This window comes from Mytilus trossulus, chromosome 7 (genome assembly GCF_036588685.1).
Source record: "Mytilus trossulus isolate FHL-02 chromosome 7, PNRI_Mtr1.1.1.hap1, whole genome shotgun sequence".
NCBI lineage: Eukaryota > Metazoa > Mollusca > Bivalvia > Mytilida > Mytilidae > Mytilus > Mytilus trossulus.
Window position 1 is genome coordinate 82379839 of NC_086379.1, and position 71871 is coordinate 82451709.

The 71871-nt window shown below is 32.1% G+C and overlaps 4 protein-coding genes across 6 annotated transcripts in view; 1 reads left to right on the forward strand and 3 right to left on the reverse strand.

Annotated features, from left to right (window-relative positions):
- Nucleotides 1-3178, reverse strand: part of LOC134726718 (D-erythrulose reductase-like) — a 7169-nt gene extending 3991 nt beyond the window's left edge. Inside the window, exons 1-3 of the mRNA XM_063591135.1 lie at nt 2990-3178; nt 2049-2146; nt 839-993 (exon numbers count right to left, since the gene is read on the reverse strand). Of these exons, the coding sequence (XP_063447205.1) occupies nt 839-993; nt 2049-2146; nt 2990-3041 (305 nt within the window). The 5' untranslated portion in view covers nt 3042-3178. The remainder of the gene's footprint in view (nt 1-838; nt 994-2048; nt 2147-2989) is intronic.
- Nucleotides 3179-10094: 6916 nt separating this feature from the next.
- Nucleotides 10095-25599, reverse strand: LOC134725985 (D-erythrulose reductase-like). Of its 2 annotated transcripts, XM_063590331.1 has the most exons (8): nt 25463-25599; nt 20384-20531; nt 18763-18860; nt 17637-17791; nt 16915-16957; nt 13817-13981; nt 12025-12133; nt 10095-10363 (listed from the first exon to the last, which is right to left on the reverse strand). In XM_063590331.1, exons 2-8 carry the CDS (start codon nt 20433-20435, stop codon nt 10260-10262), a joined length of 726 nt encoding a protein of 241 aa, XP_063446401.1. In that variant the 5' UTR covers nt 20436-20531; nt 25463-25599; the 3' UTR covers nt 10095-10259. The 2 variants fall into 2 exon arrangements, with proteins under 2 accessions (XP_063446401.1, XP_063446400.1); XM_063590330.1 differs by lacking the exons at nt 20384-20531; nt 25463-25599 and adding an exon at nt 19945-20021.
- On the forward strand, nt 25354-27658 carry LOC134725986 (outer membrane lipoprotein Blc-like). The gene is made up of 3 exons (XM_063590333.1): nt 25354-25627; nt 26554-26715; nt 27315-27658. The coding sequence occupies exons 1-3, from the start codon at nt 25429-25431 to the stop codon at nt 27554-27556; spliced, it is 603 nt and encodes a 200-aa protein (XP_063446403.1). The 5' UTR covers nt 25354-25428; the 3' UTR covers nt 27557-27658.
- An 8667-nt stretch (nt 27659-36325) lies between these two features.
- LOC134725987 (5'-3' DNA helicase ZGRF1-like) lies at nt 36326-60379 on the reverse strand. 2 transcript variants are annotated; one of them, XM_063590335.1, is made up of 24 exons: nt 58885-60379; nt 58323-58461; nt 56773-56865; nt 52433-52575; nt 51554-51742; nt 50617-50713; nt 50056-50202; nt 49586-49700; nt 48235-48319; nt 47797-47846; nt 47529-47596; nt 46700-46859; nt 45628-45705; nt 44134-44220; nt 43204-43252; nt 41338-41415; nt 40688-40789; nt 40172-40255; nt 39517-39645; nt 38974-39185; nt 38362-38484; nt 37847-37956; nt 37351-37509; nt 36326-36761 (listed from the first exon to the last, which is right to left on the reverse strand). In XM_063590335.1, exons 1-24 carry the CDS (start codon nt 60358-60360, stop codon nt 36526-36528), a joined length of 4209 nt encoding a protein of 1402 aa, XP_063446405.1. In that variant the 5' UTR covers nt 60361-60379; the 3' UTR covers nt 36326-36525. The 2 variants fall into 2 exon arrangements, with proteins under 2 accessions (XP_063446405.1, XP_063446404.1); XM_063590334.1 differs by lacking the exon at nt 47529-47596 and having other exon boundaries at nt 47729-47846.
- Nucleotides 60380-71871: the final 11492 nt, after the last annotated feature.

Below are 71871 nucleotides of genomic sequence, written 5' to 3' on the forward strand. Positions count from 1 at the left end.
ATAAATACCAAACGCAATTGTATGTTTTACCCTATGATAAGAGCCGCAATATGAATAACATTTAACATCTTATGTGGCAACAAATAATAATGTATTGATTACCTACTGACATTAAGCTATTATTTTTTTTTTCTAACACATCCTATCTTTACCAACCAAATAAAACATTTGTACATTTCTGACCAATTTTTCATGACTCAGACACCTTTTCGAAGGGTATACGAATACTAACTAAAGAAGTTTTTTTTTATCTTCTCAACTTTTGAAGAAAGCACGAGGAATAAAAGAAAATGTTTGTCTTTTTTCAAACTTAAAAATATCAAAGTAAATGCCGTATCAAAAATATCAGATTCCGTCAATAAATAAGACCGGCCGGAATATAACGTTAAAAAATAAGTATACTACGCATAAACCGATACAGATTTAATTTAAGCCCTATGATGTATTATCAAACATGTATCATTTAAATTGTAATTCATTAAAGTCTTTAAATAAAGTCAACAGTAGTATACCGCTGTCCGAAAGTCATAAATCGACTGAGAGAAAACAAATCCGGGTCACAAATTACAATTGAGGAAAACAAATCAAACTTAAAGAAGAAAACAACCAAACAACAGAAACACCAAATCGCAATAAAAGCAAACGACAAAACAACACACACAGAAACGAACTACGTCATTCATGTCGTCTTATTCCTGTGTTTCGATTCCAAATCTTTAAACCGTAAATTTCCTCAACCTTGAGTCGTCATCTTATAAAGTGCTTTGAAATACAAGAATAAAACTACCATTCACAATAATATGTGAAATTTAGTTTAATGGAATATTTAACATCTTACATGTCAATATTTTCTTTTGGAGTATCGATGAATGATGACTTCTTAGATACACCAGCATTGTTTACCAGTAGATCTATGTGTCCGATCTTACTGACTTCCTCTCTTGTTTTATCCCAGTCTTGTAGGTCAACGTTAATAATTTTGATGGTTGGTACCTAAAACAATGAACAACAGTATTATTAACCATAAGGTTTATGTGTCCATTAATCTTACTAGGTTTCTCTCTGGTTTTATCCAAGTCTTTCGGGTCATTTTAAATACGTTGATGTTTTGTACCTAAATGAAGATATCATTAGTATACCGTTGTTCGATAGTCAAAATTCATGATTAATAAACCCAAATCCCTCCAGGTCACAAACAACAACCGATGAAATCACATGGACTGTGAGAGGAAACCAACGGAATTATAAAACCTCTGAGCTACAACAAAAATAAACTCCAACCTGCATAGGAACGGACTGTTTGATGAAAACTTTCTAATTCTTGACTTGATACAGGACAGTTTGAGATTGAATGGTGGCTCGAACCTGGTTGTATGGCTACCCAAACTTCCCGCTTGTATGGCAACGTTAAATTATAAAACTAAAATGACAATATTACATGAAAGGAATACAGAACAAATAAACGGAAGAAATTGTTCGTATATTAAGGTGGTACCCAACACTTTCACTAAAACTAATTTGGCTCGTTTAATTTTCATTAAATTTTGTCAAAGTAAATCCTTTAACAAAACTATAAAAATTTCAAAAATTTTGAAAAACCGTTTTGTCAGAAAAATTACACTGGTTATATAGCAGTTTGACAAACACCAATTTTGATCATTGAGAAGCTTTATATTCCTTTTACAACACAACGTCATTAAAACGTTTAGCTAACTTTACAGGGTTATCTCCCTGTAGTGTTAGGTACCACCTTAATTGCTATGAAATAACAGTGATTTCCGATAGATCTTCTAATTTAATAGAATTGATCCGTTTTGTTTATAAGATGTACAAGACGATTTATTAGATGGGCGGATTTTCTTCTTATTTCGGTATTTCCAAACGACTGATTAATAAAACTTTTCGAAATATTTTGGATGTTTTTTGTCGTTTGAGGTATAAGGAAAATTCTGTTATTTAAGTATAAAAAAAAATGTCGGAAAATTTATTCATATACATTATCTACTGATTCTATTTCTAATAACCTGTCTTTTCATCTATCTAATTACCTCCGATTTTAAACTATCCAAATCAGCCTGTGTTCTACTAAGTGCAAATGTTTCTGCTCCGCATTCGGCTAACTTTTTCGCAATAGCTCGACCAAATCCTAAAATTGATATTGCAGTAGAATTTCATATCTATTTGCAAGTTCTTATTGAAGACTTTATCAAATTGATGGACAAATATAATCAAATATTATAGTTTATAATTTTTCAATGATCGCGACGATCTATATTCGCGTTATGTTTATATTCGCGAAAAACGCGAACATAAATTGCTCTCGAATATTAGTTGATTTACAGTTAACTATTGCTACTTATATCTTGACATTGAAAAAAGTCATGACATTCCCAAACTGTTGATCGGAAAAAAACGATTTTTTTATCAGTTGTAATTAGATTTGAACTAGCTTAAACAGTGAGTATTGTAGCTAATTTGTGTGTGTCTTTTTTTTTTCTAACGAGTCAAACCGTTTACAAAAACAATTACGTTCTGATACCTCAGTCCCGGATTCGGTTGAGAACTAAACAGTCGCATGTATGATTATCTCCGCCACATTGTCTTTGCCCATTGCAAGTGAGGAGTATGAAATTTAGTTGATTGTTGTTTGTTTTGTATAAAAACATTTGTTTCTTTTGTTGTTCTGTTCATACATCATGTTTGTTTAGCAAGGCGGGGTAGAGCTTTAAGCTCAGACTATAATGTTGAGTGTTAAGTTCATTACTAATATTTAAAAAATTACGATGATCTATACATGCTACCAGTTTAAGTCTACCCGATTCCCATCCGAAATATATCTATTAAAAAACATGAAAACAGCAGCGGAACTAAATTAATGATACAGCAAATATGTGTTAGGAAAAACCAGTCTATAATATAACATTGTATGACTTTTTATGTATTTTTTTCTGATTTATAGCCTCATAAATGATGTTCAAAATACACTTACCTTTTCCAGCACCAGTAACGAGAGCTCTCTTCCCATCAAACTGCATCGCCATATTCTAGTATTAATGTATACTGTTTCACACGTTTTTTAACTACAGGAAAGGGATGACCTCAACACACTGTCCGTTGATGGCAACCTATCACTTTAATCTATAAATAGGGTGAAATAAATGTATGCTTTATTGCTATACGATTTAATAACAAGTACAATAATAAATGTTTATATACTTAAATATATATATATGTATCATCACACATTGTCAAGATAAATGTGTACCTTATATTAAGCTGATTGACGCTTACACAAAATTCAGTTGTAAAAGGTGTCATATTAGCAAATTTGGTACCAACATATTTGTCGTGATATGTCTATAATGCACAGGTATAAAATGAATGCACATCAATTCAAAATTATTCAATACGTTAATATTTATAATGACCATTAAAATTTGAAGACCTCGATATTGCAATTTTCAATACAATTAACATACCAAAATGAAAGAACAAATAAGAAAATGTAATTTCATACGACATTGAATTTCAAACCGAAAATTATCTATATACCATGATCATGCATATACTTATTACTGTGTCGAATACGGATATAACGTGATACATGTAAAAAGTATTGGCAAACTGTTTTTTACCACAATCGGAAAACAACGTGTATTTTTGTCGCTTACTAGCCTTTTTAACTACACACTTTTTATATTTTTTTTCAATTTCATAAGATAAGATCGTGACACTATCATTCTTGATATCTTTTAAACACTAGATAAATCAAATTAAACAAGTTCTACTACCTACAATTTGGATAAATCAGTCCTTTCGCACTTTAATCATTCTTTACATTAACATGGTCATGCGTGTCTTTACTGATATAGTCTTTCATGAAAAAAGACATCTTCAATAATAAATTTTTGTTGTAATTTAATTCTAAAATATGCATACTTCATTTAAATCATAGGTTAATGTGTCACGGGATGGTCATTGCATTGATGCATTTCTTAAATCCCTTTTAATTTATATTAAAAAAATCCTTCGGGAACATTTCTTCATTTGTGCCTCCTTAGATAATGATCTTTTAAACGGAGTCGGAAAAACTGTAGACGAATTACACAATAAACTAAAACCTGACTTGCGGATACAAATCTCGATTAATCTATACAGAAAATTGAGGAGATCGCTACAAAGGTTTGTCGTACTAATAAGTTTTGTTCTAAAAGAGAGCCGTGGTGTAGTGGTTAGTGCATTGGACTACTAACACAAAGGTTCCTGGTTCGATTCCTGTTTGGGATGAAAATTTCAGGAACTCAATTTTCGGCTCTCCCTTGACACCATTTGCGGCACAAGGCAGCACTCGCACCCGCAAAGTGGAAAGGGATTAATATAAGTTGCAAAACTTGTTTCCCAATCCACTGTAAATAAATATGTTTAAACTTAGTTTTGTTTGCTTCAAGCTCAGTCTGATGTTTTTCGCTTTATCTCGCATTGGTGAACTATAAGTTTCATTGACATATTCGGAGGTCTAAACTAGAGCAACTATTCATTTTTACAACTTTTATTGGCCATCAAAAGGACAAATGTACGTCCGATTCAATACTCAAGATTTGTTTGGAAATTCGTAATCCTCCGGCCGGAAATAATTATATACATATATTTTGATATTTTGACCTGTTTCTGTTTTCTTCTTTTATTATGATGAATTTGTCATTTTGAGAGGTCAATAGACTTGATGTCTGAGCACAGTCTAAAATCGGGATAGAAAAATTTCAGCAAAAAAGGTTGGGAGTGGTTGACGACACATTTACAGAAATATGGTCAAAGAAAAACAAGCGCTAATACAAAATATATTCGCTGAACCGTTTAAAACGTTTATTGAATTTAAACTACATTAACTGTCATTAAGTAAAACATATATCAATTGGACGTGTCTAAACAATTCGGCTCATAGAGCAATCAATAGTGTATCAGGCGAATGTAGAAGTTTCATCACTTTGACTTACGAATGCAGGAGTCATACGATTATTCAAATGGGCAATGGATAAGTGTGATTTTAACGAAGTCTTTCCACAAAGGTCGTGTAGTCGGTTCCTGTCGAGTATTATTGTTATTCAGCTGGTGTATAGGATATGGGTGTATTGTCAGGAATTAAGTCTACAGCATAAGTAGATCCGCAATAAGGCTGGTCCTAAGCAAAAGTGAATAGGCAATAAGGCTTGTCCTAAGCATAAGTGGATAGGCTATAAGGCTTGTCCTAAGCATAAGTGGATAGGCAATAAGGCTGGTCCTACGCATTAGTGCATACACAATAAGGCAGGTTCTGCGCATTAGTGGATAGGCAATAAGGCTAGTCCTACGCAATAGTGCATAAGCAATAAGGCAGGTTCTGCGCATTAGTGAATAAGCAATAAGACTGGTTCTGAGCATTAGTAGATACGCAATAAGGCTGGTACTGAGCATAAGTGTACACGCAATAAGATTGGTCCTGATCATTAATTATTAGGCAATAAGTCTGTTCCTAGGCATTAGTGGATAGACAATAAGAATGGTCCTGGGCATTATAAGTTACGAAATAAGGCTGGTCCTTAGAATTCTTTGAAAGGCAATAAAGCTGGCCCTGGTCATTAGTGGATAGGCAATAAGGTTGTTCCTGTACCTTAGTGGATAGGCAATAAGAATGGTCCTGAGCATTAGTAGTTACGCAATAAGGCTGGTCCTTAGCATTCTTTGAAAGGCAATAAGCCTGGCCCTGGGCATTAGTGGATAGGCAATAAGGCTGTTCCTGGGCTTTAGTGGATAGGCAGTAAGGCTGTTCCTGGGCCTTAGTGGATAGGCAGTAAGACTGGTCCTGAGCATTGTGAGTTACGCAATAAGGCTGGTCCTAAGCATTCTTTGAAAGGCAATAAGGCTGGCCCTGGGCATTAGTGGATAGGCAATTAGACTGGTCCTGATCATTATTAGTTACGCAATAAGACTGGTTATTTGCATTCTCTTACAGGCAATAAAGCTGGACCTGTGCATTAGTGGATAGGCAATAAGGTTGTTCCTGGGCCTTAGAGAATAGGCAATAAGATTGGTCCTCAGCTTTAATAGTTACGCAATAAGGATGGGCCTAACCATTCTTTGAAAGGCAATATGCCTAGCCCTGGGCATTAGTGGAAAGGCAATAAGGCTGTTCCTGGGCTTAGTGGATAGGCAAGAAGACTAGTCCTGAACATTTTTAGTTACGCAATAAGGCTGGTCCTTAGCATTTTTTGATAGGCAATAAGGCAGGCCCTGGTCATTAGTGGATAGGCAATGAGGTTGGTACTGAGCATAAATGGACACACAAAAAGGCTGGTCCTGATTATTAGTGGACTCGCAATAAGGCTGGTCCTTAGCATTAGTGGAAACGCATTAAAGCAGGGGGTTTGGCAGGCCACAAAACCAGGTTCAACCCATCATTTTTTTTCAAAAAATGCCCTTTACCAGGTCAGGAAAATGGCCATTGTTACATTATAGTTCGTTTATGTGTGTGTTACATTTAGGTGTTGTGTCTTTGTTGTCTCGTAGTTCTCTTATATTTGATACGTTTCCCTCAGTTTTAGTTTGTAACCCGGATTTGTTTTTTCTCTATCGATTTATGAATTTTGAACAGCGGTATACTACTGTTGTCTTTATAGAACTTATCCTGACCATTAGTGGTAAGGCAATAAGACTGGTCCTGAACATTAGTAGTTACGCAATAAGGCTGGTACTGAGCATAAATGGACACACAATAAGGCTGATCCTGAGCTTTAGTGGAGGCGCAATAAAGCTGGTCCTGCGCATTACTGGATACGACATAATTCCGGTCCTGGGCCTGAGTGAATACGCAATCAGGCTGGTCCAATGCAATGATGGAAAAGCAATAACACTGGTTCTGAGAAAAAGCAGAAATACAATAAAGTTGGTCCCGAGCCTTAGTGGATACGCAATAAGACTGGTCCTGAGCATTCTTTGATAGGCAATAAGGCTGTGCCTGGGCATTAGTAGTAACGCAATAAGGCCGGTCCTGAACATAAGTGGACATTCAATAAAGCTGGTCCTGAGCATAATTGGACCTGCAATAAAGCTGGTCCTGAGCAATAGTGGATACGCAAAACGTCTGGTCTTAAGCCTTAGTGGATACGCAATAAGGCTGGTCCAACCCAATAATGGATATGCATTAAGGTTGGTTCTGAACATTAGTGAAAACACAATAGAACTTGTCCTGAGCCTTAATCGATAGGTTATAAGGCTGCTTCTTAGCATGAGGAGATACGCAATAAGGCTCTGTAATAAACTATTTAGGAATGTAATGTATGGAAATATAACAGAACACTTTTAGCCATGCTGTGTCTGGTGTCTATTTGATAACTTCACAAGACGAACTTGTAGAAAAAAAGGTTAGGATTATGATAATCCGTTGGTTGATATAGTGGAGAGTTTAATCTTGTTTGGTTTAATGGACATTTTTTGATTTTTTTTTAAAGTTCGGTCCTTTTATCATATTTATTCATTCCTTAGCGTACAATGATATAAAATGGGATAAATAACATTTGTTATCTATAAACCTTATAGTTATTTAAGATCTGAAATCTCTTTGAATGTGCAATAAAGTGTCATATCCTCCTTGATAGATCTGTAAAATCATGTTTACCTTCTTACAGATAACAATGATTTATAACGAATGCAAATATATACGATTGCGAGAAGAGAAATCAAGTTTACAAATTAACACCTAGAAAAATACTCTAACTTTACGAGGAAAAATACGGAATAGAAACACTATAGTACAGCAAAAAATAAACACCAACATACTGCAGTATTCTAAATTTTATGACAAAATGATGGATGGAACCAGGTTTTAGCAAAATCTCCCGCTGATATGGCAGTGTTAAACATATCTCGATAAAATGACAAGCTACGTAACAAGAATATAGTACTGCAAGAACACTAAGCGCAGAGAATCACATGAATATATGTCATACAGATATATTCATTTTGTGAATAGCAGTATAAAAACGGACAAATTATTTAGACTAATGCAAAATTTTATCCATGAAAATGAGAATAAAATCGACTATACTGACAAATAAGAAATATATGAAATGTACCATAATACATATTTCAAACCGAACCCACAAGGAAACATAATGACTAAGCCTTCGTCATCATGTTTCCTTGTGGGTTCAGTTTGAATTATGTATTATTTAAGCACATGAATGTTAGAAGTACAATTACCGAGAAACGTCGTACTTCAACGCAAATTCACTCTCGGCAAAACAGTCATTGTGTTTATAATTTTTTTAATTGAGTTAAACCACGTGAGTTAAACCTTCCAATTGATATGTCATAGTGTGTCTTTCTATGTTGTGATGTTATACTATTGTTACAGAAAAGGGAGAATAGTTATCAAAGGTACTAGGATTATAACTTAGTACGCCAGACGCGCGTTTCGTCTACGTTAGACTCATCAGTAACGCTCAGATCAAAATAGTTATAAAGCTAAACAAGTACAAAGTTGAAGAGCATTGAAGACCGAAAAAATTCTAAAAAGTTGTGCCAAATACGGAAATTATATGTATAAGGAAAATTATAAAAATAACCATGTATTTGATGTCCATGTCAATATCGAAGTACTGGTGCTGACTACTGGGCTGGTGGTATCCGCGAGAAGGTTTAGAACCATTAAAACGTTTAATCCCGCTGTAAATGTGTGCACATGTCCTAAGTCAGGAATCAGATGTACAGTAGCTGTCATTTGTTTATGTAATTTATACGTGTTCCTTGTTTCTCGTTTTTATATATAGATTATACCGTTGGTTTTCCCGTTTGAATGGTCTAACATTAGAAATTGTGGTGCCCTTTATAGCTTGTTGTTTGGTTCGAGCCAATGCTCCGTGTTGAAGGCCGTACATTGACCTATAATGGTATACTTTTATAAATTGTTATTTTGATGGAGAGTTGTCTCATTGGCAATCACACCACATCTTCCTATTACTATAAGAGGTAAAAAGGTAAAAAAAAAGATACAGCAGTCAACATTGAGTTATAATCTTAATCAATTAAAAAAATATTTAATATGTAACAAAGAAGCTCAAAATGGCATATAGACCAAGCTTATTAGCAAAATTAAAGGCAAGAATACACAAATTTACCATAGTACAATAACGCAATGACGGGATGTATACTTACCGCGCCACGTCATATATGTAACCAAGAAACAAAAAAAGGCAAATGGAAGAACTGATCATTTTTGGCTTTCAGTTTGAGAATGAAACATGTTAAACAGGATGAAAACAAGAAAACATATTTTGAGAATATAATTCCAGTTTTGCAGTACTGAGGTTCAACAGGCTCAAGATTTACGTGTTTATTACTAGTATCCGTTCTTTGATGATTTAATGTTTCATATATATATATATATATATTGGTCTAACTTATAGTGTCCATCTCTGACATTCTATTTATTTAATGTCTAAAGGACATATTCCGGTATTTGATGCTTTTCAACGAATAAATAGACAAATTTTGAAAAGAGATGAATATTATAAAATAAACAACATTTTATTTTTAAAGTTCCAAAAACCAAAATTTCTTTTACTTTAAAAATAAATTAAAGAAAGTTTTTATGACGGCCATGTGTAGCAGATTGCACAACTCGTCTTTAATTTGATCAACATGCTTTTATTTGATTAAAGTTATAAGACTATAGGTTGCACTTTGTAAAGACAGCTGTTTCTATAACCTCACCTCATTTGGGAAGATATATAATATTCATAGTGATGTTAAATAATTCTTAGGTGGTCAAAATATAGAGGTAATGGTAGGACAGAATTTAAGTATAAGTTTAAAGTTCAGGGCATATAAATGTTGAAAATATGCCGCCCAGCCCTATATTTTGACCATTGAATAAAATAGTAGTACATATACACTTTCCGTTCTGGAATATTATTTTTCATGAAACTTCATAGTAAAAGGGTCACAGTTTTAGTCGCAAAGGGAGGTCCTATAGAAAATTGCATTGTTTATTTTAAAGAATTGTAACCTATACATTTATCTATTCATATCATGTTTTTCATCATTACAGAATAACTGGATTTCATTTAATTTTATTTGTAATTAAGATTTAGCATTACAGGATCTATGTATGTGACATGTTGATTTAAAACATTTATTTGATACGTGAATACACTGATCAGATGTCAATATCACTGTTTCCTCCATCAATATGATCAACCCGGAGAGATTCATGTAATCACTTCTCAATGTACACCTAATCCTCCATCAAGTCGGAGACATTCACCAGAAATCATTCCACTCTTGTCACTCAGTAAAAACACAACGGCATTAACTACGTCTTCTATCTCTGAAAAAAAGTAAAATCACAAAAATACTGAACTCAGAGGAAAATCAATTTGGAAAGTCCATAATCACATGGCAAAATCAAAAAATAAAACGCCTCAAAAAACGAATGGACAAGAACTGTCATATTCCTGACTTGGTACAGGCATTTTCAAATGTAGAAAATGGTGGATTAAACCTGGTTCTATAACGCTAACCCTCTCACTTTAATAACAGTCTCATCAAATTCCGCTACATTTACATGATGCGTTAAATAAACAGTCACAATTAATAAAATAGTCAAAATATGGGTACATCAGTCATCATCGTATAACAATTTTAAAAGGAACAATTTAACAGGACACAAACACATCTACTATCTACGAACACATGGATTGATTTGAGTGTCTGACGTCAGAAAAATTATACGTCACATAAATTTGTCGTTCAATGTGCATACAAACAATTTTAAAAATTTACATAGGCAATGTACGCATACAGGGTTAAAAAATCAAAAGTATGTAAGAATAAATTACAGAAATGGACCGAGATTCAAACTAGTCCAAAAGTTATACATAGAATTTATGAGAATGAAATATGACGTCATTACAGAAAATGTGGACGAGTAGCCAGTGATTTTATTTTAGGTGCGATAATTTTGGGTACATAACGCTTTTTTCGGTTTTTGATAAGTTTACACTTATCCCTTTGAGTGTGTACCTGGTACTTGGTAATTTAATCGAGGAGACATAATATGTTTTATGTTAATTGTTATGTGTAGTTGGGTTTTAAGTAGCTTTCCATAACTGTGGGTACATTGGTACTTTATGTTAGTTTTTATGTCGTGTTGTTACATCATTGTTCTATGTTAGGTTTGGATTGAGCCCCATTCTATTCTTAATGTGTCGGTATAAACAAAAAAAGGTAAAATAACCAAAATACTGAACTCCGAGTAAAATTACATCGGAAAATCCAGAATCACATGGCAAAATCAAATGACAAAACACTTCAAAAACAAATAGGCAATAACTGTCATATTCCTGACTTAGTACAGGCATTTTCAAATGGAGAAAATGGTGGATTAAACCTTCTTTTTTTTTTTTTTAGATCTTTACCTATCACTCTCTACCACAGTCATATCAAATTCCGTTATGTTTACAACGTTGCAGTTGTTTAAAATCAGTAAGTCAGATGTTGTATTTTGTTGCCGTTTTTCATTTTTTTTGTTCTTTTTTTTAAGTAAATACGGCCGGTTTATTTTCGGATAAATTGTTTCATTTTTTAATTTGTTTTTGATGGCCTACTTCGCGGATGGATTTTGATTATTGATGAAAGCAATACAATGACCCCTGCTGTCACAACACATAACATTGTTTCTACAAAAACTCCGTCTTCTGATAACGTCTTTTATGATATTTTTTATCCTATATTTTTTATAGGATTTGGCTATACTTTTGTGATCTTTTGGATTATAGCTCTTAATCTTTTTTGTAAGCTTTGGATTTCAAATATTTTGGCCACGAGCATCGCTGAAGAGACATGTATTGTCGAAATGCGCATCTGGTGCAAGAAAATTGGTACCGTTAATTTTATTATGATAAATATTTACTAGAGACTGAATGACATCTATTGTCGTCTTGTACGGTTCTTCCACGCAATAGTGCGTTTGATCGTATTTATTTTTACCTGGAAATCTGCCCATTGGTGTCAATGCAAGCAGTGGCATTAATTCGTCCTTGTATTGCAGTGTCAAATTTGTCCACACCACAGTAGGATTAACTGAATTCACTCTTATCTAACATAACAAACAAAACAATATATCATAAAAAAATATTTAAATATGCAAGAACTTGTCGCTTACTAAAAATAATAACTTGCTTATTAAAAAAAAGTATGTGTTCCAGTGGCTGAAAACAGGTTTAGACAATATACATAAAATTTTATATTTATATACCTTTTGTTATTTGAAAGGAGAGACGTTAGCAATCGTTATCAAAAGTACTAGGCTTACGATTGAATACGCCAGATGCGCGTTTCGTCTTCACAAGACTCATCAGTGACGCTCAGATCAAAATAAGTTGAAAGTTAAAGAGCATTGAGGACCAAACATTCCAAAAAGTTGTGCCAATTACAGCTAAGGTTACCCCGATTTTGTTTTTTGTCCATGGATTTATGAGTTTTAAACAGCGGTATACTACTGTTGCCTTTATTTGATCATGCCTTGGATATGAAAATCTCTAGAATTTTGAAACATTCATACTTTTGTAAACAGGAAATTTATAAAAAAATGACCATAGCTAGCTGTCAGTTATTCTAAGATCTGTACCTTGTGTTTTTTTTATGTTCGGATTTACAAGTACCCGGACACGTCCACTTGTACTTTTGTCCATCTGATGAGTTAAGCTTTTTTTCAATTGATTTTTTGTATAGTTCGTTTTTATGTTGTTCTGTTATACAACTGTCCCTAGTCCGGATCCTGCTAATATGTTTAACTCCGAAACATTCTGTTTGTATGTGTCTATCCCAAGTCAGGAGCCTGTAATTCAGTGGTTGTCGTTTGTAAATGTGTTTCATTTTTGTTTTTCGTTTATTTTTTGTACATTAAAAAGGCCGTTAGTTTTCTCGTTTGAAATGTTTTACATTGTAATTTTGAGGCCTTTTATAGCTGACTTTGTGGTATGGGCTTTGCTCATTGTTTAAGGCCGTACGATTACCTATAGTTGTTAATTTCTGTGTCATTTGAGTCTATTGTGGAAAGTTGTCTCATTACCAATCATACCACATCTTCTTTTTTTATATATAATTGAAATCCATGTCAACACCGCTGAGCTGACTCCGAGGCTGGTGATACCCTCGGGCCCAAAACATCCACCAGCAGTGGCATCAATCCAGTGGTGGTAATAGTATCAAATGTACCAGGCTTATAATTTAATAGGCCAGACGCGCGTTTCGTCAACACAAGACTCATACCAATAGACAATATAAATATATAATCAGTCAAAGAATAACAATAATACTTACTAGTAATCGAAAGCAATACATCTTACATAATATACATTTTTACAATATATTTTAAATAAAAAAAGGTAACACTAAAGTCAAAAGGAAATAGGAGGAAACAACATTTGACTCATAACTACATAGATAACACTTTGGTAATAAAAAGAAAATAAGACAAATGATAATTCACACAACACTTAACAAATAAAATGAACAAAAGGAAACAAGTCGATTTTTATTTCACCCATCACTACACAGATTTGAACAAAAGGAAATAAGACGACCAACAATATTTCACAAACAAACACAGATAACACCATGACCAAGAGGAAATAGAACACAACACATTTTTACACCAAAACTCAGATGTTTCAGAATAGAATGCAGTTCCTTGGTATTAAATGGCAACAACATATTAGATAAAATTAATCAAACAAAGTCCATGCGTAAGGAGTACGTACAAATGAGCTATACATACATTATGAGGTCCTAGTTCTAATGCCATACATTTAGTTAACATATCAATAGCTGATTTTGTTGCAGAATAGACACATCCTTTAGCTAAAGCTTTTTCAGACATGGTACTGGACAAGTTAACTATACTTCCACCTTTTCCACTGTCTATCATTTGCTTAGCAATAACCTACAATGATCATTATATTCATCTAAAAATAAATCGTCTGTTTTCAAACATTCTATTGTAGAATCTGTGTAAATCTAACTTCGTTTTAAAACCCCACTAGACAAACTGTCCATAAAAGAGACATTAAAATAATTCGTTTTGATATCAATTACACAACATATTGATAAATGATTAATTTAAACCATTACATTGCTGAAGCATTGAACAGTTGGTTAGAATAAAACGTAAATGTAGCGGAATTTGATGAGACTGTTATTAAAGTGAGAGGGTTAGCGCTATAGAACCAGGTTTAATCCACCATTTTCTACATTTGAAAATGCCTGTACCAAGTCAGGAATATGACAGTTCTTGTCCATTCGTTTTTGATGCGTTTTGTTTTTTGATTTTGCCATGTGATTATGGACTTTCCAAATTGATTTTCCTCTGAGTTCAGTATTTTTGTGATTTTACTTTGTACATTGTATATCAGATTTTATTGAAATTTTCGTATCTGTTTTCCAATCAAGCTTAAATTTTAAACGTACGAAAGAATAGATAACACATTCGGTAAATTAGAAAATGTTCATGTTTTTGGCAAATATGGCTCTACATTTTTTCAGTATTATGTTTACCTGAGACAAAAGATGAATATGACAGTTGGGAATGCTTTCTTTCTAGTCCAATATGGCTAAACAAAGTATAATATTTTTTTAAAGATTGGTTTGAAAATGGTATTATATTTATAGATGATTTCGTAAATGAATTAGATGGGACGTTTTCTCTCATCAAAAAGTAATGTATCAGATAAAAAGTAAAATCACAAAAATACTGAACTCAGAGGAAAATCAATTTGGAAAGTCCATAATCACATGGCAAAATCAAAAAACAAAACGCATCAAAAACGAATGGACAAGAACTGTCATATTCCTGACTTGGTACAGGCATTTTCAAATGTAGAAAATGGTGGATTAAACCTGGTTCTATAGCGCTAACCCTCTCACTTTAATAACAGTCTCATCAAATTCCGTTACATTTACATGATGCGTTAAATAAACAGTCACAATCAATAAAATAGTCAAAATATGGGAACATCAGTCATCATCGTATAACAATTTAACAGGACACAACAACATCTACTATCTACGAACACATGGATTGATTTGAGTGTCTGACGTCAGAAAAATTATATACGTCACATAAATTTGTCGTTCAATGTGCATACAATAGTTATCAAAAGTACCTGGATTATAAACAATTTTAAATTTTACATAGGCAATGAGCGCAGACAGGGTTAAAAAATCAAAAGTATGTAAGAATAAATTACAGAAATCAAACTAGTCCAAAAGTTGTACATAGAATTTATGAGAATCCAAAACTTTTAAAAGGAACAATTTAACAGGACACAAAAACCTATCCACGAACACATGGATCTACTTGAGTGTCCGACGTCAGAAAAATTATATACGTCACATAAATTTGTCGTTCAATGTGCATACAAACAATTTTAAAATTTACATAGGCAATGTACGCATACAGGGTTAAAAAATCAAAAGTATGTAAGAATAAATTACAGAAATAGACCGAGATTCAAACTAGTCCAAAAATTATACATAGAATATATGAGAATCCAAAACTTTTTAAAGGGAACAATTTAACAGGACACAATAACATCTACTGTCTAAGAACACATGGATTGATTTGAGTGTCTGACGTTAGAAAAATTATATACGTCACATAAATTTGATGTTCAATGTGCATACAAACAATTTTAAAATTTTTTCATAGGCAATGTACGCATACAGAGTTAAAAAATCAAAAGTATGTAAGAATAAATTACAGAAATAGACCGAGATTCAAACTAGTTCAAAAGTTATACATAGAATTTATGAGAATCCAAAAATTGTCAATTCCACTACGCCATTGATTGATTTTGACGTTTGTGGTTCAACGTATAAAGTAATTCATAATAGAAATATATCATAATGACATATTATAGACAAATATCATACTGACGGGATCTTTTAAAGTACAGAGTCACGTTATAAGCACAAAAGAAATACAAAGAGTCACATATACAAAACAAATCACCAAAAAATGAAAGCCAATACAAACACATTGACGAGATGTATAAGTACCAAGCCACGTCAAACGGATATCACATAAAACCATTCAACAGTAAAAGTAATCTTAATAATAGAACAAAAACAAATAAAAGAACAATAAAACATGTTGTTTAGATGATACACAACATCAGTACGCAGAATCTATACATCAAGACCATCGTGTATTATTTGAGAAGTTGATACGGAATATTTATCAACAAGGTCTTGGTACCTTCCTATGAACTTTTTTAGAAAAAGGACGATACGTTCTTTGACATACCCCTGGTTCATCAACTTTCTACTCAGACACTGATGACGTTTTACAAAGTCTGAGTAAAATAAATGTGAATGCTATACATCAAGCACCAAAATCATTTGTGGAAAAAATCACAAATTAGAACTACCTTTAATTCCATCTACTATTAACAGACTTGTTAAAAGTTCAAAGGGATCTAAGTTTATGTATATCATTTTAAATAAAAATAAAAGTGTTCCCACTAGTCAGTTAATATGGACTGAAATCATAATCATAGGAAAATGTTTTATAAAATGTCACAAATAATACTAAGTAAAATTGGCTACAGTATGGAATGAATCATCGAATCTTAGCTACAAATAGATTTGGTCATCAAATTAAGATTTATGATAATCCAAATTGTACATTTTATAAAAGAGAAATTGAAATAATAGGACATTTATTTTGGAATATGAACACACACAAATAGTATTAGAGCAGATTAAAAATTAGAATTCGTGTACTTTTTACAAAAGATTGTTTTTGTTTGGAAATGCATAAACATCAAAAAGTTATGTTGTAAATTGGAAGTTATAAATAATTAAAAAAAAGTTTACCTGAGACACGTTGAAAGTTCCTTTAAAGTTGACGTCAAATATCCTGTAATCGAAATAAGAAGAGTAAGATTAGATAATTAAAAAGTATGAATGGTATTTAGTTTATACTAGACAAATAGAGCGACTAAAAATAAACAATAAATGATTTATTGATTAACTACTGATAGTATGAACGATAGTGATCAAGTAATCCTGATCCAGGGAAACTTAATTTTTATTTCGGAATAAAATTCAAAATGGTTACGAATACCAACTAAAAAGACAAACATTATCTTAGTTCTTCTCAACTATTTGTAGATAATAAAAAAAGCAACAGGAATTAAAGAAACAGTTTGTCTTGTTTAAAACGTGAAATACCAAAGTAAATGCCGCGTCAAAAATTTCAGATCCCATAAAAAATAACAGCAGCTCAAATATAAGATTTAGAAATACGTCTACTACTAATGAACCGATTGAATTTAAGTCCTACAATATATTACACAACCTGTAGCAATTACATTGATATTGCGATGTATTAGAAAATTTAGGTATTCTTTAAACGTCATTCATGTCATCCATCGTATTATAACAGTGTTTTGATTCCAAAGCATCATATCGTATATTTCCTCACCCTCGAGTTGTCATTTTATTATGTGCATTGATTGTAATGGATGAAATATGAGAATGAAATACATTCAAAATTATATGTGAAAATTAAATTTATGTAATGCTTGATATCTTACATGTCAATGTTTTCTTTTGGGGTATCGATGAATGATGACGTCTTAGATACGCCAGCATTGTTGACCAGTAGATCTATGTGTCCGATCTTACTGACTTCCTCTCTGGTTTTATCCCAATCTAGTAGGTCTACGTTAATAACTTTGATGGTTGGTACCTAAAACAATGAACAGCAGTATAATTAACCAGCAAATCTATGTGTCCGATATAACTGACTTCTTCTCTGGTTTTATCCCAGTCTAGTAGGTCTATGCTAAGTATGTTGATATTTAGTACCTTAAACAGAAAACAGAAGTACCATGAACGAGTAGATCTATGTGACCGATCTTACTGACTTTATATAGTCCAGTCTTGTAAGTCTACGTTAATTATTTTGATATGTGGCACCTAAAACCTTAACACCAGTATTATAAAACAGTAGGTAAATGTGGCCGATCTTACTGACTTCGTCTCTTGAGGTATCTTTTGGGTTCATTCGTTTTAATCACGTTGATGTTTTGTACCTTAATAAAGGCAACATTAGCATACCACTGTTCAATAGTAATAATTCTAAAACAAATCCGGATAACAAACCAAAACCGAGAGATACACATCAACTATAAGAGGAAACTAAAGCAACAACACACTAAACTGGACTACAAAAAAAACAAGCCCGAACATACATAGGGACGGACTATTTGTCAACTTTCATATGCCTGACTTGGTACAGGACATTTTGATAAAAAAAATAATGGAGGGTTGAACGTGGTTATATGTTTAGCCTAAATTCCCGCTTGTATGACAAAGTTACAAATACCGCTAAAATGACAACATTACGTAGCAGAAATACAATTCATAACCACAAGAGACTGTCCCTGATTGCTAAGTATTCACCCCAATTTCCCTCTTCTCTTCTTATTCAATTGATTTTACCTGTTTTACTGTATGCAAGCTGTTTCTTAGCTGTTAATTGCATTTTTTATTCCCAACAAATAGTAAAATGATGAACTTATTTTTATATGAGGTATTAAGATATTTCCAGTATAAAAACAAATACTTCCTGAAAATTTATTTATATACAACATATTATAACATTTAGTAACCTCTCCTTCCATTTGTAATCATCTGTCGTTTAATCTATCTAATTACCTCCGATTTTAAACTATCCAAATCAGCCTGTGTTCTACTAAGTGCAAATGTTTCTGCTCCACATTCTGCTAACTTTTTCGCAATAGCTCGACCAAATCCTAAAATTTATATCGTAGTACAATTTCATATGTTTTTGAAACGAAATAATATTTAAGTTCATACTGTAGTCTTAAGAAGTTTCAAACATCAGATTTCAAATTTATGAACACAAATCTTTAAATGAGTTAATCCTAGCAACTAAAAAATCAGGTGTCATGTTCAAAAAATGATAAAATACAACATATTATAATGTATCGTTATATCACATATAAATGATATATTCAAACGTCATCTCGATTCGTTAACTTAAAATCCTAGATTTTGTTCAATGCTTTACATAGATTATACCGAGAGGTAAAGAAATATCAGTGTCATCAATCTAAGATTTAGTTTCACTTTTTGGATAAAATATTCTTAATTTCGTCATTCCTTACCTCTTTGATTCTATTTTTGAAGTTAACCATAAGTATGTAAACGTATCAATCATTTGAATAAAGTGTTTCTAATACGTTAGCATTCAATACTGTTATACTCTCTTTGAATAGGGTTTCGGTTTTATTATTGATTTTGTTAATTATAAATAAATCATAACATACTTACATATGCATGCATATAGTTATGAACACTTGTGAAACTTAGATTTGGCATTGAAAAGGTCATGACATGTTAAACTGTTTATGGCGTCTTTAAAACTATATCACTTGCCGAATAGATACTTTTGTACGGAAAACACGATTCGTTTATCAGTTGTTATTGGATTTAAACTAGCTTCGAGCTGCGAGCTCTGTTAGCTTGGTATTTTGTGTCTCTTGTCTAAAAGTAATCTTTTGTTTTCTTATGAGTCAAACTATTTTCAACATCGTTTTACAGTTTTTTCTTCTATTGTGTTATGATACACAAAGGCAACAGTAGTATACTATATGTTCTTCAACTACTTCGTACTTATTTTTTGCCTTTTTAACTTTTTGGGATTCGAGCGTCACTGATGAGTCTTTTGTAGACTAAACGCGCGTCTGGCGTATATACACAATTTTGTCAAGATATCTATGATGAGCTTATCTACTGTTCAAATAGTCATAAATCGATTGAGAGAAAACAAAGCCGGGTTACAAACTTAAACCGAGGGAAACACATCAACTTAACCACTGTAACGGATTCGGTTGATGATTGACCAGCCGCATGTATAATTATCTCCGTCACATGGTCTTTGCATATCCCAAGTCAGGAGTCTGAAATTTAGCAATTGTGTTTTTCTGTATATATCTAGATTTGTTTATCTCCTTATGTTGTTCATAAATCAGGCTATTTAGCATGGTGGGTAGAGCTGTAATCTTATTCTGTCAGGTTAAGTGTTGTTCATTATTCCAAAAAATACGATGACCTTAACATGTGATCGGTTTAGCCCTACCCGATCCTCATTCCAAATATCTATTAAAACCACTAAAACAGCAGCGGACCTAAATTGATGATACAACAAATAAATTTGTTAGGAGAATTTATGTATATAATTATTACATTGTATTACTTTACACCTATTTTTTCTGATTTATAGCACCAGCATTATAAATCCAAACACACTTACCTTTCCCAGCACCAGTAACAAGAGCTCTCTTCCCATAAAATTGCATTGCCATGTTCTAGTATAAATGTATACTGTTTCACACTTTTTTAACTACAGGAAAGGGACGACTTCAACTCACTGCCTACTCACGGCAACTAATCACTTTTATCTACATATAAGGTTGAATAAATGTAAGCTTTATTGTCTTACGATTTAATAACAAGTAGATTAGTAAATGTTCATATGCTTACATATATATATAAAATATATAATAAAAAAAAATATATTTTATAAAATTGCGGTTTTTATCCAACGCAATCATAGGTTTGAACGTAGTTTTCAATTTAGACTCGTTTATATTTTTTCTTTTGGACTTGTATCATATTTTCCCTCCGGTTTATATGATCCGTTCATCCTATATTGACTCTTAAAATTCAAGAGTCAGGATCTAAAAATGAGGGTACTTTTTTTTTAAATGAGGGTACTTTTTATGTGGCCTTCCAAATACCGTTTCGATCCCTAACATCACTGAAGAGACATTTATTGTCGAAATCCGGATCTGGTGTACTAAAAAAATATTGACACCGTATGTTTGTGGCATAATATCATGGCCACAAGTTAAAATTGTTTACTGTTTAGTATTAAATTTATATTAAGATCCATTTTGTTACATCTTGATCAATTTTATTTGTCAATGGCCAATCGCAGTCAGGAGGGTTAAAGGACATCAGTTGTTCGACCAGTTAGTCAAATGCGTTTTGCTTAAATATACTTTTTCACGCTTTTTGGTCTTTTGGAAAATGTTGTTTGTGCTGTTTTTAGACCCTTCTACAACGAAATTTGTTTGACATGCACACGTATAAAAATTGCGGTTTTTATCCAACGCAGTCATAGGTTTGAACGTAGTTTTCAATTTAGACTCGTTTATATTTTTTGTTTGGGCATGTATCATATTTTCCCTCCGGTTTATATGATCCGTTCATCCTATATATTGACTCTTAAAATTCAAGAGTTAATCTAAAAATGAGGGTACTTTCTCTAAAAATGAGGGTACTTTTTATATGGCCTTCCAAATACCGTTTCGATCCCTAACATCACTGAAGAGACATTTATTGTCGAAATCCGGATATGGTGTACTAAAGAAATATTGACACCGAATGTTTGTGGCACAACATCCTGTCCACAAGTTTACATTTTTTTTCTGTGACGTATTAAATTTATATTAAGATCCATTTTGTTACATCTTGTGATCAATTTTATTTGGCAATCGCCAATGGCAGTCAGCAGGGTTAAAGAACATCAGTTGTTCGATCTGTTAGTCAAATGCGTTTTGTTTAAATATACTTTTTCACGCTTTTTGGTCTTTTGGAAAATGTTGTTTGTGCTGTTTTTAGACCCTTCTACAACGAAATTTGTTTGACATGCACACGTATAAAAATTGCGGTTTTTATCCAACGCAGTCATAGGTTTGAACGTAGTTTTCAATTTAGACTCGTTTATATTTTTTGTTTGGGCATGTATCATATTTTCCCTCCGGTTTATATGATCCGTTCATCCTATATATTGACTCTTAAAATTCAAGAGTTAATCTAAAAATGAGGGTACTTTTTATATGGCCTTCCAAATACCGTTTCGATCCCTAACATCACTGAAGAGACATTTATTGTCGAAATCCGGATATGGTGTACTAAAGAAATATTGACACCGAATGTTTGTGGCACAACATCCTGTCCACAAGTTTACATTTTTTTTCTGTGACGTATTAAATTTATATTAAGATCCATTTTGTTACATCTTGTGATCAATTTTATTTGGCAATCGCCAATGGCAGTCAGCAGGGTTAAAGAACATCAGTTGTTCGACCTGTTAGTCAAATGCGTTTTGTTTAAATATACTTTTTCACGCTTTTTGGTCTTTTGGAAAATGTTGTTTGTGCTGTTTTTAGACCCTTCTACAACGAAATTTGTTTGACTTGCACACGTATAAAAATTGCGGTTTTTACCCAACGCAGTCATAGGTTTGAACGTAGTTTTCAATTTAGACTCGTTTATGTATATATATATATATATACAACTCGTCTAAACATCAACCCAACAATGTTAGATCTGTAAATTTGCTTTCGCAAATTTTTGGTTCTTCCCTCGCCGGGATTCGAACCCATGCTACTGTGATATCGTGACACCAAATCGCCTGCACTGCAGCCGTCCCGCTGGACCACACGACCACCTGGGCTCTCAATAAAGAGCTTTCGGTGGCCATATGTTACCTTTCCACGTCAGTTTTTTAATCTAGCGGCGTACTACAGTACATGATATATAAGGCATGAAGATGTTATTGTTACAGATCAGCTAAATTATCTATAGTAAAGGATCCTTCAAATTAATGTAAGATACAGTCACAGAAAATAATTATATTCATATGTATCCATCGGATCGCCATCAATGATGGTGATACATGGCTTTGTACATAATGTATATACAACTCGTCTAAACATCAACCCAACAATGTTAGATCTGTAAATTTGCTTTCGCAAATTTTTGGTTCTTCCCACGCCGGGATTCGAACCCATGCTACTGTGATATCGCGACACCAAATCGCCTGCACTGCAGCCGTCCCGCTAGACCACACGACCACCTGGGCTCTCAATAAAGAGCTTTCGGTGGCCATATGTTACCTTTCCACGTCAGTTTTTTAATCTAGCGGCGTACTACAGTACATGATATATAAGGCATGAAGATGTTATTGTTACAGATCAGCTAAATTATCTATAGTAAAGGATCCTACAAATTAATGTAAGATACAGTCACAGAAAATAATTATATTCATAAGTACGTCTGAGTCAGTGACAACCCTACAACAGATGTATCCATCGGATCGCCATCAATGATGGTGATACATGGCTGTGTACATAATGTATATACAACTCGTCTAAACATCAACCCAACAATGTTAGATCTGTAAATTTGCGAAAGCAAAGTTTTGGTTCTTCCCTCGCCGGGATTCGAACCCATGCTACTGTGATATCGTGACACCAAATCGCCTGCACTGCAGCCGTCCCGCTAGACCACACGACCACCTGGGCTCTCAAAAAAAGAGCTCTCGGTGGCCATATATGTTACCTTTCCACGTCAGTTTTAATCTAGCGGCGTACTACAGTACATGATATATGAGGCATGAAGATGTTATTGTTACAGATCAGGTAAATTATCTATAGTAAAGGATCCTACAAATTAATGTAAGATACAGTCACAGAAAATACAGAAATATGGTCAGCAGAAAACAAACGATAATACAAAACACATTCGCTGAAAGTTAAAAGTTTATTGAATTTGAACCGCATTAAATGTTATTGAAGTAATACATATAGCAATTAGAAGTGTCAAAACAATTTGGCCTAATGTATAATCGATAGTGTTTTGGGAGAGAGAAGAAGCTTCTTCTAGATTTGGGGAATTTCACTTTAACCTTCAGAATGCAGATGTCTTCATTCAATAGGTTATTCAAGTGGCCATGGTGGGAATTTAACCGAGTCTTTTGACAAAGGTCGTGTAATTTATTTCTCTCAAGTTTCGTTATTATTCACGCAATAAGGCGATGAAACAAATCTATGCAAAAAAGTAATGTATACAGATATATTGAAACACAATTGGTTATATGTATTTGATCAATTTACAAGGAGAACTTCGGAACATGCAGGTAAGGATGATGATAGCCCGTTGGTTGATATAGTTGGGAGCTTGGTCTTTGGTTGGTTATATGGTCCTGTATTTTTTTTATCATATCTAATAATTCCTTAGAGTATACCTATGAAACATGTTGAGCAAGATGAAACATACGCTGTTGGTCGATGCCACTGCTGGTGGAGTACTATTCTATCAACAGTCAAGAAGTCAATATTTCTGTTATGACATGAATAATCATTGATATAGTTATAATTACAAGTTAACTGTTTTTATAAACTTTGAAATTTTAAATTAGTAAGTTTTTTCTACCACCTCAGCTGTATTTTGCAAACTTTTTTGAACTGTTGGTCCTTAACGCTCTTTAAGTTCGAACTTTATTTGACCGTTTTAACTTTTTTTATTCGAGCCTCACTGATGAGTCTATTGTAAGCGAAACGAGTGTCTGACGCAAATACAAAATTTCAATCCTGGTATCTAGGATGAGTTTATTTTAGAACAACTGGTTTATTCCGGTTTTGCAATACTCCACATGGTCAGTGACATGAATTTCGAGTTAATCACAAGCACTCGTTCTTTGCATGATTGAATGTTGTTAACACATATATACATTTTTATATTTTGGTCTTGTCTTATCCTTCTATCATTCGATTAATGACAAGTACCGATATTTGAACAAACAAATAAACCAATTTTGATGATAAATCTTAAATAAGTAAAAATAAATAAGTTTCAAATATCACGACATCTATAAAAGAGGGACGAAAGATACCAAAGGGACAGTCAAACTCACAAATCTAAAACAAACTGATAACGCCATGGCTAAAAATAACTCTAAGAACAAAACATGTGCAGCGTATTATCAGACATTTATTATCCGTTCGTTTCGTGTGCTTGAGCTTTTCATTTTACCATTTTATTAATTAAGGACTTTCCATTTTCAATTTTTCTCAGAGTTTGGTATTTTTGTGATTTAACTTTTTGGAACACTCTAAGTAAAACAATGCATTTGAAAACTGACTTTTTTCACTAACAATCAAAATAATTCAGTCCATATTAGCGCAACTCAAACTTAAATAACGCTTTTATAGACTTGTTCGGTACATGCCTTTTAAACATGTCACAAATTAAAAAACCATCCTCTTTGCTATTATTAAATCCCTTATATTTCAATGGCTGATCATTTTTGCCAACTGTAATGATATCTTACTATTTTATTTTATTTCACAGTTTTCCAAACACGGTAAGTTTGTGTAAGTTTAAAATTCTTATCATCACGTTGTCAAAGACCTGTTCAAGACTCGTGTCAGGTGACCTTACCTGTCCAGTTATTACACAACCAATACTATAAAATCAAACTGTTATACAAGAACCACACATACCAACATGCATACCATTCTACTAACAACTGTGTTATTACCTGTAGTGTCAGGTTTTCTGTTGGATTCGTTTGGGTTAGGCTCTGCAGTAACGACGGTGTCACAACTGGACGTGAACAAATATTTAGGAAGATGGTTCCAGATGTACGCTAGCCAATCTGTTTATGCTACATTCGAAAGAAAAGCCGTGTGTGTAACTGCGGACTGTAAGTTATATTTTAGATAATTGTTGTTTATTAAGACCTTTCTTTTGTTTATAATGGAAAAGAAACATATTTCCGTCAAAAAATTTAATCTTATAAGAATTTATATCCGTTTTGAAAATACATATATCCCAAGTACTATTGTTATACTTTTTCTTAAATAAATGTTAATTGAATAGATCTATTGTTACGAATAACAATGTTTTACCACAGGGCGTGACGTGCGGCGTTTCTGAAAACCCCTGCTTCTACTATGTCTACATCCTAAACATATTGTTCATTGTTATTCATAACAATAGAAATTGATTATTTTTAAAATAACATGAACACAAGAAATTACTAAATTGAATAGTATTCACTACAAGTTGGCTCAGGATATTAAAAAAAACCACATTAAACATAATTCGAATAGCGAAAAAAATATTGAGCATCTATTTTCAATTAAAATACTCCTTTGATTTGAGGTAAAAAAAAATATCCTAGTCACACGTCGCTATTCTAAAGCATTGATCTAATAAAAAATATAAGAGGTGATTCTAACTTTCCTTCCTCCTAGATTGCCCCCCCCCAAAAAAATGAAAGTTCTTCAATATTCAAACTTTGTTTTTCTATGTTGAGCGTGTCCGGTCTTCGGATTTCTAATCAAGAAACACCTATACCTCAGTTTGTCAAAAAATAAATGTTTATTTATTCTTGAAAAGAGAAGGGGGGGGGGGCTTGTGGTAAAACGGTAACATATATAATACATTTATTATTACCTTCATTAAACTGATACAGGAAAGTACTATATATAACAATCCAAATCACCCCAAAAAAATATATGCACCGGTCGGCGCCAGTGGCTAAAAATACGAATTAAAACAAATTGTAGATCACACTTTTAATTTATTCATACATGTAAAAGTACTTTTGTGTTTGTGTTTGTTCAGATACAATGTCAACAGATGGTAGTGGGCATATTAATGTCCTGAACTCGGAAAGACTCAGTGAAGCCAAGGGAGACTTGAAAGTTATACATGGATATGCTACACCCACCAAAGATGTCGGAAAATTAACCGTCCATTTGGAAACAGTAGGATTTAATGCACCTTGTGAGTAGAAAAAAGTAAAATCACAAAAAACCTGAACTCAGAGGAAAATCAATTTGGAAAGTCCATCCAAGTAATCACATGGCAAAATCAAATAATAAAACGCATCAAAAACGAATGGACAAGAACTCTCATATTCCTGACTTGGTACAGGCATTTTCAAATGTAGAAAATGGTGGATTAAACCTGGTTCTATAGCGCTAACCCTCTCACTTTAATAACAGTCTCATCAAATTCCGTAGAATATATTTTATTAATAACAACTGCAGCTAGTATGATTGTTATGCTTTAAAATGTCCATATTCAATGTTTCCGTAGAAGTAATACCACTTCTTATCTTCATTCGTGATTTGACAAATATTTGCTAGTAGATAAATTATAGTCTATGAACTATCCTTCAGACCAACAATTGGTCACTGAACTGCTCAACAATAGATTAAACCCGTATTTCAGTTGGCGATAATTTGCAGAGAAGTGGCACAAGAGCATTAAGTAATTTTCAGTAAATTACCATTTTCTTATTCGATACAATACGAGAATGGACGTGTGCATCCTTTTAAGTTATCATTTAATTAAAAACTAAACTGTTGCATTTTTTTCAGACTGGGTGATGAAACTCGGACCAGCTACATTTGGGCCAGACAACAAATATCAGTACGCTCTAGTGTCTGACAATTTGAAGGCTACTTTATTTGTTCTAGCACGTGACCCCGTTGTCTTCAAACGTGACTATGAGGCAGAGGTTATGCAGTTTCTGAAAAGTGAAGGATTTACCTCCATTATAAACAAACCTGTTAGTACTTACCATGGGGCGGACTGTACGTACAATAACGATCACGTCTAGAACAATTTCACAATTATCATCATCCTTCGCATATGCGTTGAGCCAGCAAATGACTCCTGGTTATAAACAATAATGTTTACATGTATCAAAGATTAATGTTCATTTGCGGCCTCACAGATTTTGATGTGATAAAATCATTTCTGATCAAGATCAACTCTTCATTATTAGTGTAATAAATATTGTTTTTTAATTTTAATTCTATTTTATACTTAATCCAAAATTAGGTGAAGAAGAAACATGCCAGTCAGACATGTTTATCTTACCATCACTACATACACCAGATATAGTGGTCATATTGTTTATAGTTTCCAAGAACCAGACCAAAACACACCAATTTAACATTGAGCAATAAACAAAAAAAAAGTTCAATGTCATACGTAACCTGCTAGTCAGAAATGTACACTAGAAAATCATACCATGCACGAACTATAGTCGAAGAACTGATTAGTGTCTGATCACAGAGGGACGAAAGATACCAGAGGGACATTCAAACTCATAGATCGAAAATAAATTGACAACACCATGGTTAAAAAAGAAAAAGACAAACGTACAAATTATAGTACACAGACAAAAATTGGAAAACTAAAGACTAAGCAACACAAACCCCACCAGAAACTGGGGATTATCTGAGGTGCTTCAGAAGATATTTTGCTCCACATAAGGCACCCCTCGTGTTGCTCGTGTTATTCAACCCGGTAAATAGTCTTATTGGGTACGTCACATTCGTGAAAATGGAACAGGATTGCAGTTGTGACATAAGGGGCATATCCGATATCATCTGTGAAACGGATATTCCATAACGGTCAACTAACTCGTGAAAATTAAAATCAACGAACAGGTGGTTTCAACTTCACGATTTGTATAAATAGCTTCCGCGTGTGTAGCAACCCCTATCAAGGAAATCATGATAGGAGAAATATAAAAGCCCGGGAATATCGTTTCAATTGGCAGATATATATTTCATATGCAGGCGCTGCTTGAATGCTAAGTACTACTTAGAAACTAAAAATTCACAATTGGGTACCTGAAATCATCTCTTTGTCGCAAAGTTTTGTTTTCAACCGATCCTCATTGTTAATTTCTAGTTGTAAGTCAAGATATGAAACAGACTTAAAGGTTCTGCTTACTCTACAGATAATTATGGAATGTATGTTTCAGACATGAATATCAATTATATGGTCATTTTTATAAAGGACAAGGTATGATAAGCTATTGCAACTGGCCCCCTATTTTCGTTGAAATTAGAATGCATAATATCCAAGAAACTTGGCTATTTTTAAAGAGAATAGTGTCTCATTTAACAAAAAATCAATATAACTTTTCTTCTTCCGTGCGAAAAAAATAATGAATACCTCTCTCTTTCTCATGAAAAACGTAAATTTTATGAAAATTTGAAGTTTTTCCGTCCGTTTAAGCAATTTTTAACCATGAGCGGACGCGAGTACCACGAAGATATTTCAAAGTGTTGTTTGGTGTAAGGAAATAATTCACTGTTTTAAATATATTCGTGGTACTCGCGTCCGCTCATGTATAAAATTCAATAATTCTACACTGAAAATTCCTTGTTTTTACGGAAACGTCAATAATATGCGAACCAACGACCGGAACAAACTTGCATTTCCGAATCTGCTCGAACGTCTTATTCTAGCTCAGGTGATCTTGATTTGGTTACAAAACTTCAATGCCGGGAAGGTAAAATGCTTTTTCGCTCTTAATCATATTTACGAGGTTTTTTAATCGGGCAAAGTAAAGGAACGTGTGATTTTGCATCATTTGTTTTATTAAAGTGACAGTGGCAGTCAGTTGTCAAAGAACAACCAGCAAACTGTACATTCAACAAAACTAAATGAATAAAGCCCCTAACAAACTTTTACCCTTTTTATCCGTGTACATAGTACGTAAATGGCAACTGGAAATTTAAATCGATTTCACGTGAAAACAAAATTAGAACCGATATTACCTCCCCTGTCAATGGATTATACAGAAAATTATTTGAAATATTTTTTTAAAATAATTTTCAAAGAAACAAAACTCTTTATTCATTAAATTAACTATAAAAATGTTAAATATAGAGCATGTATTAAAATGAAATACTTCAAGGATTAGATATAATTTTGAAACTTTAATTAAGTGTATGCAAATATTATAAACCTTTGAATAATTCAAAGTCAAATATGACACTATATAATAATCTCAACAAAATTCGATTTTCAATTTTCAAAATGCGAAGATACATTACAGATGCATGCTTAATTTTTTAAAACGAAAATCCATGCGTCTCCCCTCTATATAAGCTGATCAGCTGTTACTTGCTAAAAGCTGACAATATAACATGATAAAAGTTTCAGTTAAAAAAATATAATTACTATCTTTTCTGTGACTAACTCATGTTATTTTATTTCTTTTCACTTTTTCTTTTTTATAATCTTTTCTCTTATATAAAATAAAAGGAGAAGCTGCTATGTGTGCGAATTGTAAATCGATAAGAGGAGAACATAACTATTTTTTGTAAAAGAAATAAATTCACGACTTTTTGACACATTCCCTATCCAGTCCATTCCAATTTTAAACAATGTATATCAAACTTGTATTTTGTGTATCTTCTCAAGGGATGTATAGATAAGACATTTCCTTACTCAAGTGAAGCATATCTTGTACCTATTAGATAATGAGGAACAAAACGATTCAGTGATTATTTGTTTTTGGAATGAACAAGTACCTATAGCCACGTCCACTTTTTTGCAAAATTTGTATTCTTATTGATCTTAGCCTTTTTTTAACTGATTTTTATAGTTTTGTCCTTATGTTTTACTGTTATAGTAAGAGTGAGGTTTCAGATCCTGCTAACATGTTAAACCTGCCACATTCTCTATGTATGTGTCTGTCCCAAGTCAGGAGCATGGAGTCATTTTCACAAAAAAAAATTACGACTAAGATTGATGGTAAGTCATGAACAATTCAGTTTACCTTACGATCATTCTTAGTCGTATTTTCTTTTGTGAAATCGACTTCTGTTTATATTAAGTGGTTATTATTTGCTTATGTGTTACATATTTGTTTTTTGGTTATTTTTGTCGAGCCTTCGACTTTAGTCGAAAAAGCGAGACTAAGCGATCCTACTTTCCGTCGGCGTCGTCGTCGTCGTCGGCGGCGTCCACAAATATTCACTCTGTGGTTAAAGTTTTTGAAATTTTAATAACTTTCTTAAAGTATAATGGATTTCTACCAAACTTGGACAGAAGCTTGTTTATGATTATAAGATAGTATCCAGAAGTAAATTTTGTAAAAATAAAATTCCATTTTTTCCATATTTTACTTATAAATGGACTTAGTTTTTTCTGCGTGTAACATAACATTCACTCTGTATTTTACTTTTAAATGGACTTAGTTTTTCTGCCGGGAAACATTACATTCACTCTGTGGTTAAAGTTTTTAAAATTTTAATAACTTTCTTAAACTATCCTGGGTTTGTACCAAACTTGGACAGAAGCTTATTTATGATCATAAGATAGTATCCAGCAGTAAATTTTGTAAAAGATAACTCCATTTTTTCTGTATTTTACTTTTAAATGGACTTAGATTTTCTTCCTGTTAACATTACATACAGTCTGCAGTTAAAGTTTTCAAAACATTTATTGTCGAGCCTTCGACTTATGTCGAAAAAGCGAGACTAAGCGATCCTACTTTCCACTTCTCATCTTCATTCGTGATTTGTCAAATATTTGCTAGTAGATAAATTACTGTCTATGAACTATCCTTCAGACCTACAATTGGTCACTGAACTGCTCAACAATAGATAAAATTCCGTATTCCAGTTTGTGATAACAAATATCAGTACGCTCTAGTGTCTGACAATTTGAAGGCTACTTTATTTGTTCTAGCACGTGATCCCGTCGTCTTCAAACGTGATTATGAGGCAGAGGTTATGCAGTTTCTGAAAAGTGAAGGATTTACCTCCATTATAAACAAACCTGTCAGTACTTACCATGGGGCGGACTGTACGTACAATAATGATCACGTCTAGAACAAGTTCACAATTATCATCATACTTCACATGTGTTGAGCCAGCAAATGACTCGCGGTTATAAACAATAATGCTTACATATATCAAAGCTAAATGTTCATTTGCGGTCTTACCGATTTTGTGGTGATGAAATCATTTCTGATCAAGATCAACTGTTCAGTATAAGTGTAATAAATAGTAATAAATAGTATTTTTTATATTTTAATTCTATCTTATACTTGATCCAAACTTAGGTGAAGATGAAACATGCCAGTCGCTACATATACCAAATATAGTGGTCATATTGTTTATAGTATCCAAGAACCAGACCAGACCACAACAATTTAACATTGAGCACTGAACAAAAAAAAAGTCTATCGTCATACAGAACCTGCTAGTCAGACATGTACAATAGAAAATCAAACCATGCACGAACTATAGTTAAAGAACTGCTTAGTGTCTGATATGATAAAAGAGGGGCGAAAGATACTAGAGGGACATTCAAACTCATAGACAGAAAGTAAACTGTCAACGCCATGGCTAAAAAAGAAAAAGAAAAACGGACAAATCATAGTACACAGACAAAAGATGGCAAATAAAACTAAAGACTAACATATCCGATGTCATCTGTGAAACATATATTCCATAATGGTAAACCAACTCGTTATGGCGTCCGTAAAATGAACGCACAGTCGATTTCAAGGTCACCATTTGGTTTAATAGCGTCCGCGTGTGTAAACACTTTCAAGGAAATCATGATAGGACAAATAAAAAAAGCCTGTGAATATCGTATCAATTGGCAGATATATATTCAATATGCAGGTGCTGTTTTCAACCGACCCTCATTGTCAATTTCTAGTTGCAAGTCAATATATGAGACAGACTTAAGTTCTTTTTTTCTTCCTAAGAAGTTCATATATGAACTCACCCTCATAAGAATAAAGAAACAAGTCGGCAAAAAGAGGAACACAATTGGTTCCCATGGGAATTCAAATGGTTAAAAATGTCTAAACTGACTTAATCATACAAAGGAATTCAAGGTCATATCGACCCTGCCAGACAAATGTGTATTCTTAAAATCACTCCAATAGTGGCCATATTCCTTGTAGTATCTGATGTGTAGACCACACCTCAAAAAATAATTACAAAATTGACCAATGAACCATGAGAATGAGGTAAAGATCAGATAAAACCTACCTGACAGACAAGTACATCCAATAATCAAAGTTGCTTTTTTGAAGAAAAAAAGTTTCCTGAATAAATAACATTGAAACCAAATACCTTTTTAAATGTGTGAAATAGTATTCATATATAAGGAACATCGTTTTAAATTATGCAACAAAGTCAAATATAAGCTGAAACTCCTTAAGAAAGCAAAGTAATATCAACAATAAAAATGTGTTGCTATTATTTTTATCTATCGTTCAATTAGCCCTATGACGATTGGAAGAGAATTCTCCAGTATAAAAATAGTAAGAGAACGCAAAAGCCATTTCTTAACTGGAGTGTGAACACTGAAATGTTCTGCTTGCTCTACAGATGATTATTGAATGTACAAAGACTCAGACAGAGTTTAATAAAAGTAGCATATTAATTTGACATTATCAATGATCAATATATGGACACATGCCAGAAAAACAGAAATGTATACATTCGAATTATTTCAAACACTCAATACACTTCAACATCTGCTAAAAGTATCGGCGCAGACCTCACCAGATATACTTCATTGTAACTAGTGAATCATAAAAATAGATTTACGATCAGATGATCAGTCATGAACACCATACATTATATACCTACCTTCCTATGTTTACCTACGATCGTTATGAACGTAAAAGATGCGGCTTCTCTATGTTCATCTCTATCGTGTCTTCTTTTACGGTTACTCTAATTGTGTGCAGTACATACTCCATCAGTTGTATATTATAATTTCATATGATGATCTTTCCAGTAAGTGTCTAGTCTGTTTTCACTTAAGTTGTTGTTTCAATATGTTCTGGCGAGCTGTTCCCTGTGTCTACTATTCTTTTTCTGAAAATTTTTCACCCACATCTAATTTACATCTTTTTTTGCTAATTTTAAATGTATGTTCTCCAGTTGACCTGGTTTTTAAAGGAAACAAGTCTGTAGTTGCTTCACTATCGTATATTTCAGTCAGTATTTTAAATACTTCTATCATGTCCCAACGCATTCGTCTAAACTTAAGTCGTTCTATATAATTTTTGTAATTTAAGTATGGTAGTATCTTAGTAGCTCGTCTCTGTACATTTTCTAATGATTCAATGTCTTTCACTTTATATGGATTCCATACACTATTAGTATATTCTAAGTTTGGTCAAATTAGTGCCTTAAATAACAGACAGAATGATTTATAAACGTTCTTCTGATAATGCCGACTATTTTGGTTTGCCTAATTTACTTGAATTTGTATATGTTTATCAAACGCCAGATGACTATATTTGTTTACACCAATATCCCATCTAATGTTCTCGTACCCATCATACATTTTCTTTTGATAGCTATATGTGTCCCCTTGTTTCCGCTTGTTGTAAATTTTCACCACCTTACATTTACCAGGATGGAAGCGTAGCATCCATTCGACATTCAAATCGAACAAATTGTCCAAATCATGCTACAGTAGGCTTACATCATTCTCTGATTCAATCTCTCTAAATAGCTTAGCGTCATCAGCAAATAGTAACACCTCTGATATCACACTTTCTGGTAAGTCGTTGATAAAAATGACAAACAGTATCGGACCCAGGCCTGGTTCTTCAGGGATTCCATTAGCTACGTTATGACAGCTGAAATAATTTCCACAAATGTTTACACGTTGTTTTCTGTCACTTAGGAAGCTTAGGATCCAATTACAGGTTCTGTCGCTTATACCTTACTGTTTAAGCTTCAGTATAAGGCGCGTGTGAGGGACCCTATCAAAGGCCTTCATAAAGTCCATATAGTTTGAGTGTTTAATTTATTCCTCCATTGTCTAGAATTTCAGTCTATCTATCAAGAACCTTTATAAGTTGTAAGGAGGTGGATCTCCCTTTAATAAAACCAAACTGTTTTTTACTGAACAAATTATAACTATTCATGTATTGGACTATTCTCTGTCTCAAAAGGTTTTTCCATTTTTTTGCAAATAATACTGGTCAAACTAACAGGTCTATAGTTGGAAGGGGATGTTTTACCACCTTTCTTAAATAATGTAGATATTTAGCCAACTTCGGGGTACTGTCCAACCCTTAAAACTTTCATTAAATATAGTATACTAAGTGGCGAGTCAATAGTGTTTGCTAGTTCAAATAAAACTTTTGGGATCTGGGCCTGGTGATTAAGATGTATTAAGATCCTTTAGTCATTTGTTTACCTCTTTACTATTAAAAAGCTCATCACTTGAGAAATTGTCACAGTATATCTTACTACTATCTACTGGGTCGTCTGATTCTAGTGTAAATATAATACTGAAGAATTCAGCTAGTACTTCAGCTTTATCAATCTGTAGATGCTATAAATACTGTCCCATTTACTTTAGTTTGTAATTCTCATATACCAGATATTGATTTTAATTTAGAGTTTTCATATTTCCAAAAAGTTTTGCAGTTAGTTTTAGCATGTTCTACTATCTGTTTCTGATTATGTTTTCGTCATTCCTTGTTACTGTTTTGACCTTATTGCCAGCTTTACAATAATCTCTTTATTGTGTTCTACCTCTAGTCTCTAAGTAGCAAGTCCATAGCCTCTATTTCCTCTTGATAAATCTTACTGCTTCACCCGAGAGTGGTGTTTTCTCCTTTTCTAACTATTTGGTTTCATTGTATCATTTAATTTGTCTATAAAAATACTAATCATATAGATAACTTGTTGCTTATATAATCTGAAACAGTTTTAAATATAAAAAAAGTTTCAAATTAACCAATGCACTATACAACTGAAGATAAGCTCAATAGAAACCTGAGAAGCAGACATGTACACCTAACAATAATTCCCTAACACAAATATAGTATACATATTGCTTAGTGTGTTAGAGATATAGACTAGACCATGTATACTTAATCTTAATCACAGATCCATGAAATGAGGTCAAAGTTAGTTGAACTTTGTCTGAGAGAAATGTAGACCTTATACGATTCCTTATACTTCTATTGTTATTGTAAAAAATGTATCGTCCTTTTTCTAAAAAAGATATTTTGGGAAGATACCAAAACCTTGTAAATAAATTCTGTTTCAGAAACACAGATAATGCACAATGATGTTCTTCTTTCTAAATTTTAAATTTTACAATGATGTTGAAGTATACATTGAAGTGGTTTATCATTTTAGTTATGTGTTACAGTGTTCTTTTATTTGTCTTTAATTCATTATAACTGTTAAGTCCATTTTTGGTAATATCAATTTGAAAGAGCTCAGTTCTTATGTATACATCCCGACATTGTGTTATTCTGCTATAGTAAATTTTGGTATTCTTGTCTTTTGTTTTTGTAAATGTGCTTTGTCTATATGCGCAAATACGAAATCTCAATCCTGGTATCTTTCCTATATATATTATCTAAAATAGCAATTTGTCCACTGATTCAATTCAACTGTTCATTATAAAGTTCAAGTTGAAATTGGAATCTGGTTTATTTCTGAGTATTTGGGACTAAACAAAACGAAAAAATATAAATATTGTGGATTTTTTTCAGAAAAGCAAAATTATACATTTCTATAACAACAGACTAATAATTTAATCTTATTCAACAATAATCCATATAAAACAACATTAATGTACAATTTATCATAGTTATTATCTCTAATACAAAACTTCATATGTATACAATATGACTTTAATGAGGGCCCAAGCTCCAATTTTATAAGCAACAAAGCTTATAATACAAAATATCTGTGGACATCCTGTATGTATTGTCTACCCTAATATACTAGACTTAACAACAAGTACTGTTCAATAGAGAACTTAGTTTCGTCAAGAATTGAATATATTAGGCAATTCTTCATCATCACTGTTAATGTTTTCATCGTCCTCCAACAAAGATGGGTCTATTTTTCTCCTCTTCCTCCTTCTACCTGGTACCTGATTAGTAAGATCCACCTTGAAGTCCATCTCTTCTGAACACTGGTCCCCTTTCTCAAATGATACAGGTTCAGGGACCAGTTGCTGTATATTCGAACTATCGGTTGATAATGATGATTTACAGGAATCTACAAAAATCATATTATTATACCTAATGATGTTGAACAGAAAGAAATTAACAAGACACTTTTTAAGATATCACCTATGTACAGTTATTTTTGTTAAAATTTTCTTACGAAACAAACAGGAAGCAACATAGAACATGTAGAATGTAAAACACTTCAAAATATGTAGTAAGAATATTTCAAAATGTGTCATACTACCATTGTTACTCTCCTACTAGTCTTTGTTAAATTTACTTTTCAAAAAATTGTGCAGAATTTATCTTTGTTTCAAATAAAAAAAATATTTGGCACAAGTAAAGTTTTATCTTGTCCAGTACTATTGACAAAATTTCACATAATTTTTCATTGCAAAAATGTAGGAAAATTTCCAACAACTGTCAAAGTCAAGGGAATATTTATTTAACCCTTTTTCATATGCAACCGGATGTGATGTACTATGATTTGGTGGTATTACACCTAAAACACAATATGTCCGTCTTGCTAACTGATGGTAGTTGATAACTGACTCTAGACCAGTATTCCAATTTTTATAAATATTAAACTTAAACTTAAGCATGAATAATATCTCTGTAGTAGCATTCTATAAATATACCTGTCAGAGACATTGGTGGACTACTTGAAGCATCATCTGTTAAAATAAATTGGTTGTTATGGTTACGTTTTTTCTTCTGAGAACTTTCCGTTGGTTTAGGTTCTAATTTAAATCTTTCTCTGATAATATCTGCACTCTGTAATCCTTGGGGACTGGAATCTATTAACAATAAAGTTTGTGAAGTTTTAAAATATATCTGATGGGCTTTTTAATGGAAACATGCTGCTATATAAAGACAATACATATTAGAATGTGTTGGTGTTGATATTGGAGTTCTTTAATGGGCAATTTTTAGATGCCCCTACATTGTAGCTGATAACTCATACAAAAGTCAAATTGAGCCACATTGACATTTTCAAATATTTAAAAAACTAACCTTACAAAAGGGGACCAAGGCCTCCCCCTTATACAGATTGTATGTGTGTACCTGCACATGTAGGTTTTTGTGTATAAGTGTTTGTTTATGTAACCAATACAGTTGTACATTGTATCTTACCTTTACATTGCTGTATAATTTGATGCCACAATTTATTCTTGGTCAGGTTATTTTCATTACCCACAATCAACAGATGATGTTTGGCTCTGGTCAAGGCAACATTGGTTCGCCTGTAGAAGAAATAACATTGCGCTGTTAACTGATTTCTTATTCAAGAAACATAAACTAAATACCATATGCTCAATTAAGATTTATTAAAAAATTCTCATAATACATTCAAAATTCATGTTGTCTTCAAAACTAAGTATGATGGCATACATTTAACCAAACTGAATCGAGTCTGATACAGATAAAATTTCAAATTTAAGAGGAGAGGCTTGCCAAGAGTTGGTAAATTTCATTTTGCATGAGATTTGGTAGTGAAATCTGTTACTCTAATGATTTTTTGACAATATGCAGACAATTTTAATCCTTCTTTCCGAACATCCTGCAATAAATGATGTATTCTTTCTATCTGATGTCATTAGACATGGTCTCCTTTTTCCAATAATACATTTAATAGCACTTCTCTTTACTTTTGATTATCAATAAATCCGACATTTCTGGTTCTGACACATGACAGGATGATCACATCTCTCTCTCCTCCCTGGAAGGCATCAACTGTAGAAACCATTACACCCTTCAACTCTTTACAGTTTCTGTCAAAATAAAAAGTTTGATTACAAATTATAGAAAGGTAAATATATATTACAAAGGCATTAGTTTTGTCCATATGGTCTGCCAATAGCTTTTCTTAATTCTTAGTTAATGAATCCTTGTAACTACACTGTGTACATTAGCTAATGTTGAAGTTAATGCAAATGTTAGATAAGCAAACCTTTACTAAGACAAATCTTATAATATTTGTAGCTTTCACCTTCTTCCCCTATAAGTCATCAGGAATAATCAATATGACTTGTTTTTCATCCTGTTTGTTGATTAAGTCTAAGGTTTTGTTCCTTCTTATGGACTTCCTCATTTCAAAATTTACCTTGTTTCAATATTTTTGTAATATAGATAAAAGAAGAAATGGTATGAGTGCCAATGAGACAACTCTCCATCCAAGTCACAATTTATAAAAATAAACCATTATAGGTCAAAGTATACCTTTAAACTGTGGTCTAAATAAAAGTTGATTTTATACTTACTTATTGCTGCCTAGTAAGTTTGTAATTTTATACATCTGAGATTTATAGAGGGAGATAACTCCAATCCTGTCAGGATCTACCTCTCTGTCAACCAATACTTCAATCAGAAAAATAATAAACTCAGCCTCTTTGTCATTGTAAAAGCTGCCATCTCTGTCATTGATTTCGAGGCCATCACATACATCATAAAAGCAAAGGGCAGGTAACTCATCCTAAAAAAGTTAGAGTATCATTCAACATTTAATCTTAAAAATTTCAAAGGGACTTTTTATCTGGTCAACATGACTATATATAGAAGCATATTAACAAAATTGAAATACATTTGAAGGCCCCTTGAATGGTTTGGTAGGACTATGAGAGCCATCTTGCGCATAAAACCCCCATGTTAATTTTCAAATGTTGGCATGTTTGGACTTATTATTTTGTCATTTGGTCAGATCTCCCACAACTCCTTTAAATTCATATTCAGAATAACTAAAGATACAAAACATTTTAAGTCTATAAATTTAACTAATTTTATATTAAGTATACATATATTCTTACCATGACTGGTTCCCTGTCCTCCACAGCTATTCCATTCCTTAATACATTATTATAAAACAGAGAGTTGGAGACCTGACTGATGTATGGATGACATCTGTACTGTGTGTGTAACATAACAGGACTATGACCCTACAAAATATTCAATAGATAATTTCTTACATAAACCTCTAATCTAGTTATTTTTATGAGCAGCAAGTATATAAATTTTATCAGGATCAGATTTTAATGGTTTTAATGTCACTGTTTTTTAAATAATAATTTCTATAGAAACAGAGATTGAATGAACCTTGCTATACTCTTTTATAAATTACAAACATTGTCAAGCTTAGCATACTCCCATTGATGGATCAAAGTATTAAAAAACCAAAAGTAGGTATTTAATAGATTTGAATAGCACTCACATATTATAGTGAAGCTGTTGACCAAATACATAGCTGACTATGGGGTATTGTTGGTTGTTGAAGGATGTACAGTGACCTATATTTGTTTATTTCTGTCATTTGGGCATCTTACCACATCTTTTTTTTTTATAAAAGTACAAAAGTACAATTTTTAAAAAGTTTTAAAAATATTTATTGGACATATGGACTGACTAGGTTATTGTGATACAGTCAAACTTCTAAATAGGGACATACTTAAACATAAGAGTAATTACCATAAGTGTGATTCTATCAAAGAGAGTCTGTTCCAGTCCATGTACTGTTGATGTTTCACTGCCTTGTATTGTAGGATCTAGTTGCTGGAAAGGAATTAATATGAATGGATACATTTGGAATTGATTACATACCATATATCATGTTAAATTCATTTTATAGCTTTTTTTAGATTTGGAACTATATAGAGCTTGATATTGGCTATTGTTGCTATTTAGATCTTTTTTGTTGATCTTGTGTTGTCAAGTTGCTGTCATTGATTTTAAACCTAATAACTTAATTTCTGTGTTATGGTATTTTTTCTTGCCTTAAATTAGTTCTAGCTACTTAATTCCTCTTAACCTTAAAACAAATAATATACCGATAAAACTTTCCATAGAATGTGACTTCTAATTATTGCTATTCTCAACCAGTCTCATTATTCTAATTAAGATAAATTTTGCATAAATCTATAAAATTACAAAATAACAAATATGATAGAAGATTGTATATGAAGTTTTCTGATTGAAATGCTCTACCTTGGGGTCACCAACTAGAACCAGTTTCTGACATTTGAACTTTGCCACAGGTAACATAGAGGCTGGCTCAGTCATCTGTGAACATTCATCCAACAACACTATCTGGAAATAAAAACAATTATCAAATAAATTTTTTTTGGTGGCTACCTTTTCATTTTAAAGCTTACTAGTCCTTGAATAATGTAAATTATGTATGTCTTACCAGAAAAAAAAGAGTAGTGGCTATGTGTTACAAATTCTCAAAACAAGTACAGAACACAATCTATTTTCATATTATTATCTCATTCCTTGAATATAACAGCTAAACAATAATAAGGTTAAACTATGATTTAACTTTTTTCAATATGTTTCTTATTTTTTTTGTAGTTTGTTTTTTAAAATACACAGTGTTTAACTTTAAAAGATCTAATTGGATATGTCATTGTAACAGAATAAATTTTACCTTTTTACATATAAAGGGATATATTGTTTATCATTTTCCTGCTAGATATAAGAAGATGTGGTATGATTGCAAATGAGACAACTTTCTTTTCAAGTCACAACTTGTAAACGTAAACCATTACAGTTCAAAATGGTCTTCAACACATAGAAATACAAAATGTATGAACAGTGTTATTATTCCTATATATATTAAGATTATATAAACTTACAGGAAACTTCATATCCTTGAGAGTATTAGCTGAACAGGAAGCACATGTTACTCCAACCACTCTCACTTTACTCAGTTTCTGTGAATTAAAATACAAATGATTAAATGAACCTCTTTCATATGCATGTTAAAAAAATCTTTGCAATAGAAATATTTGCCACTGGACGTTAAGCAACCAACTATCAATCAATCAATCAAAAATTCTATGCTATATATGGAATTTTTCAATTGTTTCACATTTGTCACTATGCAGGGTTTCCCCTGGGTCAATTATTTTTTTCGCCACCTCTTTCGCCAAAACAATATTTTTTTCGCCAAGTAACATAACTATATTTTTCGTTTAAAATTTTCTTTTTTTTTCTACCTCCCACCCCCACCTTTTATTTCTACACCCACCCCCCTTTTCCCTTAAATAAGGTGATTTTGCACCATTGTGTCTATCTGAAAAGCCAGTCAAGGTCGTTAAACACTTCCATATATTGTGTCTATGATTATTCTCTAAAACTTATTTCAGAGTCTACATCTATTGAATAAAAACTAAACATTAAATAAAAGGGAAAACCATTCATTGTATTTTAAACAGTTTTTCTAAATGAGGGGGCCACTATACTTTTAATAATAAAGAAGATATAAGTCCTGGAATATATAAAAATTAATGGCCATGTTTTGATTATATAATACCAGTATAGTTCGTAGGAAAAGTTTCTCTAAAAGAAAAATACTGGTGTGCCCTTATGTACTAAAGAAGTGGTTTTTACAACAAAAGAAAGCTTTGATCCCTCATTTCATTTGTAGTCATAACATTGAAGGGCTACTCTCATTTGAGAGGTTGTTCCCAACCTTTTGGATAGATTTCTTTATAACGACAGTTTTCTTTTCTTGACCATCGTAAATGAAAAAGTTGAGACGTAAAATTACGCTTGAAACACGCGTGTCACTCAAACGACTTTAAAGAAGTCTCTCTGATCAATTACCTATATTAAAGTCAAAGGATAATTAAAGTTTTAAATCAGAGATTTTTTCTTGCTTTTGAACATTTTTCGTCACAACAACAGCTTTCTTTTCTAAACTATGTTTACAAGGAGAGGAGACGTCAAAAGAGTTCTTCAAACACGTGCGTCGCAAAGTGGTATTTTTATGTGACATTTAGCGGAAACCATTTAGCCATATCATTTTGTCAAACAACTAAATCAACACCTTTATTAATTAGTCCTTTGTTGTCGATAGCTATAAAATGCAATCAGCTGATAATAGATTTTCTGTCCAAATTTTAATGAGGTCAAGGTGAATTCTGAGTATTGTCTAATCGGGTAAAGTCCGAGAAACTCGAAAAAAGTAAATAAACAAGATGAAGGAAAATAAATCTTTCTATATATTTCTTTCGGCAAATTCTTTCGCAAATGACGAATTTTTATCGCCACAATTATTATTTTTTCGCAAATTGCGAAAATGGCGACCGCCAGCGGAAACCCTGCTATGACTATTAATCAATAAACGCTTTACATCTATTCTATTTTCAACACCTTGTGATGTCACAGAAAAAATAAATCTAAATATTCATCATTAAGTAAAAGTACAAATATATTTCCTAGTCTTATCATTTTATTTGTATACAGTATAAAATTAAGGAGGTGTGGTATAATTACCAATAAGACAAGTATCGAAGTTAAAATGAACATGATGAAAGCAATCATAGGCAACTGTACAATGCTATCAATTTTTACCTTGAACAATAAAAAATTCTTTGAATTTCACCCTTGTAATATACTTACTGCTCTGAAAACCATTGATTTGTAGAACAGTAAGAAACACATATCCTTTGAACATACTTGTTATTTATTTCAGAAGTAACAAAAAGTTTAAATACCTTTTTATTTTCTCCAAGTTTGTGTTTCTCAATACTTTGTTTTACATTTCTGGAAGAAAATATATGTAAGAAATAAGTAATTAAGGAGTCATGATTAGTCATTATAATTCTACATTTTCAATCTCAACAATAAAGTTTATAATGTGATGGTGCCCAAATTGCACCTATTTTGGCATTTTTTTCACCTACATTTTTTTATGATCAAGATACAAATTTACATTTTGTGTTTATTTTGTAGCCTTCTTTATTATATATACAGGTACTTCAATTTGATTTCTAATATATATTTAGTCATAGAAAAATGGGTTTGAATTGACCTCCAAACTATCCATGATTCCTTAATGAGGAGTACCCAAATTGCATCTATCCTTAAATTCACATGATTAAAAATTATTTATAACAGATGTTTTGTTTAATTTTTTTCAAATATTTTGCACAATTTGACATTATAACAAGCTCACAATTCATTTTTTTAAAACTTAATGTTGTAACATCTTTTATTTTTTTTCATTTTTAAAAGATGACTTTTTATGAACATTGCGTGTTGGCGTTTTTCATACATTTTTCTTTTCCAGTGAAAGCTTCATCTGATTATTCAAACCATTATAAATTGTGAACATGTAGTGTATATTTGAATATATTCACCTTTTTTGTAAGATGTGTATAATGTCAAATAATCTAAATACAAATTGTAAAGTCTTGAAGAAAACTTTTAAGAATTTTTCAGCTGTTTATGTTGAATAGGTGTAATTAATGGTTCCCTTCATATAAACAAAGATTAGTCAGGGGGAAAAAACATGTTTCCCTGTGTAGTAAAAAAAGTTAATAATTATTGTTCCCTTTATATTATTTACATATTAATCTGTATTTTTCAACACTATAGAAATTATTATTGTTTCACTTTATGACTATAAAATTCAATATACTCACTGTTTCTCTGTAGCAGTAAGTTCACCACTACGTAACATCATTTGTAGATCTTTTAGTTCCTGACTGTCTGACCCTGTAGCATGTACACTATAATGTAAATGTTAATATGTATGTATATGTTCCAGACCATATGAGTATTTGGACCGTACGCGTACGGTCCGGACCGTATAAGTATACTCGTACGGTCCGACCATACGCGTACGGTCGGACCGTATGAGTATACGCGTACAGTCCAGCTGATTTTTTGGGAGCATATGGGTTAAATTTAAACAAATATTTATCAAAATCATTATTTTTAGTTACACAAATTGTTTTTATTACATGTATGAGGATAAAATGACTAAGCAAACAATTGAAATTAAATATGTGTTTATTTGTTTGTATGTAAATCTTATTTTGGTACTCAAGGTGACACTGACTTCCACAAAAAAAGTCATATGTTTTTGTTCATGCACATTGCTTTGAATTTTTTTTTTTTGTAAAGTTCCTTAATATTCTAAAATGTTTGTCCTCCCAGTCTAACTTTACTTCCGATAACTTCAATTTCAATTAGCATACTTGGCTTCAATGTATGAATTACTGAAATGCTAAATACAGGAGATTAATAGATTAAATAAACGTGATTTTTTTTAATAGTTATAACACTATTTTGTTTTATTTCAATAACTATTGAACTTTTTACATTAATTTGAGATATAAGTTATGTAGATCTGCTATATACATTTGTTTCTGATAAACGTGATCAACTTCTTAATATTAGTCAGACCGTACACGTACGGTCCGACCGTATGCGTATTTTGAAAATATACGCATACGGTCCAGACCCAGACCGTACTCGTACGGTCCAAATACTCATAAGGTCTGGAACATATACACTATAATGTAAATGTTTATAATTATAAACTTCTAAAACTTTCTGCTATATTTCCCATGATTCCGTTTCTGTGTGTGTTACATTTTAGTGTTGTGTCATTGTTCTCCTCTTATATTTAATGCGTTTCCCTCAGTTTTAGTTAGTTACCCTGATTTTGTTTTTTGTCCATGGGTTTATGAGTATTGAACAGCGGTGTACTACTGTTGCCTTTATTTTGCATAGTGTTGTGTACACCATTTTTTTTCTTTCTTGCAAATAAAAAGAATAGCTGATCTTCTTCAATGTCTTAGTTTGAAAAAATCTTTTTTATATAGATTAAACCATTGATTTTTTATGGCTTTACACTGTAATATTTTTGGGGTCCTTTATAGCTAGTTGTTCAGTGTGAGCCAAGACTCCATGTTGAAGGCTGTACTTTGATCTATAATGGTTTACTTTTACAAAATGTGACTTGAGGGAGGGTTGTCTCATTTGCTCTTGTAACACCTTTTCTTAAATCTACTTAAATATTTGTATGAAAATCTTACTTCAAATGAATGTAATTTACACAATAAAATTAATGTTCTACTTTGTTATGCTTTATTAAGAATGTTAAGTTTATAAATAATCAGATCACTAACCTGAAGGGTAATATAGGTTTGGATATTTTCTTAACGCTACCAACTCTTACAAACTCCTCAAATCCAATGGCTAATAAACTATAAATATATTGTATTTCTAATGCATTATTACAATAACAAGTGTTGAAGTCAAAAGTGATTTATACAAGACTTGTGCAATAAATAGGACTAAGGCTCAGAGATTTCAATGATTTTTTTTCAATTAATATGTGCCAAAATTGTATGGCATTTATTAGTCAGATAGAGAATAACATTGAAGTGTGCTTATTTCAATGTAATTTTTCACAATGTTTAACAAAGCAATTCATGAAAACTTCAGCTGAAATATATGTCATAACATTCTCTTTCTTAATTACCTTCTTATACATTATTATTGCCCTAATCTTATTATATATAAATACTATAACTTTTCTAAGACAATATATGAAAAGTTAGATACAAAAATTGCAATTTTATTTTCCAGAAATTTACTTGATTAAAACTTGAAAACTCATCTTCGTTAGCCAAGGGTTACAATACACTTCCATCTTCTCCCCCCCCCCCCTTGGCAGATTAAGCCAACATTTGTAATAACAATGGTGTGCCATCTATAACAGTGGATTAAAGTCACACCCATCCTGAATACATTATTCTTGACTGATGGTAGCACTTGAACTCATAATTTGGAGGTAAAAACACGGTAGATCTAGATTCTACACACTTGGTTAATGAAAATATATGTTGACATTCATGCATTTGTGCAAGAATCATACATAGGAACTGCTATTAGTCGAGTAAAAACATTCAAATTGTCACTAAATATAGTTGTATGTTTAGGGATCTATAGACTTGTTGCACAATAAACATGTGGCAATTGTTTACATACACTTTTTACATCTACACATGATCATGCTATAGGGGCTTTTTGATTGGATGCATCGAGTATCAACTGCAAACAATGAAAATCATTACCTTGTGTCTCCAAAATTCTATCTCAACCCCTTAAGGGTGGAGAGTAGGGAAGTGGATCGTAAACCTTGGCTATCGAAGATGTTGACAACTAAGTAAACTCAATAACTTAGTTAGTCCTTACCCATTGAGTATTCTGTCTACTGCAACATTAGTGGTGGATGCTATTAGAAGTTTCCATGGAAATGGTACTCCAGGGGTGTATGTATCATTCCTCTCAAATAGCCAAACTAAAAATACCACCACTACTGACAACAGGAAACTTTTACCTGCTCCAAACACACCTGGAAATGTACAATGATATGATAAACTAAAGAAGAATGTGTCAAAAGTCACAAATACTCCAGTACAAGCTTGCTTATAATATGTTACATATTTTTTAATCTTTGGTCAGTAAACATTCTGGCCATTCTAATTAATGCTCCTTAACCTTTAGTAGACATACTAGGTATAAGTAAGATATCTTTTTGTTGGTCAGTAACCATTCTGGCCACTCTAATAAATGTTGTAGACCTTTCAATCACCGACCATTAGTTAAGACAAACCATGTATGAGTAATGTATCCTTCTGTTGGTCAGTAACCATTCTGCCTACTCTAATTAATGTTGCAGACCTTGCAATCACTGACCATTAGTTATAAACTTAAGACATACCATGTATAAGTAATATATCTTTCTCTCGGTCAGTAAACATTCTGGCCACTCTAATTAATGCTGTAGACCTTACAATCACTGACCATTAGTATAGACATACCATGTATAAGTAATATATCTTTCTCTCGGTCAGTAAACATTCTGGCCACTCTAATTAATGCTGTAGACCTTACAATCACTGACCATTAGTATAGACATACCATGTATAAGTAATATATCTTTCTCTCGGTCAGTAAACATTCTGGCCACTCTAATTAATGCTGTAGACCTTACAATCACTGACCATTAGTATAGACATACCATGTATAAGTAATATATCTTTCTCTCGGTCAGTAAACATTCTGGCCACTCTAATTAATGCTGTAGACCTTACAATCACTGACCATTAGTATAGACATACCATATATAAGTAATATATCTTTCTCTCGGTCAGTAAACATTCTGGCCACTCTAATTAATGCTGTAGACCTTACAATCACTGACCATTAGTATAGACATACCATGTATAAGTAATATATCCTTCTCTCGGTCAGTAAACATTCTGGCCACTCTAATCAATGCTGTAGACTGATCCTCATTCAGTTTATACTGATCTATAAGTTCTTCTACTTTCTCATCCTGAAATTATGTAAACAAAGATAAATATGTCCTATTAACATTCTTTTAACATATATTAAAAAGGAAACTATTTCATTGATATATTATCAAAATTGAATATCAACATCATTGCTACTAATTTTGTATTGTGTAGAATTTGGCACTGATATCAAGTTAACACATTTTTTTTTTCTATTTATCAAAGATTTTAGTACATGTATTAGAAACAAACATATAAAATGGATTCTACAACTATCAAAAAGAACAGTAAAATGATTAAGTACGCCATCATTTATCTAACTTCTGCTTGATTCAGACACTTACTTGTTGCCCCTATAATGTCTTTTGGTTAGTTTGATAATTGCTTGCTGTTTTATTGAACTACACACCTCCTAACATATGTACTTACCACATAACTTTCTGGAACATAAATATTGGTGTTCTCCGACACTTTTAAAGGAGCAGAAAATGTGGAAGAGCTTCTTTCTGTATTGCTTTACAAATAGAAAATTAAAGTTCTATTAAAAAAAATTGGTTCAACTATTACTCTTATAATCTACCGGTCACCTAACTAGATGTGGCTAAATGAAACTGCATAACTGAAGAAAAATTTTATTAAAGGAGTTAGTTCGGTAAGTGCCATATTTGGCCCCAATTATAAAGTTCATGGTGACAAGACAATAATTGTTTTAAGTTGCCTTAAAGACATGTGAGAAAGTTAAACAGAGCTGTTTTTGTCAAAGTTTAATTCTAACACATTGATTTTTACATCCCAAAAAGGTCAAGATAAGGGATTTCGGTGAAATTTGACAAAATCAGCTGGATTTCAACCAAATAAAGGACCAGGAAACATAGAGCCCAGGCGTCGACAAGCTTAATATTAAAAAAAGACATGTTAAATGTCTTCACAAACATTATTTTAAAAGATCTTTGTTGTCGACGTATGCGCTCTGTGTTTCCTGTCCTTTTCATTGAAAAATTTATCTTGAAAAATCAATTTGAGTACAACTTGTGACATCATAATGAAACGCAGAAACGTAAAATTGTTCAACAAAATGGCTTATATCCCATCTAGTCACAGTATTAGCTATAGTTTATCGTGATATTGGTAAAAAAATCCGAATTTGAAATTTACACTAAAAAAGGGGGGCCATTTTAGGACCTTATCGAACATACTCCTTTTGACATTAGTTTCTAACCATCAAATTGGTATTTTTCCCAAACATATTGCAAAGCATTTTTGAACACTTATAAAGACTAAAATTGACAAAGTAATACACAAATCCTGTAAATCAGGTGAGCATAATCCTTAATAAATTCAATTCCATATTTGTGTTGATGATGTGTAAATCTTATACTTATTGTAGGCCAATAATTCTATGTACTTAGAATTTTCTCAAGCACCAATCTGTTGCACAAATGCTTCAATATATAGATTATTTCAGAGGACTTTATTACTGTTTATTGATAGTTTGCTGCATGGCCCAGCATAAGACGTTCCGTATTCACTAAATATGATATTTTTATTCTACTCTGACATGATAACTCTAAGTCAACAGTTATACAAGGAGACTAGTCACCTAACCATACCCAGTCATATCATTCTGATTTAGTCAATAGTTCCAAGTCCTGAATGCCATGTCTATGACAAGAATGAAGCACATAACATTAATTTAAAGTTTTATATGGCTTGGTATTGCACCAAACACCTTACTGAACCAAGCAAAAACACTTATATCAGACCACTGAAGTGATCTTACCAAGCCAGTAAGGACTGTAACACAGGAACATCTGTAATGGTCACATTCTCCTCTAAGTTCACCAGATAACTTAATTCTCCAGACACATTCCCTGCTAGTATGGCATGACATTTCTCTGAAATCGTACAAAAGATATTGCTGTTGAAACTTAAACTAGAACTTAATGTGGCTTAGTAAAACACTACTGTACAAGTGTAGCTGATACTACATTGATTTCAAATTAGGACACACATTTCAAATTTAAGGAGATCATCTTCAATCAGAACTCATTAGTGGTACATACTAAGGATCATATTGTTCAAATTTTTCCTTGCAAATATCGGAATGCATTTATAAAATGAAAGGAGGCTGATAAATTAGAAATGTGTTTGTTTAATATTTATTTAGTGATTACTCGATATCTAAATAAAGAAAATTATTTTCCTTTCAAAAAAAGAAATAAAAACAAAAATTTATAAATTAAAATATACCTCCATTTGACCAGTTAGATGGACAGAAACTAGCTATAGGTTCTATCTCCACCTCATTGCCTGATGTTGGTCCATAATATGTACTCTTACACAGGACAGTGGATGAAGGACGGAAGTCAAGATGTCTGGATATAATCCATAAATCATCTGTAATAAAATATTATGGTGATATATATTTCTTCAAATAACATAAATAAATTTGTTGTTAGTAACTCTTCGTCTGAGATATAATAATGAGTCTAAAAAATATAATTAGTTGTTCTACTTCTTAAAATTTAGCAGCTTGTATTATTCATCCATGTCATCTAAATTCTGGTTGAAAGTTGTCTCATTGTTTATCATACCACATCTCCATTTTTTTCAGTTCAAGTAAAGGATGTTACCTCTTTACTCATTGAATAGTATATAACTTAAACATGAGTGCAACCAAAACAGTTATATAAATAATACAACATCATCTTTGCAATAACAGAATATATGTATCTCCATTTATTTTCTTCACTTTCCACTATAATCCATGGTTATCTTTCCATCATAATTCTATATGCCTCTTTTGTTTACCTTTTGAGTATAAACCTGAGTTATCTTTCTTTGATAATTGTATGTACATCTTTTTCTTGCCTGTAATATCCATACCCATCCTCTGTTTTACCCAATTCTGCAAAAAACAAATGCAGGTTTCCTTTTAAGAATATATACTGTGCAAGGAACACGCACATACAACTTCTTAAAGTAAAATTTCGGTCATAAATGCACTCTGAAAATTCAAAATCTTCAGTTACTTACTGGTGTGTTTCTCTGAAATGTTATATTTTCTATTGATTACCTCCCCTAGTATTTATTGGCGTGTTTCTCTTGAAATGTGTCATGTTTTCTGTTGATTACATCCCCTAGTACTTACTGGTGTATTTCTCCTGAAATATGTCGTTTTTTTCTGTTGATTACCTCCCCTGGTACTTACTGGTGTGTTTCCCCTGAAATGTGTCATGTTTTCTGTTGGTTACCTCCCCAAGTACTTACTGGTGTGTTTCCCCTGAAATGCATCATGTTTTCTGTTGATTACCTCCCCTAGTACTTACTGGTGTGTTTCCCCTGAAATGTGTCATGTTTTTTGTTGATTACCTCCCCTAGTATTTATTGGTGTGTTTCTCTTGAAATATGTCATGTTTTCTGTTGGTTACCTCCCCTAGTATTTATTGGTGTGTTCCCCTAAAATGTGTCATGTTTTTTGTTAGTAACCTCCCCTGGTATTTACTGGTGTGTTTCCCCTGAAATGTGTCATGTTTTCTGTTGATTACCTCCCCTGGTACTTACTGGTGTTTTTCTCTTGAAATGTGTCATTTTGTTTTCTGTTTATTATCTCCCCTGGTACTAACTGGTATGTTTCTCTTGAAATGTGATATTTTCTGTTCATTACCTCCCCTTGTACTAACAGGTACCGGTATGTTTCTCCTGAAATTCGTCATGTTTTCTGTTGATTAGCTCTCATAGTACTTACTGGTGTGTTTCTCCTAAAATGTGTCATGATGTTTTCTTGAGATTTCTTGATGAATGTACAATCACAGTAGAAATAAACATGATGACTTCTTATAAATGTAAAAATGGAGGTTGGGTCAGACATTGTTTGTTTGTCTATTCCTCCTTTCTTATTGTGTCCACCTCCTTTCTCATCTGACCACTGGAAAAACTGGGAAAGAAATCAATGAAAAGCTATAATTTTTTATTGTTATGTCAGTTGTAAGGAAAAGCAAGATCTAATCTTTTTGAATATAGTTTCTTTCAAAGGAACTTAAAAAGATTTACAATTTTATAAATAAAAATCTATACATCTCCTTTTATTAAAATACAATGTGAGTGGTTGATTTCAAGTGACATATATAAAATTGAAATCTGTTTGTTTCAATTGACATATATTCTTCTCTTCTGGCTTTTTTGCAAAACCAACATAAAACATTAATGTCCTAATTATATGTAAGTTCTATCATGCATTGGCAAATTCCAAACAGTACCTACGGTGTTAAACTGGTTAAAATATCTATCAAATTTCTTGCAAACTTTGGCATTCTAGTAACCCTTTTGATGTTGATTCTAAGAGAAATTGAGTCTGTGGTATTATACCTAACTTTTGGTAGCCTTATTTTGTTTTGATTTTTCCCATAAGAGTTCCTGTTAACAGTGACTTTAAAAAAAACTGTGACATGCAAAATCTAGAATTCTTTTAAGAATGATTAAGACCAAATTTGATGTAAATTTCCACATTAATTTCACAAAAGATTTTTATTAAAGGATAAAAACGTTAAATGACAAATTAAAGAAGACACTAGGCACCTAGTGATGGGAATAAGTCTGTTCTGAAAGGTCAGTTTTCTGTTTTTACCTTACATTGACTGTTCCTAGCAGCATTACAAGCATAGAAGAATCTGTTATGATTGGGACCAGATTTCTTAACTTGTATCATCTTTGATGGAGCTCCACATTTACAGACTGGGTTACTGTTTACTGTTCCTTTATTCTCTTTTCCTAAACATATATATTATTAATAGTGTTTATTTCAAAAGGTGTATCTAAATCTTTCTCTTCCACCTCTTAATTTTATTTTAGTTTCATATAGAGGATCACAAAATGGCAGTTTCTAATTTTCTTCAAAAATCATTCTCAACCCATTTTTTATATCTATTTTATATCATTTCAGTATCTACCGATATGAAAAGATATATAAAACTACTATTAAATTTAATAAAAATAACAGCTTCATTTTCTAGATATCTATTTTATTTTTAAGTTTTGTAATTCTTGACATTTCACAAAATAGGACAAAATTAAAATTATTATCCTCTATTGCATAAGTTTTATCTGCAGAACTAATTTGTGACTTGAAATTTGAGCTTGGAATTGAATACATATCCAATTAGTATTGTTAGACATGAACATCTTTGCAAGTTTGATAAGGACTGTCAATAATTTATTTCCCTATGTATCTTCCGTCCAAAAGGAAAATAATAACAACTTTTTTTTTTTTTTTTCTTTTTTTTTTTAATTTTTATTATTTATAACTTCCAATTTACAACATAATATACACAAATATAATAGCAATATATAATATATAAATCTATAGATATTATCTAATCAATACAACTGTCTATTAGGAAGCAATTTTTTTTTTTTTTTTTTTTTTTAAATACAAATATAAGATATAGAGTAAAGCAGTTTGAACACCGGAGAGAGAGAGGGAGAGAGAGAGAGAGAGAGAGAGAGAGAGAGAAAGAGAAAGAGAGTGAGAGAGAATAGTGTGATGAGTTTTCAATATAATTCATCTAGAAATTGAATTCTATTTTAGTATAGTAAATACAGCATTTTCATTTATAACATGTATAATATTGAATGTAAAGTATATACATTTTTGTATTTAACTAAGTAATATATCAAAAACATTCCATTCTCTGAGAAAATGATGTTCACATTTGTTTTTCATAGCAATATTTTTTTCCATTGCATACACATGTTTAATCTTTTCTTTTACTGAGTTTAAGGATGTATTCTTCTGACTTTTCAGTCTCGTTCAGTCTTGTTGAAATCTCGTTCTTAAATTATTTCCAAAACATATGATAGAAGTGGAAAATATCAATGAATTTTAAAAATATTATAATCAAACATAACTCTGTGAAAAAATTGTGCATTTACCATGAACGGTTTTTGAATAATCCAGTTTTCAAATTTTACGACCATTCAAGTCAGTATTTTTAGTCAAAATTTTGAGAAAATGGGTGAGGGATACAAAAAATGATTTTACAAGAATAATATACATCCCATCTCATTTTGGTCTTTTCAAATTTCTTAGATATGTATTTTGTCAATCATTTATAACAAAAAAGTTGAATTAATATGCATTTTGTTCTTTAAAATGAGAAAAATCATAAAAATACAAAATTGGCAGTATGGTAAATTTTTCACAAAAAAGCATCAAAATATGATAAAACTTTCTTATATTAACACCTACCTATAGTTTTTGTAAGTTAAATTTATTCAGATTGGTCCACTTCATCTTTATGGAAAGTATGAAAAAAAGTTTAATTGTGGAACTGTGATTTTTTTCACGATAATAGCCCAAAAATAGGTAAAAATCGATGAAAAGTGAGAAAATCATCAAAATTGGGCATTTTCAACGGGCCGTAGCAAAAAAACAAGCACACCACCATATGATTTTTTCTTCACCAATTGTTTTGTTACAGTCTTATAAACCTAAAAATCAGGTTAAGAAAAAAAGTTTAATTCTAGAAATTTTTGGCTCCTCAGAGGTGTACATCCTTTAAGATTTTTTTTAAAACATCTAGAATTATAAATATATTGCTTTATGGTAAGAAAAATAGTATTTTCTGCATTGCCTTTTGATATTTTTGCAGAGTTACCAAACAAAAAAACTTCTTGTGTAAAAAGTACACTAATTCCATTGGTCAGAAACCAATTTTCAATCTGTTCTAATAATAATTGTGTATGTTCACATTCCCAAAATAAATGTTCTAATGTTTCAATTTCTCTATTACAAAAAGTACAATTTGGATTATCATAAATCTTAATTTTATAAAGAAATTTGTTTGTAGCTAAGATTCGATGATTGAATCTATACTGTAGCCACTTGTACTGTAACTTAGTATTATTTGTGACAACAAATGGCAGTTTATAAATTTTTTTCCAATGATTTTGATCAAAGCCAAAAATTTCAGTCCATTTTAACTGACTAGTGGGAACACTTCCATTTTTATTTAAAACAATATACATATCTTTAGATCCTTTTGAACTTTTAACTAGCCTTTTAATAGCAGATGGAATTAAAGGTAGTTCTAATTTGTGATTTTTTCCCACAAATGATTTTGATGCTTGATGTATAGCAGATATAATACTATTATATCTCATGAAATTCACATTTATCTGATACATTTCTTCTATTTTTTGATGAGAGAAAAAGGTCCCATCTTCATTTACAATATCATTTATAAATATTATACCATTTTCAAACCAATCTTTATAAAAAATAGGTTTATTTGCTACCTTTATATTATTGTTAAGCCAGATTGGACTAGCAAGAAAGCATTCCCAACTGTCATATTCTTCTTTTTGTCTAAGAAGTTGCCATGCTTTCAGAACATCTTGCCAAAATTTATTTTTGATATGTTGTTGTAATTTTTGGATATAAACACTTCCACAACCATAAAATTTTTCAAGTTCTACATGAACATTTGACAAAAAAACATTCTGCCATTTGTTGTCTGATTTAAATAATCTCCTTATCCATGTACACTTCAGTGCTAAAATAAATGCACTAAGATTTATCATTTTGAGTCCACCACCTTCAATATCATTTTGTAAAACATCTCTTTTAATTCTATCAATTGGTGAACTCCATATAAAATTATACATAAGTTGAATAACATTTTTTAAAATATCATCACTTGGATTTGGTAAGGATATAAACAAATGATTTAAAATAGGCAATATCAATGTCTTTACTACAGTAATTCTACCAATAACAGTAAGATTTCGTTTTGACCATTGTCTTATTACACATTTAATTTGTACAATTTTTTCATCATAATTAATTTTTACAATTCTATCAAGATTAACATCAAAGCTTATACCTAATACCTTAAAACATGTTTCTCCCCATGTAAGGTTTCTATTTTGGCATAATACCTCATTACTATACTTTTTATTTCCTATCCAAATAACTTGTGTTTTAGAAAAAATAATGTTTAAACCAGATATATTTCCAAACCAATCTAATTCATTTAATGCTTCATTCAAAGATTCTTCTTTACCATCTAAAATAAGAGATGTGTCATCAGCAAATTGTGAAAGTTTGTGCTCAACTTGCGTAATTGTAATACCATTTATTTTATCATTATTTCTTAATTTTAGTGCTAATATCTCAGCACAGAGAATAAAAATATAAGGCGACAAGGGATCACCTTGTCTACAGCCTCGTTCTATAGAAAAAAATTCTGATAGATGTCCTCCCTGGTTAACAGCTGATTTGATATTGTTATAAAAAACTTTAACCCAATTAATTATTGATTCTCCAAAATTGAACAACTTCAAGACACTAGTTAAAAATTCCCAAGAAATCGAATCAAATGCCTTTTCGAAATCAATGAGCAGCAAAAGTCCTGGTATATAAATAATAACAACTTCATGTTTCAAGTATACATGGTCCGAGAAAACAATTAATTCGTAGTGCATTTCTTTTAGAACATAAATGAAAATTTAAAAAATCCCACCTGCGCTTTCTCAAAGAAACTTTTACTGTGTGTTGTACTACTTTAGGGACAAATTATATCAAATTTATAGAAAACTTCATCGTCTCTAACTCAAAATATGGACAATTTTATGTTTAGGGCGTCTTGAAATCTTTTGACAGCTTCCGAAGTGCTCATTTTCAACCTTTTTCAGCTGGACCAAATCATTACTTTCCTTTAAAATTCTGGACCCAAATTATTTTACAGTGTAATTTCATCCCCCTACTTGCAATTTGAGGCATTGAACATGGAGAAATAAATTTGGAAGGAGTATAAAAATTAATGGCAAGTAACCCACTGTCAACACTAGGGACTATATTTGTGAACAACAAAAATCAAGGGACGACAATGGTGGTCTCGGACCACATGCATTTATCTACTTCATAACCCTGTTAAATAACTTATTAAATTATATATATATATATACCTGGCACTGTTGGCAGATATGAAGTGGTATCTATCTTAGATAATGCATGGTGATACTTCACACCAAGGTCAAACAGGATAATGTTCAAATGTTCTGAAAATATACACACCAAGATCAAACATGATAATGTTCAAATGTTCTGAAAATTTACACATCAAGGTCAAACAGGACAATGTTCAAATGTTCTGAAAATATACACACCAAGGTCAAACAGAATAATGTTCAAATGTTCTGAAAACATATACACCAAGGTCAAACAGAATAATGTTGAAATGTTCTAAAAATATATACACCAAGGTCAAACAGAATAATGTTCAGATGTTCTGAAAATATATACACCAAGGTCAAACAGAATAATGTTCAAATGTTCTGAAAACATATACACCAAGGTCAAACAGAATAATGTTCAAATGTCCTAAAAATATATACACCAAGGTCAAACAGAATAATGTTCAAATGTTCTGAAAATATATACACCAAGGTCAAACAGAATAATGTTCAGATGTTCTGAAAATATATACACCAAGGTCAAACAGAATAATGTTCAAATGTTCTGAAAATATATACACCAAGGTCAAACAGAATAATGTTCAAATGTTCTGAAAATATATACACCAAGGTCAAACAGAATAATGTTCAAATGTTCTGAAAATATATACACCAAGGTCAAACAGAATAATGTTCAAATGTTCTGAAAATATATACACCAAGGTCAAACAGAATAATGTTCAGATGTTCTGAAAATATATACACCAAGGTCAAACAGAATAATGTTCAAATGTTCTGAAAATATATACACCAAGGTCAAACAGAATAATGTTCAAATGTTCTGAAAATATATACACCAAGGTCAAACAGAATAATGTTCAAATGTTCTGAAAATATATACACCAAGGTCAAACAGAATAATGTTCAAATGTTCTGAAAATATATACTCCAAGGTCAAACAGAATAATGTTCAGATGTTCTGAAAATATATACTCCAAGGTCAAACAGAATAATGTTCAAATGTTCTGAAAATATATACTCCAAGGTCAAACAGAATAATGTTCAAATGTTCTGAAAATATATACCACAAGGTCAAACAGAATAATATTCAAATGTTCTGAAATTATACATGATATATGCACCAAGGTCACAAACATGACAAAGGATAATGTTCAAATACTCTAAAATATATACAATGTCAAACAGAATAATGTTCAAATGTTCTAAAAAGATATACACCAAGATAAAAAAAAAAGGACAATGTTTAAGTGTTCTAAAAATATATACACCAAGGTCAAAACAGAATAATGTTCCAATATCTGAAAAATTAAACACCAAGGTCAAACAGAATAATGTTCCAATATTCTGAAAAATTATACACCAAGGTCAAACAGGATAAAGTTCAAATGTTCTGAAAATATATACACCAAGGTCAAATAGGACAATGTTCAAATGTTCTGAAAATATATATAAACCAAATGTTATAGAATATATATCTATGAATACTTCTACATGATCAAATTGGATAACCACATAAGGTGAATATTTGTCTATCATCATACCTTTTAGAGCAGCTGTAAAGACTTGCTTGTAGTTACTAAGGGAGGTAAATCTTGTAGGAATCTCCATCTCTCTAACTAGTTGACTATTTTCTGTTATTTCTTGTATACTTGGGAACTGTAAATCTGATCCTAAATTTCTCTGTTGAAATGAAGTAATACAAATTATATAAAGCAGTGGTTACATGTGGAAGAAGCAGTCTGTTGGTCATGCTTTTGTGTCATCTGTTTGTAATATCATTCACAATGTAAACAATGAAATGATGTTTTACCATATTTAATTATCATCTAAAAAAAAATCTAACAAATTATGACTGCACCAAATAAGGATAATCATTTCAACATTTTATTTATTTGCAAATTCTTTCTTCATGTTCACCCTCCAAAGAAATCAGCACAGCATATAGTCCTCTGTATTTTACAAAAAAAATCAAAAAATCAAAATCAAAAAGGATTACTATTACTAAAATTATATTGAAATATCTTGTCCTGAATGAAAAATAAACCACCTAGACTAATTTAAATAGAACTACTATTATTTACAAGTAGTAGCTATAATTATTACCTTTGTTCCTTTCAGCATACTAGAAGTAAGTTGTGGTACAGGACATTTAAATTTCTTTCCTGGATTGTAGTTATCAGTTGGAGTAACACATGTCACTGACGTAGATTCTACATTTGAAGGATTACCATATGAAAAGTTTGGACTATTTGTTCTAGTTATTGTGGATTGTGATATTTGTTTGCTTGCGATCTGATATCTGTTTGCTGGAGATAAATATTGCTTTTCCGATATATTCCTAGAAGGATTTCCATGTGAAAAGTTTGGACTATTTGTTCTAGTTATAGTTGATTGTGTATTTTGGTTTAAATTCTGATTGTTTGGTGATAAATATTGCTTTTCTGATATATGCCTAGACTGAAATTGCTCCTTTTTGTTTCGAGAAGTGCTTTGAAATTTCTGAGATGAAGTAACACATTCATTCTTGTTATAAGACTGGCTTTCTGTTATTGTACCTAACGGATTCAAATCTGAAAAATCAAATGTGTCACTATGTCTTTTTGCAGGCTGTAATGAGATAGTGTGTTTCTCTGCTTGATGAGACATGTTGGGCATGCCAAAACTTTCATTACATTTTGTCCAAGACCCCAATGAAATTACAGGTTTCTCTTTCTGGTCAGTCATTTCTGGAACAACTAAGGACTTGTCTTCATTAAATGTGTCATGGTGTTTTGTCCAAGACCCCAATGAAATTACAGGTTTTTCTTTCTGGTCAGTTATTTCTGGGACAACTAATGATTCATCTCCATTAAATGTGTCATTGTGTTTTGTCCATGGCCGTAATGAAGTTGTAGGTGTTTCTGATTGGTCAGTCACCACTGGGACACTGAATGACTGGTCAAAGGTTAAAAAGTCATCATCTTCATCATCAAACTCAGCATACTTTCCCCATTTAGATCCTATATTATCACTCTCCCTTGTTTCTGTTTCAGGATTTACAGTAGAACTTTTATCAAATGAATTCCCTCCAAAATTTATTTTATAAGATTCATTCCCTTGCTCATCATGTCTTATTCTATCTCTGTGTTGTACTTGGTTTTGTGTAACAGAGTTACTGAACCTGATTGCACTGGAATTGTACGGACCACTACTATTTTCATATTGGTTTTTGCATTGGCTATTCTCAGTTTTTTTTACATGATATGATTTGTGTTTTGTTTCCCAATTTTTTGAGCTACTTTGCAATGAATCTTGATCATTCTTTATAAATATGTTGCCACACTTTTGTCTTTGTATTAGTTTGTTTTCCCAGTAGGTTAATGACGGTGAACTCATATCACTATTACTTTCACTGATGTTTGGTACCACTGCAACATTAATGCTGCAACCATTGTCAACATCTGACTTATCTTGAAGTAAATTTGTATCAAATAAAGCTGGTTGTCCGCCATCATCATGTGATTTTGATTTGTTAACAGAACTGCTATTGTCATTTTCTGCCAGGATATCATCAGGTGCAGATACCAAAGGTATTTTCATTTTTCTCTGTTGACTAATGGTACTTTCCCCAATCTGTCGTAATGAACCCCTTTTTAAGATTTGATTACTGTAGGTGAGATATCTGGGTGACTTGTTAGACTCGGCAAGGTTGTCATAGTCCAAATAATCTGTATCTCCTGATACTACCAGTTCTTCTTGAAAAGATTTCCCTGATGCTGAAAGATGAAGAAGAAATTCTGTGTAGAGATAAAATATAATAGGAAACACAGGCTTATTTCTAATTCAAATAGCTTTTACAATTTTAAAATAGTAGGGAAATGAATATTTCATTGTAAGAGCTTCTTTGAGTAGGTGTTACTCTTTGTTATATGCATATACATGATATATGTAAATAAAATTTACTTTTTTACAGTACAAGATGGACAATATGATTCAAAATTATTAGTAACATTAACAAGAATGTGTCCATACTGCCCCACTCACACTATCATTGTCTATGTTTGGTGGACCCTTAAATTTGAGTACAAATTCTAATTTTGCATTAAAATAAGAAAGATCATATCATAGGGAACATGTGATCTAAGTTTCAAGTTGATTGGACTTAAACTTCATCAAAAACTACCTTGACCAAAAACTTGAAGTTAAACCTGAAGCAGGACAGACAGAAAACAAAAGGACAGACAAACAGACGTGCAGACAAAACAATATAATGTCCATAAATGGGGGATAATACAATATATAGTCTAGAAATTGTGATGGTCCTCTGGCACTTCATAACTTTTTTTTAATAAAATTACAATTTTTTTTATAGAAATGGTGTTCTATTTTAGTTTTTTGAGGGCAAATAATTTCTTATATCTTCAATATAAAGGAAATTTATAGTTCATCTCAGTGTGAAAAATTAATCTTCACAAATAGTGTAATTTAGAATAAATGTAATTTTAGCCAAGTGTATTAATATCCCAGGGTTAGCTAGCTTGAGACGACCTCTCACTCATGCGCAGCCTTGCAGAGATAGTGACCACATGGCATTGTGATCAGCTTTCGTAAGCATGCAGCACATTTTTTCTTAAGCTCCTAAATTATGGCTAGTACAAGAGAAAAAAGAGATAATGCTGGTGATAAACTCAAAGAAATAATTGACAGTTTGAAGCCGAAAGCAACAAAACAAAAAGAAACACACGACAACAACGAAGATAGCGACAGTGAAAGTGATGGGGAATTTGCGGAGTCCTTTGAAAAGTTAACTAAGGATAATGACAATGAGGAAATTAATGCCTTAGACAATGAACTTAAGCGTTTGAAAACCGAGAAAAGAAAAGTGGAGTTGAAACGGAAAATTGAGGAGGAAAAGGACAATCTTAAAAACCTTCAACTACTACCAACAGTTCAGCCGTCCGTTGCCGCATTGGTTCAAAATTCAAAAGGTGAGCAAAATCATGAATTTTCTGACATTATTGCATGTAGCACAGAGAAATCAGGCAAAGCAATGCAGATTCTTTGGCCAGAGCCTATCCCTCAGTACCAAACCATAACACTTGCCGGGGATATGGAATTTCGGGTAGGCAAAAAGAAAACCTTAGACAAAATTTCTATCGAAGAGTGGGGTTACGCTAACATTAGAATTTTACAGGAAATGCTAAAAAGGAATACCGCGTTCAATGTAAATACATATCTTAACTATACAGCTGACATATTCCGTCTCGCCTCAAAATATGTTTGGTACTCTGTCCTGCTCTATGACAAAGAGTACAGAGACATGCAGGCTGAGGAAAAATTCACATGGGGGACGTATCGTCAGGATTTAAGGGATTTCCAACTTGTGTCCAAACGTGAAAATCCAACAACGAGAGCCATGAACGATGCCACAAAACCCCATGGAAAACAATCTGCTAATAACGATCGTCGGCGAGGCCCCTTTTTACCCGACGGGCGAGAAATCTGCAGGAACTTTTATAATAACTCTTGTTACCGCCAAGATTGTCGAATGATGCACCATTGTGCAATTTGTATGTCCAGCGGTCATTCTGCTATATCAGGTCACGGACACAGCAATCATACTGATAAAGTCGCAAAAAACCTGTATGCCCATCAGAACTCAAATTAACCCATGCAGCAAAAAACTTAAATTGTTTACGTTTTGAGGCGTGGAACCGATTGCTGCCTGCTTCTGTTGACGACAGGGATTTTATTTTAAACGGTGTTAAAGATGGTTTTAAGCTTAGTGTTGTTTATGGTCCGCATCTGCTTGTAGATAGAACAAATTACTCGTCCGCTTTCCGTTTTCATCGTGCTGTTGAAAAACAAATAAAACTAGAAATTGAACTTGGGAATTATGTAGTTACTAAAATTAAACAGATTATAATCAGCTCAATATGTGCAATAGAAAAATCAAATGGCGATGTGCGTATCATTCATGATGCTAGCCTACCGACAGGCATTTCTCTTAATTCATACACTACGGATACTAGTTGTTCTTACATGGATTTACGACATGCATTGAAGATAATTAAACGTAATGATTATCTCGGGAAAATAGATTTAAAGAGTGCTTATAGATCTGTAAAGTGTCATGATTCTGATTATCCTTTAACAGGCCTCCAGTGGACGTTTACTGGGGACGATTCTCCAACTTATATGTATGATGCTAAACTTCTGTTTGGTCACGCGAGAAGCCCTAAAATTTTTCAGCAATTAAGTGCTTCTGTCTGTGAAATCATGAAATGTACATATAATATTACTAGCATTGCGTATTTAGATGATTTTTTAGTGATTGAAGATACGTTTCATAAGTGTCAAACAGGAATTCGTTTTCTAATCGCTACTTTACGTAGATTAGGTTTCAACATCAGCTGGAATAAAATTGAGGGTCCGTCTCAAAGTTTAACATTTTTAGGGATTGTCATAAACACATGTTCTCTGTCTCTCGCTATGCCTGATAAGAAACGACTAGAATTCCATGATGTCATTTTATCTTTTCAAAACTGCAAACGAGCCAGTGTGAAACAACTACAATCTTTGTGTGGCAAACTAAATTGGGCTTGTCAAATGGTAAAGGGGGGTAGAACTTTTGTGCGGCGATTAATTGATAACCTATCAAATGTAAATACAACGAATAGGAATGCAAAAATACTTTTATCTACAGATTCCTTTTCTGATATTGCATGGTGGGTTAATTTTATGAGTGTGTTCAAAGGAACAGTAACTTTTTTAGATACTAAATCAGTTACTTGCTTGCAAACTGATGCTTGTTTACATGGTGGTGCTGGATATTATGAAGGTGATTTTTTTTATGTGAATTGGGACACAGATTTACCGAATTTTAAGAACTATCACATAAATATTAAAGAGACTATGTCTATTGTGTTGTCCACGATGAGATGGGGACATTTGTGGACTAATAAACGTGTTGTCGTATCTACAGACAACATGACTACAAAATGCATCATTAACAAAGGTAGTTCTAGAAACAAAACTTTAATGACTCAGTTAAGAGAACTTTTCTGGTTGTCGGCTATACACAATTTCGACATCAGAGCAAAATTTATCAGTGGTCATAACAATGTTATTGCTGACGCAGCGTCAAGACTTCATGAACCAGGACAATTATCTAGGCTTTATGATAAACTTGTGAGCCACTTATTTTATATACAACTATCGAGCTACTAAATCACATATCTTTTGACTTTTTTAATTCCAGATGGAGAAACCATGGAAACGCAAATGTTGGAGAACAGTGTGGTTCGCTTGAAAAGCAAGGGGTGGGCTAGTTCAACTTCAGGAACTTACCGTACCCATCTCAAGACTTATCTCGAATTCTGTGAAAAATATGACCTAAAACCAGTGCCATGCACAACCAAAACTGTAGAACTTTACATTGCGTTTCTTGTAGATGTGAAAAACTTTGCGTTTAGCTCGATACGATCGTATTTGAACATTATTTCTGTGCTGCATAAATCGCACGAAAAACCGGACCCTATTGCAAGCTGTTGGAACGTCAGGCATTTACTAACTGGTGTCAAACGGGAACTTGGTACCAGTCAAAATTGTAAGGCACCTGTTACGCCAGAACTGTTGTTAAGATTTAAGTCAATTTTAAATCTTGAATGTCATAATAATATTGTTTTTTGGGCTGCTCGCCTTACAGGTTTTTATGGGTTTTTGCGACCAAACAATTTTTTAGTCAAATGTCTTTTTGATCCAGAAATCAATTTGCGAAGGGTAGATGTGCTGCCTTGTAGCTGGGATATGCTTGTAACGCTCAAAGTAATTAAGACGCTGCAGTTTCGTTCTAAGCCTATTGAGGTAATTCTCCCCTTTTTACACGGTCACCAGCTTTGTCCGTATGCAGCCTTATCCCACGTGCTTGCCTTACCTGGAGATCCCTTAGATCCGTTATTTAGGTTGTCTGAAAAAAGTTGTTTGTCTTATACTGTTTTTCTCCAATGCCTTCGTTTTTTGTTGCAACACCTTGGCTGTAATCCTCAAAATTATGGGGGACACTCTTTTCGTAGGGGTGCTGCCACTTGGGCAGGATCTGTAGGTCTTTCGGACAGTGACAATAAATTGTTAGGTTATTGGTCAAGTGATTGTTTTTTTACGCTATATTGATTCTGATAGAGATCAGCGTCTCAAAGCCATGACGTCTTTCTGTTCTTTATTACCTTTTTTTTAACTACCCCCTTCTTGTTTGGGTTTGGGGTTATATTTTTTATTATGTCATATATCATGTACAAGGGGGGTGTTAGACTTGGGGTTACCAAGCTAATAAAATTGCCATTACATTATTTGTTGTTATCTTACACAGCCTTGTATCACATCTGCTTGTCATTAACTAGTGAGGTAAAGAGCAGATTTAGATTTTTTGTTATAATTGATAAATTGATATTTAAATGGACAATTCACATAGTTTGATAGATTAATAGCTTAACATAGACTTTCTAATGAGTTTCTATGTCATTGCTCACATTTACAGATGCTTAACATTTCCTTTTATTAATATTTCAACTCTACATGCACCTATTTGATCACATAAAAATAAAAAAATCCAATATACTCAATCCTTAGAAGATATAAGAAATTATCAAAAAAATGTAAAACTATTAACTTCAATTGTGGAAATTAAATAACATGATATGTACAAAATTTTAGTAAAAAATTAAATCCTGAACTACATTTAGACATTGTAAAGTGATAGGTTCAGATTTAATTATAGAACAAGGAAGTAAAACTGATTACCTAGGATCGTTCCATTTTTACCTTTGACAGGTAAAGTTGTTTATATTTTGTCCTATATTTAACAAAATATATATCAAAATCAACTATTTTCAGTAGGTTTTTTTTTAAATATACAACTAAGAACAGTTCTTAATAAATCCATACTTAAGTAAAAAGTAAGTTGAACACACATTTGTTATAAAAAAAATTACCCTGTCATACCTATTACAATAATAACTAAAATGAAAACTGTTCAGATCAATACTGAAAGTTAGGAACTTCTAATTCAGAATTATGGCTCAAAATTTTATGACTTGTCAATTCTGTGAAACATCAAATGAGACAAAATGGAAATGTATCAACTGTGATCTGATTCTATGTCAGGAATGTAAAATTAAAATTCATACAAAACTTAAGAAAAATGAAAATCATAAGGTTATTGATTTGAAGGAATTCAGTAATTTAGGAGCAAGTGAAACTATCCGTGATGTGGATCTGAAGAATATTCAGTGTGCAACTCACAAAAACGAACTTTGTTTTATTTACTGTCAGGATTGTAAAATGTTGTCATGTGCATTATGTCTATTGGAATCACACCAAAATCATAAACTGGCAAAACTTGAGGATGTGTACAGTCAAAAGGTGAAAGAACTTGAAGAACTGGACATTAAAATTAGTCAGGAACTGCAAAACTTTGAAAAGTGCCAAAAAGATGTACAATCAATTAAATTAGGAGAACTAGTCCAATACAACGACATAAGGCAGATAATTTTTAAACAACAAAGTGAGCTGAAAGACAGAATCACAAAAAAAGAAAATGTTATAACAGAACTAGACAAACTGTGGATTCCCAGGGAAAAAGAAATTTCTAAACACCTCAAGGATATCAAGATAAAGGGGGATGATCTCAGTGATAAAAAGAGTAAAATTCAAGAGGCATTTCAATCCCATAATGCATCTGCCATCTTCAACACCTCAGTTCATGTGGGCACAGTTCTACCTGGTATGCTGGACAATTTACTCTCAAAACAGCAAATCATACTGTTGCAAACAAAAGATGAGAGTTTAGGTTTGGATTCATTAGTCACAATTCCAATGCTAAAAGTGGCAGGCACATTCACCTCAGATATGCCTGACATCTATAAAGTTAAGAATTTGGGAAACTGTATCAGTGTTATCTGTACAGCAAATTGTGTCAGCATTCATACATTCACAATCAAGGATAAGAAATGCATAACTGCAAAAATAGCAGAGGCAACTGGTGGACACATTATAGACATGACTGTAACTGATCAAAACAAATTACTTTTTACAACCAATTCAAATTCAGAAATCAAATGCTTGGCATCACTCAAATCCAACATAGAAGTTTTTATTTCCATAGCACCTCTTGAAGCAAGAGGTATGCATGCAACTTCCACAAATATTTTAATAGGATTTACAGATCAAGAAGACAGCAGAAGAGGGATAATGATATATGACTATGACTGTAGACATGTGAGAACAATTGAACGAGATCAAAAGAATCAACTTATATTTTCATCACCAGAGGCAATCACTACAAATATAAATGGAGATATATGTGTAGTTGATAGTACAAATAATGACACATGGGAAGGTAGGGTGGTTGTTTTAGGGGAATGGGGGAACTTTAAATGGGCTTATGGTGGTCATCCTAGTATTAATATTGAGCAAAACTTTACACCCTATGACTTGGTCACTACATCAAAAGGTTTAATATTAGTGACCGATAAAGACAGCAATGCAGTACATATCCTTTCTACAGGTGGTGAATTCGTAACTTGTCTGAATGAAACTCATGGAATTGAACTGCCATTCTGTCTGAATATTGACCACAAAGGTCAGTTGGTAATTGGTTGTGACAGTGATGAAATGTATGATGGAATGGCTAAACTGCATTTAGTAGAGATGTCATTTTAAAAATTGCAATATTCATGAATTGATGTAGAATAACATCCAATAAGTCATTTATAAGGACAAATCTCATTTATTGATATTCAAAATTCTATCTCAATTATATATGTAAAAAAAGAAAGAAAAATGTATCTTTAAATTCTATTTTAAACAAAATTAAACATACAATTCAACCTCAATACCCAGAAACGGGGAAAGAATTATGAAGAGCCATAACTTTTATCAAATTAATAGAGAAAAAAATCAATATAAACTAGATGGATCAAAGCAACATGAATGGCCCCGTCTCAAAAAAGTTTTGATATCTACAATTTCAATAACACATGTGGATACAAAGATTATGGTAGTCTCACATATAAAAAATCTGCTCAAAATCTGGAGGCGTATAGAAAAATGTCCATATAACTGATTTTCAACAATTTTCAAAGTTGTAAACACTTAATTTTGGCAAAAATTAGCAGAGCAAAACTTGATCTGTAACTCATCAAGGTTAGCTCACATACCAAAAATCAGCCCAATATCTGAAATCGTTTAGAAAAAAGGTCTGTATAACTGTGATTTTCAACAATTTTCAAAAGTCTATAGCCCTAGGCCTTTATTTCGACAAAAAAGGGCAGAGCAGAACAAAACTTATTCTTATTCTGTAACTTATCTTGGTTAACTCAAATATCAAAAATAAGCCCAATATCTGAAGGGGTTTAGAAAAAAAATCTGTATAATGGTTTGTTGCGGAATGACAGAATGACAGAATTTTGGAATTACGGAAATTTGGACAAGGGTAAAACTATATGGCACTGACAACTTTATTGCGGGGCCATAAAAATTGTGAAAGGTTACAAAAGGCAAACTTGATAAATATTAAACTACCATACTATAAATAACAAACAAGATCATATATTGTAGGTCACAATGACTTATTGTTGATCAACCCTAACTGTTGTATCATACAAAAACAGCGTCATCAAAGATACAAGGCTTATCATTTTACAAGCCAGATGAAATGTGTGTCCGGCATAAAAAATTTCAATACTGGTATCTAGGATTAGTTTATTTATGCTGAGTTCATACTTAATTCAAATTCAATTCGCATTAACAAATTCGAATTATTTTAATTCAAATTCGAAATGTTTTACATCCTAACGTCAATTCTAATTCGAATTGCAATGCATGTCAAATTCACTCAACTGTCCAAACAACGTTAACTTAAAGTTTGTATTAACAAAAGCGTATTTCTTCTGCGAATTGGATGATTTGAATTAGCCAATTTCGAATCAATTCAAATTAAAAAAAAAGAGTGTATGAACATGATTTACGATTTCGATACAAGTTCAATTCAAATTAAATGTATGTGTGAACGAGGCATTAGTCAATACAAGTAAATTAATCAAAATCCCTCAAGAGTGAGATATAGGTCATCATTGTTATAGTGACCAAACTGTAACTGATGTATATATAGATTCTACCACTGCATCGAGTGTAATACGATATTAATCCACTCGAGACAGTTAAATTTTCAAATTTAAAATGGGAGGCTTGTCCGAGCGATTTGATTATTTAAAATCTAACTGTTGAGAGTTGAATAAATATCGTTTTACACAAGATTTGGTAATCAGTTTCTCTAATGATTTTCTAACATAATGCAGGCAAACTTATTCCTTCTTTTTGAATGATCTGCCAAAGGTGTGTTCTCTATATGTGACGTCATCAGCCGAGGTCGCCTTTTTTCATGCCGTCATAATAGGAAATTCAGAGGAAAGCAAGAAAATTCCACGTCATAATTGGATTTTAACCAAAAAAGAACCAAGATCACACATACCACATGTTGATTAAAATTTGTTTATACAATGGGTGCAGAAAAGGACAAATTGACGAAGAATTAGAGAAAAATGGGTATCTAAGTTTTAATTTTCCCCTTTGGTCACTATAACAATGATGACCTATATCTCACTCTTGAGGGATTTTGATTAATTTACTTGTATTGACTAATGCCTTGTTCACACATACATTTAATTTAAATTAAACTTGTATCAAAATCGTAAATCATGTTCATACACTCTTTTTTTTTAATTTGAATTGATTCGAATTGGCTAATTCAAATCATCACCTTTCGCAGTAGAAATGCCTCTGCTTGAAAGAGTTTATCATCCTACGATAAAAATCAAATACTGATTGATGATTGTTTTTACAGGTTGATCCCCATATTAGTAAAACTTTTGACAGATTAAGGCTAAAAATGTAGAGTGAAATGTACTCTTAAAGAGCATTGGTTTTGGAACCAAAACTTTATATGTAATGTGTTTTTCATAACTCTTAGTTTAATCATATATAAATATTTCTCTTATTCTTTGTCAATTTATCCTTTTCTGCACCCATTGTATAAAAAAAAAATAATCAACGTGTGGTTCGTTTGATCTCAGTACTTCATTTGTTAAAATCCAATTATGACGTGGAATTTTCTTGCTTTCCTCTGAATTTCCTATTGTGACGGCATGAAAAAAGACGACCATGTCTGATGACGTCACATATAAAGAACACATCTTTTGGAAGATCATTCAAAAAGAGGGATAAGTTTGCCTGCATAATGTTAGAAAATCGGTCACGCCTCGCGTTTTAAATTTGAAAATTTAACTTTTTCGAGTGGATAAATATCGTATTACACTCGATGCAGTGGTAGAATCTATATATATTATACATAATGTTTATTTCTGTTATGTATTAAAGATGTCTTATTTTATAATGTACCAATTTTTAACTCTGAAAATGTTTATTCATTATAAATGAATATTTTTTCTTGTCTGTATATACTCATTGCATATGTTAGATGCATTTGTGAATGACCAGTCTGCAAGTGCTCCTGTTGAAAAGGGGTAGATTCTAAAAAAAAATATAATGTGTAATTCAGATCTCACACAGGGTAAATACTGTGAAATCCTCTCAGTCAAAAGGCATATAAGCCCTTAGCAAGGAATGTCACAGTATATACCCTGTCTGAGACCTGAATTACACATATATTACAGATTACCCCTGTCTACAGTTTTTTTTTAGTGCAGGTGATTGTTTTAAAACATTCACAATGCAGCATGTATATTCATTACATGATTATTGTTTCTTAATAATTTGAGTAATCCAATTAAATGCACCTTTTTTATCCTGACAATTTTTTTTGTTCGTCAAGAAAATGCTTTTGTGTTTGTTTGTGTGTCAGGCTTTGTTTTTTACAACACATATATATCATTATATAGAAATTACTCCATCAAATGACGAAAAGATCAAATATTCTTATTTTCAATAGAATAACAGCCATGTACTTTATTATTTTAAGTAAAATATATTTATTAAGCAATAAGTGAGAAAATGTGTATTTTAAGGTTTTTCTTATTGCATAATCCCAGGTGTGTTATAAAAACCTTTAAACATGTATCTATGACATCAATATATATTTTATCATTATAACAAATACGAAAAATTTTGAATTTTCTAAATTGACCACTGCATGTATATCTTTTTTTTCCCACACAAACACAAATACACATACTTTTGAAGTATACTTCATACCTGTCAACCTGTGACGATGAAAATGCAGGTCATGACCTGCATTGAAGAATGAAATCTCAGGTCAAAATGAGTATAAACTTTTTGAGCTGAATTTCAGTAATTAGGGGACAGACATTTTTTTATAATCTAAATAAAAGTTTTGCAAAACATGTTCACTTTATTAATCATTATTTCATTGCACTTTGAAAAGCTTTTGATAACTTTGTGACACTTTCTCCTCTTTGGTTAATGTTATTGTTGACATTTCTATATTGTTCTATATGTATAACTAATCAATATAGACAAAAAAAGAAAAAAGTTTTTGCTGCCTTCATAGACTTAAAAAAGGCATTTAAAACTGTATGGCGACTAGGTTTATTTTCTAAACTCATAAAACATAATATCCCCCAAAAATGTTTAATGTTATTTATTCAATGTATACTGATACAGTAAGTAGAATAAGTCCCCTTCTTTAACTATTTTATAAATGAACTAGTAGGTAATCTTGATAACAAACATACGGATCCAGTTGCCATTGGGGATACCTCTTTGAACATTCTTTTATATGCAGATGATATTGTTTTACTATCTGAAAGCAAAGAGGGTCTTTGTTCAACAAGGAAACTACAAGTTAATACTGATAAATCAAAAATTATGATATTTAATTCTAATGGCAAGACATTATTTAACCATTTTACCTATGATAATGCATATCTTGAAACTGTAATAAATTATTGTTACTTGGGTATTGTTTTAAAGTATAATTTGGCAATTTTTGACTTGCTGTGAATACTCTAATGGAAAAAGCCAGGAAGGCATATTATAAGATAAAGAAAACTATAGGTCTCAACAACCCATGTAGAA

Excerpts from the sequence above, each read along its gene's own strand:
- LOC134725985 (XM_063590330.1), bottom strand. The coding sequence starts at position 20,014 with ATGCAAAGACCATGTGACGGAGATAATTATACATGCGGCTGGTCAATC. Across the intron at positions 18,861-19,944 it reads CAACCGAATCCGTTACAGTG|GATTTGGTCGAGCTATTGCG; the intron begins GTTAAGTTGATG and ends TATAAATTTTAG. Across the intron at positions 10,364-12,024 it reads ACCAATGGGCAGATTTCCAG|AGATAGAAGACGTAGTTAAT; the intron begins GTAAAAATAAAT and ends ACTTTTTTTCAG.
- LOC134725986 (XM_063590333.1), top strand. The coding sequence starts at position 25,429 with ATGCATACCATTCTACTAACAACTGTGTTATTACCTGTAGTGTCAGGT. Across the intron at positions 25,628-26,553 it reads CGTGTGTGTAACTGCGGACT|ATACAATGTCAACAGATGGT; the intron begins GTAAGTTATATT and ends GTGTTTGTTCAG. Across the intron at positions 26,716-27,314 it reads AGTAGGATTTAATGCACCTT|ACTGGGTGATGAAACTCGGA; the intron begins GTGAGTAGAAAA and ends CATTTTTTTCAG.
- LOC134725987 (XM_063590335.1), bottom strand. The coding sequence starts at position 60,360 with ATGAAAATACCTTTGGTATCTGCACCTGATGATATCCTGGCAGAAAAT. Across the intron at positions 47,847-48,234 it reads ATGTTCCAGAAAGTTATGTG|GATGAGAAAGTAGAAGAACT; the intron begins GTAAGTACATAT and ends ACATAATTTCAG. Across the intron at positions 37,957-38,361 it reads GGATTTATTGATAATCAAAA|GCGAACCAATGTTGCCTTGA; the intron begins GTAAAGAGAAGT and ends TTTCTTCTACAG.